This window comes from Epinephelus moara, chromosome 9 (genome assembly GCF_006386435.1).
Source record: "Epinephelus moara isolate mb chromosome 9, YSFRI_EMoa_1.0, whole genome shotgun sequence".
Classification (NCBI taxonomy): Eukaryota; Metazoa; Chordata; class Actinopteri; order Perciformes; family Serranidae; genus Epinephelus; species Epinephelus moara.
This window is the reverse complement of record NC_065514.1, coordinates 12,724,130-12,787,022: the sequence shown is the minus strand read 5'-3', so window position 1 is coordinate 12,787,022 and position 62,893 is coordinate 12,724,130. Positions and strand designations below refer to the sequence as shown.

The 62,893-nt window shown below is 41.8% G+C and overlaps 2 protein-coding genes across 6 annotated transcripts; both read right to left on the bottom strand.

The window, feature by feature from the left end:
- Window positions 1-8,598: 8,598 nt before the first annotated feature.
- sh3bp2 (SH3-domain binding protein 2) lies at window positions 8,599-41,084 on the bottom strand. Of its 5 annotated transcripts, none has more exons than XM_050052290.1 (13): window positions 40,939-41,084; window positions 16,622-16,761; window positions 16,379-16,481; window positions 15,796-15,913; window positions 15,606-15,673; window positions 13,923-14,008; window positions 13,756-13,833; window positions 12,348-13,098; window positions 11,661-11,784; window positions 11,102-11,157; window positions 10,764-10,839; window positions 10,587-10,646; window positions 8,599-10,441 (listed from the first exon to the last, which is right to left on the bottom strand). In XM_050052290.1, exons 2-13 carry the CDS (start codon window positions 16,755-16,757, stop codon window positions 10,304-10,306), a joined length of 1,794 nt encoding a protein of 597 aa, XP_049908247.1. In that variant the 5' UTR covers window positions 16,758-16,761; window positions 40,939-41,084; the 3' UTR covers window positions 8,599-10,303. The 5 variants fall into 5 exon arrangements, with proteins under 5 accessions (XP_049908247.1, XP_049908245.1, XP_049908246.1 ...); XM_050052288.1 differs by lacking the exon at window positions 40,939-41,084 and adding an exon at window positions 31,780-32,210; XM_050052289.1 differs by lacking the exon at window positions 40,939-41,084 and adding an exon at window positions 26,787-27,055.
- A 10,890-nt stretch (window positions 41,085-51,974) lies between these two features.
- Window positions 51,975-54,020, bottom strand: LOC126395121 (uncharacterized). The gene is made up of 3 exons (XM_050052316.1): window positions 53,636-54,020; window positions 53,177-53,459; window positions 51,975-53,027 (listed from the first exon to the last, which is right to left on the bottom strand). Exons 1-3 carry the CDS (start codon window positions 53,719-53,721, stop codon window positions 52,368-52,370), a joined length of 1,029 nt encoding a protein of 342 aa, XP_049908273.1. The 5' UTR covers window positions 53,722-54,020; the 3' UTR covers window positions 51,975-52,367.
- Between the last annotated feature and the right edge of the window lie 8,873 nt (window positions 54,021-62,893).

Below are 62,893 nucleotides of genomic sequence, written 5' to 3'. Positions count from 1 at the left end.
ACACAGCTGGTTCAATATCAGCAAAGTTTCCCTTTATATTCATTGTCTTGTGTGGCGATCAGCAGTGATGTGGTGGTTCACTTTTACACTGTGATCTGTAGCCTATAGTTCGGCTTTAGCTTCTAACTATCTTTGTCTTTTTAACCTGTTGTTGCTGCTGAGTCAGTTTGACATCCTGGATATATCCTTCAAACACAGACTGTAGAACTCTCTGTCTGCTTCTCTCTGGAATCACTGTTTCATTTTTCCAACAATATGATAATATTTCATCAGGGAGTGCAGTTAGTTACAGTGTGGGCTCCATACTTACTTGTCGGACCATCACAAAGGGACGGGGCTTAGATTGTGAAGCCGAGCAAGAGCAGTGTGCGGGGCAGGATTTTCTGTTCAAAGACTCAAGTGGTATTTTCCAATGCAAATGCATCTGAGACAGTTGGATGTGCTAATGTCTTTTGACGTAATTCTCAACATGTCAACTTGATTCTCACTTCATTCCCAAAATTTCAACTTTATTTTCATAATGAATAAAAATCTTTTCTCCTTTTTTGCCTTATGCCTGGCCCAAATATTCTTTCCTAGATTTCACAGTTCTCCACCCTCAGCTACAAAGGAAAGTTAATCAGTGCAATCACTTGATTTGTGGTGACTCAGCTTATATAAAAATTGGTAAACTTTTGCCAAACACAATATACTGTTCTGTAATTACACACTAAAGCACCATCAGGACTGGAGTTGTTTTATGTTACCATCTGCTGTATCTTTTGATGACTTAAGTTTATTTCTCAACTGAAACATCCACTATTCAAGACTGAACACTTCAAAGTGAGCCTCTGCCTCTTCCTAACAATGGCTTCTGTGCACAGAAATGTTAATTACAGGACAATGTCACATGAAATTTACATATATTTCCTAAGATTCTCAGACTTTCCTGTCGAACAGGGTTTGCAGGTGCGTACTCAGTGACCTTCACACTTGGCATACTTTGTGTGACGAGGCTCAGTTTGTCTGGCAGAAAAGCTGAGGACCTTGGAGACGCTTCATTTTCATAATAAGCACGCATGAGAACTAGCATTGGCTGTCACAAACACAGTGTACCAGTCCCTTATGGTGTGATTTCTACAATGTTTAGGTAGGTAAAGGCTTGTCTTACACCAGATTTGTGTTGTTGAAATAAATATTTATTCATTATTCAAAGTGAAGCTTGGACAGAGGGACATGTTTTTCTTTTAACCAATTAGATAAAAATCACAATTACCTGAAGCACATCATTCATTATGTCAAAATTACAGATCATCAAGTGTGTTATCATTTTGGCAATTCAGGACTTGAAGTACCTGCCAGTTGAAAAGCACCATATGTTTAGTTTTGGTTTTATTGCTGATCATTTTGTAAAAGCAGATGTCTCGTATTTCAAAGAGTGAATACCAAATCGTGGAACCAAACTCCACTCTTACATTTCCTCCCTCTGTCTGTCTGATGCTATTTCTCCCCATTTTGATCACCGGGCCTTTGGATTTTCCAGAGGGCTGCGTGCTGCCAGGTTTCATAGGCTCTCATCAGTTCTTATCAGAGGATTGAACCTCATCTTCAGTGATGGCTGATGGCTGCTGATACACCCCAAGGCTCATTCTGTCCCAGATTTTTACATTTCCTAAAAAAAAAAAAAACCCACACACATGCAAACCACTGTACAATTCTGTATGAGGAAGTGTCTCCATCTCTCTTTAAATGTCAGTATCTCTTTCTTGCAGTCACCTCCAAACACTCACTAACACACAAATACACACATCGATTGCAGATCTAAAGGTTGGAAATTCAGTCTCTTACAGAATACAACTGTGGAGAATTCATTATTTGCAGGCTCACCAGTGGGGGCCTGAACAGTGAAGATGACTCAAAAAAACCTTAAAAAACTGCTGGATGGGAGCTTTGAAGAAACAAATAGAGTTTAGTTTTCCCATGGCAGAAAATTGTCACATTATATTTGCAGGGGCGATGTGGTTGTTGATCAGTAAGACACAGTAAAACAAATCTTTTTTCCTTGATTGGGTGTTAAAACAAAAACAGCACTGTGTGGCTGTGGGCATGTGCTGGAAGAGGTAAAAAGGAGACAATGCAGCCCAGAAAGCCAAGTTTCAGTGATAGATCCTTTAGTTTCAAGCCCCATCAGACACCAGGACACTGCAAAATAGTTTATAATGCTATCAGCAACAATCATTTGATCCTAATTTGTGGTGATTGGCAGGTAAACATTTTAAAGTTACCTTTGCAAAATAACCTACCAGGACTGTGTTTGCACTAGGGCTGCCATTTCCGCGTTAATTTCAATTAATTTATCACAAAAAAAAAACAAAACAATACTGTGTGAAAAAAATTAACGCTAATTAACTGTGTTCAGTGGTGCCCTTTGACCTAATGCGTCATTTAAGGCCACAATGGCTTAGTCACATATGATGGAGGCAGAGGAGACGACGCTTTAAGTACCATCGGAGTACTTAAAGCCTGAAATCTCACCTCAACACAAAGCATTTAGCAGCGAACCCAAAGGTCAGAGCTAGCATAGCCTCTGATGCTAACGCTAGCAGCCAGCCTTGTCAAGCCACACTCAACCAGGTATTCAGACGCAGAGTGAGTAAGAGCCGTTTCATAGTCGACGCACGCAACGCGAGCAAGCGACGCGTGCAACACACTTCCTTTCATGGTCATCTCATTGAACGTAAGCGACGCCGGCGACACTTGAAATGCAATACATCACTCGTGCAATAGGGGGTAGCAGAGTCACTGTTACGTTCTGTCTAGCCAGTACTGCTGTAGCTAGCTAGCGCTGCTATTCTATTAGAGTGCAGGACACTAGCACTGTCATTTAAATGGGGGTGTGCCCGTACGAATTCGCAAAGTTTTTCCTCCTCGCCCGCCATATTTCATACCTGCTTCTTCTGTGAATAACAAAAAGTGGTTAATTTCAAGTACGTCGCTTGCATTATCACCCCTGCTGGCAACGCACGGTATTACAAGCGTCACTGCATCGTGAATCAAAAAAATGGACAACACATTTTGAGACGCAAGCACACATCATGGCGGTCAGTGCGTCTCAATGTAAATCTAATTAATGAAGTCAGACCCATTTCAGAAACGTGGTCTGAAGGCTCCCATCATCCTGGTGTGTAATCAAAGTCATGGTTGTTTACTCAGCAAATAAAGGAAAAATAAACACTTTGATCTTTAATTTTTGTGTCTATAGGGGCAATATACGGACTAAAGTGATTGACTAAAACGAATGTCTTCAGTTTATTTAACTTTATTTAACAGGCTGTGCACTTGATCATGATGCTATCAGCCCATTAAGTTGCTGTTATCTGTGGTTATGTGCCTCATAGCTAAGGGTAAGTACGAGCCTGCTGTACCTACTGGTAGGTTCAGAAGGTCGTTATCAGCATATTAAATGGTGGTTATTTGGTAGGTTTTTGGCTTTGCCTCTCCATTGTGTTTCCTGTTTCCCCTCCTTAGTGTCTCATGTTTGTTTTCAGTCTGTCTCTGTGTGTTTGCAGGTCATGGCCTCCTTGACCCCTCCTCCTACCAAATCTGCCAACAGCTGCACACCTGAACCACATCTATAATCAAGCCACTGCAGTATGAGACCCCCACTCAGACATCCAGACTCTGCCAGATCATTCAGTCTGTCTCAGGCCAAGTTTTTTGACACTTTGTCTTTTTGTACTTTTTGGACCTCTATTCACATTCTGTTCTTAGTCTCAGATTCACCACACAAGCCTCAACTGTAACCAGCCATGTCCAGCCTCCTTCTTGTCTTCTGCCTCTGGATTTGGACGACTCTGTCTTCAGCGCCTCTGCCTGCTCTGCTTCGCCATTTCCTGCCCACCTCAGCCGTCATGTCGCTCAAACCTTAAGCTTACAATCTTCAGTCTACAATAAACTGCCTTTAACCATTCCCAGTTTCCTGGTTGTGTTTGCATACCCTGCAACCCTAACCCTAAGTTCAGCTGGCACAACATTATTGTTAGTTTTCACTTTCATGTTCCTCAGGTTTACCTGCCACAATGGTTAGGTTTAGAAAGAGATCATCCACCTTTTCCTACATCTGGACTTTCTCACATGTGAAAGCCCTTTCTGCATAGTTGTGTACATTGTGAGTGGCCTTTTAACCAGCATCTTGATATGTCACACCTGTCAGGTGAATGGATTATTGATTATGTAGGCAAAATGCTCACTAGCATGGATTTAAACCAATTTGTGACCAAAATTTGAGAGAGAAAGCCTTAGATCTTTTTTTTCAAATGCGTTGCGTAGTGACCAAGTTGAATTCTGTTTTTGCAAAGGACCACTGCATCTATTAAGAGTTAAGGTTTTACAGGTAATTACGTTGTCACATATTGTTTTGTAATGCTTGTCCAAGCGAAGTGCCTCACAGCAGGACACCAGCGAGAAATGTTAAGAAGTGCAACCCAGCAGGGCAATGAAACAGCAGCTTTATAGCTGGTTATATAAAAACAAGCTAAAAGGGAGATTCATCTAGAACCAAAGGGAGGAAAAAAAGTGAAGGAACTCAGCTACAGATGGTTTATAAAACCTGGCCCCGGCAGGGCTTTCGTTTTTCATTTTCATCTCATCATGGAAAAAAATTGTCTCTGTGTGTAAAAATCCAGCGAAGGGGCGACATTTATAAGGCAGAGAATTGCACACAGCCTACAGATATCAACACTTCCTCAGACCAAACAGCTTTATCCTCGTCTCACCAGGAAGCCACTGGCTGAAAGCAGATATTTAATCACGCCCAGATCTGGGCCAGGTTTCTGAAGATGTTTGTAGCCAAAGGGGGAGCTTCTTTATCTCTCTGAAGAGGAGCTGGTAGTCCACTCTCTTCAGGATTTTTTATTTTCTCTGCTTAGCCCTCAGAGAAGATGGCAGAGAAGAGAGAGGAGGTTCTGCCATGATTTAACTACAGCAGAATGATTCATCTGGTCCAAAATGAGCTATAAACTTGTGAAAATGATTACAGTGCATGGAGCCACAACACTGAAATATATAAAAGACATATATTTCGCTTGAAAAATAATAAGACTGAATAAAAGTCAGTAATAAAAAGCTCAGCGACAGCGGGTCACAAGTGTTGTTCAGCACCACAGACAGCGACACTCAGAGCTGGTTTTCTGGAAATCTTGCGACTTCTCAGGTTGTTGTTGACACACATGCAGCATTTACTCTCATCCATTATTTACTGGGATATCCTACTTCTCAAAGTAAGAAGCAAGGAGCTGAAGCTGTTTAGATGACAGTAGGAAGATGATTACATGTGACGATGTTCACATGGCACCACTGAGCAATCAGCTGGCACACCTGGTACCTATTAGCTGCTGTTTCCTGACACCTCCACCTACTGCAGGGATGCACCTTTTCCTCCCCACATTCCGACTCAGATACCTCAACTCAGGGCTGATTATCAAATCATTTCCTGGGAATCTTCCTGACATTGTTTTTGGTGCGACATCCTGGCACTCAAACACCCATGTCCCTAGGTCATTATTGCTCAAAGTGTAGCCAATGGGAGCCCTCAGAGACATTTCATGCTGCCCCTGAACATGACATGAAACATATGCATTATATTTTAATCATTTTCAGTCAGTTTCCATAGTTTCACTTTCAGTACCTTACATTTAATTAACCCAGTCCCATTCTGAAGTTGTCAAAAAGAAAGTGGCTCCTGGCATCAGATACAGACAAAAAGCCGCCCTTTCATGTCGGCATGATACATGGCCGGTCGCTGTAATGGTTTAACAGTGTCCGGCGGCATCAGGGGGAATTGCGGTGGGACAACAATGAAAGTTAAGGGAGCACAAGTCCAAATACGATGAGTTGGAGGGGTGGTCGAAGGGTTTAACAACCATCAGCTTTCACTGGGGAGGCCAGTGTTCCCTACACATAACATTATAAAGCCTAAACCCTGTTCTTTTTTCCTAAATCCAACCACATGCTTTTGTTGCCTAAACTCAACCACATGCGTGTGTTGGCAAAATGAAACCATGTGTGTTTGTTGTTGAAGGAAAAAAATGTTCATTCGCAGTGTTGTACTGACGTAGTGCGTTTATTTTGAAAGAGACTGCATGTAAACTGTAAATTTCCTGTGAAAACAGAAGTGTATTTTGAAAGAAGACAATGCATGTGACAGGCAGAACTGGACAGTGTCCCAGAACATCAACAACCAACGCACCCAGGATACCTTTCACTACATATTTCGACATGGAAAGTCCGTGACCAAGCGTCGATATGTGATGAGGTCGGAGTGAGAATGTGTTGATGACAACTTGTAAAAAAGCTACTGGTTGCATCGCAACTAGTGGCATGAGTGTTGTTGGGTTTATGGTCTGTCATCAGTGCTAGCGCTGTTAGCTAAAGTTAGCAATTTAGGTGGACAACCCACAACTACACTTTTCTTGTGTGGCCCTCTATCATTTGCTGGCTCCACAGACTGTAAAAATTTTTTAGAAGTAGCTACTGTGATGTCACCCATTGGTTTTTGAATCCTCGAGTTTGGCATTTCGGCTGTGGAGGAGCAAGGGGTGGATCTGACTGAGAAGCTGAGGACACTCAGAGCAGCCCGCCCTTAAATATGTGTAACTTTAAGCCTTCATAAACTGTCAATAGGTGAGTTATAGAAAAATGTATCCTCCTTACAGTTGTCACAAAGGGGGCAATTAGCTACAGAGACCAAAACAAGTTTTTGTACCAGGCTGTAAACATGTTTTTTTCTGCTATAAAGTCAGGCATACTGGAGGGTCCAACCCCCAGATCTATGATCATTTACCAAACCCGCCAGTTAGTCCTCATCCTTTAAGCCTTTTCTATTTTGAAAACACTTCTGATAAAGCATAAATGTCATGTTTGTGTGGCTGCCCCTTGAGGCAGGTTTAGAAAAAATCACTCACAACAAGTGGTTCTCATAGATACATCTATACTGTATACACATATACTGTAGATTTGTGTTTGGTTGTCATCGACAGCAGATGCATACATTGATTGTCATCTGCTTTCTGGCCACAGGGGACAGTAAAGAGCCCAATATGACTTGGCTCACCACAAAGAGGGAAAGAAGAATCCACAAGAGAAAGTTGTGTGGTTTGTTTGCTTCCAGTGGGTCTCCACCCTGTAATGTCAGTGTTGGGTCATGGATAGTTTCTGTGTCCTGAGTTTATTCTGCAGTATGTACTACTCATGTACAGTATGAAGAGGAAACCAGGGCGCAACTGTAACATTTTTTACATTTTCACAGACAACTTGAAATCCACTAGTTATTTTTTTAATATTAGAAACATACATATGTGCAGTAATAAGTAATATAATCTATATTTTTTTTCACTAATAAGCACAAGTCTACTGTATTACATGTAATGCAAGACATCAAAGTATTACAATTGCCCTCTTGGTGGAGGCAATAAATGTATTTTTTAAATTTGAATTAAGTAAAATATGTTATTTTTCAAATATGAAAGTGTAAAAATCTCGTGTGCCAGTGAAAAACACCTATATTAGCATGGGTTAGTCATGCTAATTTCTAACCAATAACCCGAAGATAACATTGATGTGAGCTTTAATTTGCAGACTCTATGACTTAAGACAACTTTCATACCTCATAATCATTTTTTTTTCTTCCAAAAAATGTCTGCCAAGGTGAAAATATCCTTCTTCTTTTCCACAGGAAGAGACAGAATCCTACTGAGCATGTGCAGAGTAATGGTCATCATCACTCTAGCTTGTTTCTGTTTGGGGGAACTGAGTAAGCTGCAATGCCCCATGTTACTACTGGCCCCAGTCTCCCCCACTATCAACCATTATAGTAGCTATACTGGAGTCTTTCAATAATAAAACGTTATGTGCTCACCTTCACACAGGTAAAACATGGTCTGTCCTGTCTAAGGTAAGTTTCCACTTAACAGTATTAGAGCCCATCACAGGTAAGTGTCCATTCATCAGTTTTAGTTTCCACGCTACAAACTGCATGCTGCCACATTTCATGGTCAAAAAACTGTTGGCTCACCCCATCACACACCTGCTGCTCATCATCTGCACCTTACCTGTAGTACCTGCGTTTCCCTGCTCTAGTGCGCCACCCCGTGTACAAACAACTAAACTGCATCTATTTTACATGAAGTCAAACATGAATCAAAACAAACACAAAGAATATTATTGTGGCTCCAACACTGGTTTTGCAGGTAATACATAAAGAATTTAACATACTTTACTGTTTTGTACTGACTGGAATTGATGCAGTATTGAAGTCAAGCAAATTACTGATTAATTGATTGGTTGATCAATAGGAAATTAGTTGCTTAAGTCATTTACCAAGCAAATAAGATGGCTCCAGCTTTGTAAATGTGAAGACTGTAAATTTGAAACTCATATTATGGGGCGTTGTGCTGTTTTTGAGTGAACCTTCTGAAAGAGAACCTTGGGTGAGTTAGTAGTGGTGTCTTACTCAAGATCAGACTGCTGCCAATGGGTGTTATGATGCTCAAACTCGACACTCTAGAAGCTGCAACCTCAAAGTTTAGATACAGGAATGAAAAAAAAAGACAAAACAGGAGCCTCTGGTTAATCCTTTATACATTCTCAACATATACTTCTGTAGAAAACAATGTATTTACATATTTACAGGCATGTTTTTTTTTACAGTACATACAGCATTTACATATAAATATAGAGTGATTTTCAGCATTAAAGTCAGTGCTGTACAAACTGTATTTGCAGAACGACAACATTGTCGCAGCTGAGCACAAATAAAATTCAGGTAACATTTCATCATGTTCAGTCTGACATTTCTTGTTAATAAGTGAGATGTTTTCTACCCCCCAAAGACATGCAAGAAAAAGTACATTTCCAAGTGTTACAAGTAGCTGGGAGGCATAAAATCAAAATAACACTTTTTGGACAGAAGACAGACGTGCGTGTGTCCTGCACACTAAATGAGTGAGATGTTGACTGTCAAAAGACTGAAGACATTGCTGCTCTTTCATTCATGACTTTAACACTTGAGGTTCAGTGTAACGGCGTCTGTTTTGGGGTGACAGTGATTTTGTCCTTATCTGGTCAGGTTCGAATCGTATTGGGGCACATGATGGAAGAAAAGGGACAATGGGTCTCTCCCAATACCCACACTGTATCACTGAAGAAAGCTGTCAGCTCACCAAGCACCACTGTGCTAGCTAACATTACAGCTATTGCAATTATTGCGCCTTTCGTCCATGTGTGGTGATACGGTGCTCACAACAAGGTGTGTGGATTATCTTGAATAACCAGGTCATGATTTCTTGACAGAGACATTGCTGTTGAGTTTTGCAAAATGTATCTTTTTGGCACTTTGAGCACAACAAGCCGAGTGCCATCTAGCTCCACTATATTCCAGAGAAGGCAGACATCTCTACAGCTTATATCTCGAACATTCGGCAACTCACACCAAAACAATCTTGACTGATAAATAGCACTACAGGTAACAGGCAAAATATGTATTTTTCATTTTGGGGTGAACTGTCCCTTTAAGTCCCTCCTTTTGGCAGTTGAAAATATATCACACAAGCCGGGCATTGGGACAGACCCAAAGAAAACGCAGGTGACAGAGACAGATTCCCAGGATCCCCACATGACGCTGGATTGAATATTTCTCATTTGGTGTAACAGCGCCCCTCTGTGGACAAAATATGCCACACTGACCCTTGGATTGTGCTTCACAGTGAATCTCTATAGTTTGCATAAAGCAGCAGGAATGTTTCAAAAACAGAGCAGGCATCCAATAAATCCAGATTTCTGTTCGATTAGAGAGTTTGCTGTGTTTTTAAAATGAGTTTATCTGTGTCATAACTAAAATATTCCCTTAATAACTAAGGTGTATTTACAGTGACCTATGCTTTCTGTGCACAGAAGAGGATAGGCATGGCTTGCTTTGTTAAGATAAGAGTCTAGTTTGTCTTAAAATAAGTTAAATAATGTTCCATTAACTGGTGATTGCTGATATTTTTTCTCCTCATAATACCTGGTGTCCTCACAGTCAGAGTTACTGTCCTTATTGTCTCACATGAAGCCTTATGGGGCATTTTGCTGCAACACTGGTTGAATAACGATCTGTCTTCCACTGAACAATGAGAGGTACGATCTCTTCTTATATCGTAACAGTTTTTCAATCCATCTGAGTGAGTTTATCTCCACATGCGTCGACGGGGATGGATTTCACCTGCAGAGACGCCCTGACTCTCCACTCTTCTTGAGTTTCAGTTGTATTCTGTGAGTTGCCCGTTTGTCAGATGCTCACTGTCTTTGTGTAGGGCTTCTGCAGGCAGAGCGAGCCGTGGTGAGGAAGAGGATGGCTGTAGTAGTGTTCAATCACAGCTGACAGAGACGGGAAGGTGATTTCATTGTCCAGGAACACGGTGTCGTTCTGCCAAAACAGACATAGCGAACAGGAGACTGTAAATTTTACATTGTCATTAAACCTAATCTCTACACATAAACATGTACAAGTATATGTGTATATATATATATATATATAGTCAAAATACGACAGAGAGACACAAGACTCTTACCTCTTGAAATAGTCTGTAGTTTCTGGCTTTGCCGATACTGACATCCCACACCACCAGCACCTGGGCAACACCAAAATAATTTCATTTTTATTTCATTTTATTTCCTTTTTGAGTCGTAAATACATAGAGACACTAGTTTCTGTGGTGGAGGACACCAGAGCAGCTTTTGTGTTTTACCTTCGATGTCTTGGTTCCTGAGTTTCTGATGCCGTACAGTCCGTCCTGAGGAGGGCTGGCGCTCTCTTTGAACAGTCTGCAAGTACAAACAACACAGGTTACGCTTTATCAACAGGTAAGCTTAACATTGTGTCTCTTATTTCACTGTTTTTATTGGTATGCAAAAAATAAAAAAGATTAAACAAGAATACATGTATGACTACGAAAAAAATCATTTCATAAAAGACAATGCAAACAAAATAATTGCCTGAAAGAACCACTAGAGGGCAGACATGCTCTGTAAAGCAGCACAGCTGTGGCCTGAAGAAAATATATTTAAGTTTACAGCTCTGTCTTACTTTTCTACGAAGCTGGTTTCAGTTGTATCAATGAACACTGAGTCTGGCAGCTGCACCTGCAGATAGAAACACCTGGTTAGACACAATCTGTTTATGAGAGCAGGGATTTACAAACTTTTCCATGACAAAGTCCCCTCAATAGCAATAGCAGTGTCATGCAAGCATAGAGTGTTAAATACATAAAGCATTCCTGGAATTTAAGCCCATGTTGCGTGGATAGATGTTTTAGCGTACTGATTACTTAAAATTGTCATCTTAAGTTTTGAAATCAAGCCATGCTTTGGACTGTTTCTTTCTCTCCACCATGACTCCTTCTTGTTGCAACTTTACAGCAACAAGCGTGGATGCAGGAGTTTGATGTCATTGTTTGGCATTGTGCAACTTTCAGAAAAACATGCGCGCATTGATAAAAAGACTTGACAGGCTCAGGCGTATGATTCTCCTGGATCAGAAAATTTGGGGCCAGTTCTCGACTGGAAGCAGATCTAGATTCTCAGTGTTTCAGCGGCCTACAGTAAAGGTCAATTTCAGTTGTCACGTCACTGTCGGTCTCTCTTACGTTCTCATAGTCGTCATCGGACTCGTCTCCTCCGCTGTGTTTGGCCGGGTCTCGTTTCCTCCTGAAGTCTGCCGGCGTCTCTTCTCCCAGTGAACGGAAGCTCTGGCCGTCTGGAGATGCTCTTCTGGGGGGAAAGCCATGTTAGTGAGGTAGCTTCAACCAGATACATTTGTTAGAGCCAGTTCTAGCAAGTCCTAGTTTCCTATTATTTTTTGAGTCACCTTCATGCGCCACCTGACGTGGTAGCTTGGGAACCTTTAATTAAAGGCAGGTGTGCTGAAGCGAGTGTGGAACGTGGAAGACGCCACAGGGTTACAGTGTTTGGCCGTCCTTTTTTTGGTTAATCTAATTGTTTGATGAAGTCATTTAATACCCCATTGATTTGAACTTTGTTTTTGTGAAGGCCTATTTTTTTGAGGAATGTTTGTTTGGGGAGTTTTTTTGAACGCGATAGTCAAACAATCAGTTCATAGCATCATCTTGTAACTCTCCACACATCCTGCAAATCACTCAACTCTAAAACCAACCGAAGCACCCTGGATCATCGAACAGTGAGTGAAGCTAAACCAAAGACAGTGTGTTCATCATATCTCCCGTTATGGCGCCTGTGGGCGGCTATTTTTGAAAAATTTTTTTTGTGTTATTTCAGAAGACAGTTTAATGGATGTTTTGTGTGTTTGAACTTACTGAAGTGGGGTTCCTGGCTGCTTGGACTTGGCTGTAAGCAGCGGGGGTTTGACTGTTGGTGGAGGAGGTTTGGGTATCGCTGGCTTATTGTGTAGTCCAGCTTTAAGTACAGGAGAGAGCGAAGCGTGGCCAGGCAGCGGTGAGTGACTGGAGGACTTCTGGTTGGGGGACAGGGAGTCTGATGTCATAGGTCTGAGGTTGGACCCTCCAGTAATGGAATGGGGAGGTAGGCTCGGCTTGCTGCGATTGTTACTCATCACCACCTGGTGGTTGTTGCCCAACGATTTGCTCACTCCAACATTAAGGGCAGAGTGGGAGGGACCATTTAGGACCATCCTGGTCTCTAATTGGTCGCAGATAGGCAGAGTGGCGGGGGATTGGACAGACATGGCCGGCAGAGGCCTCCAGTCTCTCTTGTCGTTCCCAGGCCCCCCCATGGACGCCACCCTGCTCTGAAGAGTTCTTTTTGCGTTGGGGGGAGGAGGAGGTGGAGGACTGGGAGACACAGACATGGACTTGGGCAGGTGGGGGGCAAAGGGGAGAGGAGGAGGCGGGCCTTTGTGGGAGTCCTTCAGTATGGAGGGAGGAGGCACAGAGGGTGGGGGTTTTTTGGGGAGCGGGCTGGTTTGGATTCTGTGTAGCGGTGGGACGGGAGGAGGCGGGCCTTTGTGGAAACCCGGTGCGGAGTCTTGACGGAGCTGGAACGGCACTGGGGGAGGAGGGTAGGAGGGGGGCGGCCCGGTGGGTCGACCTGAAGAGGTAAAAACAGAGGAAGACATCAGACTGGTGTCTTGTTTGGTTAAAGCTTCTTTGTTAATGTTATTTCCCTACTTGTGACTTGCTCTATTATTTTCTGTCACATTGACGCTGAAACACATTTTGAGTTTTATACACTACACTAACGATATCAGTGTTGTTTTAGTACTCCAAATATTAACCAATATATGTTGCTTTACATAATGATTGCCACCAAGTCATGATTTTGAGCCTTGGCCTTTAAAGGTTGCAGTACAATAGCCACAAAGAAAATTAAATTTGATTTTAATTTTATTGCTTTTTTATAAGATAAATTCCCAAAATTCCTGGGGGTGTTTAAAAAACAGAAACTGAAAATTACAAGCTCCGCTATATCATCCAAAACATCTAGTGTGAGTGCCCTTAGAGTTGCAGTTCCCCTAATTGTCTCCTGCTTCCTTTAACCAAATTATTCTCCTTTATCTGCTGCTTTCACATCAGTGTCTGTTTCACTTCCAGGAACTCAGTTTATATAAGAAGTTTAGGACAAAGACAAAGCAGGGTCTCTGGATTTGACCTTTGATCTAATTACTATCGGTTCTGATTCCAGTGATGTGACAGTTGAAGTCAGATGGTGTGTGTGTGTGTGTATGTGTGTCGCAGGTGGCGTCACCTGTAGATGTCGGTGAACAATCACCGTCTGGCTTCAGGTAGTCTTCCTCATCGTCATCATCATCATCTTCTACATAATCTACACACAGAAAGAAGAGACACCACAGTTTAATAACACACAGGTATAATGTGTAAGTTACATGTATGCGTTCGTCATGCCGGTCTTACCATCATCTGCGTTATCAACAGGGTGTTTAATTTCCATGGGCCTCTCAATGGTGCCGTAGAAACTGTCTGCATCTGAATCCGAGTCACTATGGCAACAAGGAAAATGTTACAGTGAATACATAATATTGAGAAAAAGACTGGAACATCAATTCAACATTATGATTGCTGCCACCATGAATCTATTTACAAAATATGACACACAGTTTTACAGCTAGCCAACAGCGATCATGTCATTTAAAAGCTTTTGGGCTCCTCTGGTTTTATATTTGACCCATCTGATGAGACTCTCGCAGCCATTAGTGCTTGTTAGGCAATAAGTAAATGGAAAATGTCAGCATCATATACTAGCACTACAAAAAAGTTTAAGTTACACCACTTTTGTCATGTCACAAAAAACTTTGTACAAAGTTATTTTAGATAAGCCTCGGGAAGGAAACCAGACTTTGTGTTCATGGGTAAACTAATTTCCTGTGTGGCACAGATACTCTCTATAATGGAGAGCTATTAAAAAAGCTGCTAATGTCCCAGGTTCCAATAACAGTATGTGTTTTGAGGTAAAAAAAACCCCCTCCAGGCTGGAAGCTTAGTAATCCAAACAAGAGGCCATTTTAATTGCCAGCTTAAATTACAAATTAGCCTGCAGACTTCATTTGAAGTGCCATTAGTCAGCTTGGAAAAAGTTGCACTGGGCCCACAATGATTAGTTTGCAAGGTTCTCACTCAAACATTTAAGGTGACTGAGGTCACACTGATAACGGCGGTGAAGCCTTTAACACAGCCTTTAACAACATTTTTTTTTTCTCAGTTAATTCGTGCTTAATTTTGTGCTGCATATCAGCCTATTTTCATTTCCGGGAATCAAATAATGCTGCTTGTCATGTCCTATGGAAGTGGTTCCCAACTGGTCCAGCCATGAGGTCCAGACTGCGTCTTAGTCATTAGTTCAAGGTCCACACAATTTCTTACACTCAGTGTCATACTTGCGTTTGCTGTCTCTGTCAAGTAGCTGTCTATTAGTTGTTCACTCTACAACAGGAAATGGCACTTTAAAATAAAAGCCCTGTGCCAAAAATTGACTACACTTAAAAATAAGGTGTGTTTTTTACAAACTTGACACATCCATTCAGAAAGGACCCACGACCCACTTTTGGAACATGACCCACCAGTTGGGAACCACAGCCCTATGGCATGTGATATCGAACCATCCTTTCACCTCTTTATGAGATGCACCAGGTTTTAAACTAACTCCAAAATCTGCAGCGATACCTGACGCTGAGAACAAAACTGGACTTTCATTCAGGAGATCGCAGTTTGTGTCCCGTGTGAAACCACAAAGGTCATCATGGTTCTAACATAAGGTTACACAATTTTTTAACCCAGATCATTTTATTCTTCTCAACCTAACAATGTAGTTTTGTTACCTAAACCTAACCACAACCGTTTCACAACATTAACCACGTGTTAAGACATGCTTTAGCTGTGTGTCCCATCACACTAAAGGGTGCCCTGTGTGTTGCTATAAGACACAAAGGGACGTGACAAAATATCATCTGGGAATGAAAACAGGTTGCATATATACACAACTGTAATTTGTAATATATATATATATATATATAATATAGTCTGTATCAGATCATGTATCTACATTGTGTTGTGAAATATGATGTGATCTGGTGAAGTTACCTTGGAATGTGGGAGTCTTTTCTGTCGTTATAGTGATCAATCTCTCTCCGCAGGTATCGCATCCATTTCTGTACAGTAACAAAAAAGAAAACAATGTATTTTATAAAAAATTATGGCAGATGAGAGGACAATGTGTAACTTTTGCCACTGTACACTCTGTGAGCTACTAATTAGGTGTGGTTGTTCTCACCCTCCTCTCGTCCTCGCTGGCTGCCGAGAAAAACCACGTCCTGTGTTTCTTACTGAAGTGGACGATCTTGAAAGGAAACACGTTACTAGACGTTGTCTCCTCTGCTGCTCTCATCACTCTGTGGAAGAGGAAATGTGTTACAGTGAGAAATATAAAAGGGAATATACACACTTAAACTCTATTTATGGGCCTGTTTATGAGAGTAAGACCACAATTTCAAACTACAAACTACCTGTACTAGAGGCCTTCTATCCCATAGAGCTACTGTGACCAGTTACTGACATGATTACAACCATAGTCTGGTGATACACAAGTCAAAAATCTCATCACATGACCAAGTCATTGTTGAGTCATTAGTTCTTATCAATACACTCATGATATGTTAGTCATTTTGTGCTATTACAGGATACACTTTACGTATTATTTCCCTCTTTAACATCTGTTCAGGCACAGACTTAAAAATTGTAGACGCAACAAGATGCCATTCATTGTGCTGTGGCCCACCAAAACTCAAAGACATGGTTAGCAAACTGAGAGTCTGCAACCGTGCTAGAAAACAACATTAATGCTAAAGGACACTGACCTGTTGTAGCCATTAAGAGAGAATGCCCCCTGTGGTGCAGGAGAGGTACTGCTCTTAAAGTAGTACACACAGCCCTTGTGGATGATGATGTACCTCAGCGGCCCTGTAAGACAGACAACAGATATATTCCATCTATCCACCGGGGTAATGAAACTTGACAGATAACTGGAGCTCACAATATATTCTTGGACGTTCCTTTTTATTTTGTCCACCCACACTTAAATTTTTTGATCATGAGCTCACATTTCATGAGGCTGAACTGGCTGCCTCCCTTCTTGTGGAGGTATCCTGACGTGGAAACTCCTCCTGGCATGGTGAGGAGGTTCTGAGCCCCGATGGCTCGCATCGGCACCGGCCAGCACATCTCCGGAGACGACATCGTTCTATAAGAGAGGCAAAAGAGAGGAGTGGATGTTATCAGTGAAGACAGTCACCTCAGGAGTCGCACAAGATCATGGAAATGTCAGATCGAATCCCAAACGAAAACCTGTTCTTGTTCAGAAATTTGTTTTGCTGTACCTCAAAGATATCAGGAGACAAGTGACATATTTAAAGATCCAGAACAGATCAAAACCCACAACCTCTCTGTTAACAAATGGCTTTCCGAGCTGCTTTAGCTCTTATACAGAGGACTACAAAGCTCTCAGAGAGCCTGGTGCCTTCACACACCTTCGTAGCTCTCTAAATTAGTAAACACACAATGATGGACAACAGTGGGATATATATTATTCAAATAAACACTCATGATAAAGAAGTAAAAACCTTAAAATATGCCCTTCCAGCGCACCTGGGGCCAGACCAGCAGTAACAATCACCTTGTTCCTTTGGTCTACCATAAACATTTAATTAGAAAAAATGAAAGAAAAGGACACTATGTTCCAAAATGCCACCTCTGCCCACAAAGTCATTTTGATCACTGATATGAGGTGTGGTGCCTTAGTAAGTCAGACATCTAAAAATCAAAGAACTGTGTCAAAGGTTAACTGGGATCAATACACCTGTTATGTGACTGTGCTGTAACAAGGTGCAGACATGCTGTACACCTCCTTACAGGCCCCTGTGCAGCTGCATATTGTGTAATTCTGGGCTGCCCCATGAGAAAGTTAAAGGAATCCTCGCCCTGAGATCAAACTGAGAGACACATCCACAGACAGCCAACACAGACACAACCTGCTCCAGTATTTAGGGCCAAATTCTCACAATGTGACTGCTGCTACGAGCCACAGCTGCTGTGACCATGCCTGCATAATCCCCCCACTCTCTCAGGAAACAAAAGCTCATCGGCCAAAAATGGATGCCAAAAATCCAGCATGCACGACACACTCATCAGGTGTTTGCTACTGGTGTATTCACTCTATGGTTATCATGAACACTAAGTTTCGTCTGTCCGTCCTGGAAGAGGGATCCCTCCTCAGTTGCTCTTCCTGAGGTTTCTACCATTTTTCCCCTGTTAAAGGGGCTTTTCTGGGGAGTTTTTCTTTATCTGCTGGGAGGGTCCAGGGAAGGAGGGCTGTTGTATGCTGTGAAGCCCTCTGAGGCACATTGTGATTTGTGATTTTGGGATTTATAAATAAAATTGAATTGAGTGGAATTGAGTAATGTAGGAGCTTTTCTGTAAGTCAGTAAAACAGTTGTCATTATTGTTGTTAATGGAGAAAGTTAAAGGAACAATTCACTCCCTAAATGACCATTTGAATATCAGTCATTCACCACATGTTATGTTGAACTTGTGAAGAAAACTTTTTTTTTGTTGCATGCCTCCAAGATGAACGAAGAATCCAAAAACGGCGAAAGCTCTTGATAAATTTAATTCCTAGCAGACCATGTTTGACAACAGCAAAACAATATGCAAACATCCGTTTACAAACTCTCACACAACTCGTTCAGTATAATCCAAGTCCCATTTATCCAGTCGTATTCTCAATATTACCCAAACAGACAGCCCTTTTCGACGGGGATCTGAACAGGAAGTGAAACATGCTCAATGCTCTCTTCAAACCCAGACTCCATTGACAAAAACAATAATTTTACCTCGCTGAACACAGGAGCTGCTAGTGTAGTTTTGCTGTTGTTAAACACGGACCCCTATGACTTCAATTCATTCAGAACTGTCTTAGTTTTTGGATTCTTCATTCACCATGGAGGCGTGCGAGAAAAACAAAGTTTTCTTTACAAATTCAGCGTAATAGGGGTGAGTACTTCATACACAGATGATCATTTGGGGGGTAAGGTATTGCTGTAATGGAGCTAATGGCTAAGGTCTTATCTACGCAGGGAAAAAACATAATCCTGACTTTATTAAATCCTCTTAAAAGTGGTATAATCTTCATTTTTCTCACAATCTCAGAAATCCTTTTCTTCAGAGAGTCATCCTCTTACATCGTGTGACCTGCTCAGGTCTTGCCTACCTCCTGCTGAGCCTCCTGTTGATGCTCTGAACAGCAGCGCTCTCCCTCAGCAGGCTGACTGCGGAGGTTAACGTTGTGGATGCTAACGCCGGCAGCAGGTCCATGACAGAGACGTCCAACAGACAGCCGACTGGCCTCAAATTCCTTTTCTGTCTATCCTCAGTGGCTTCACTGTCTCGTCTCATCAGATCCAAACTGAGAGGGATTTGTCTGTCCGCTCCTCTGCCTCCTCTGATCACACTCTCATTTCATTTCACTCTCTGATGCTTTCCCAGTCTCTGCCGATCTCTCCCTCTCTCCCCCTTCTCTTTGGCTGTCTTTGTTGATTTCTATCACTCTCGCCCTCCCTTGCACGTAAACAGACTCAGGCTAAGATAGTGTACTTCACACAGATTTCCACATAAGCACACACACATTCAGTTCAGACAGGAAACACATCATGTCCTGAGTACTTGTTGCCTGTGTGTGTGTGTGTGTGTGTGTGTGTGTGTGTGTGTGTGTGTGTGAGACAGATCGGGAGTCAAAATAAACATCCCAAGTGAAGCTCTTCATCCTCTAATGTGTTTATGTGCAACTTCCAGTCTATCAACGGCATCTAGTGTCCTCATAAAGGGAGCGAAAGGGAGGGTGTGTGTGTGTGTGTGTGTGTGTTTGTTTGTGTGGGTGGGTGGGTGAAGCCCAGGAATGAAGAACTCCATATCGCCAAAAATCCTCTCCCTTTCACTGAGATAAAAACCTGCAGGAATGTGTCTAAATAGTTTACTGAAACAGATCCACCATCTCCACATCTGTTTTATGTGTCAAGTGATGCTGACGTGCAGTGACTAGCAGGCTGACAACTGATATGACTGTCATCGGGCCCCAGCATGTTACTCAACAGATTCTGCCTTTGGCTGGTCCCCTATTGGATGATATCAGACCTGTTGGAAGTCTACTTTGAGTTTTGCAGTTGGGGTGATATATGATAAATATTAAACATAGGGATAGCAACCTTTTCGCACTCGCAGTGGTGGAAGTAGTTGTGTAAAGGATTAAAAGAGAAAGCCTGAGTCGTTCAGATGGTCACTTTTAAAAGTTAAACATTGTCAGACACAGTCCCAGATTCCTCTGCTGGACCGATGGGTTTCAGATGCTGTTTGAAGATCTGACAAGCACTTTGTTTGAACTGCACTGAGGCGTACTACTCAGCCTGTGTGTGTCTCTGAAGGAGCTTTGTCACGTCTAAGAAAATAACCAGAGTGAGACTGAGTCATCTCAGTCTGGGCTTGGAGAAGGCCAATATTACAAATTAGAGGGGTGGCGTTTTAAGGAAGAAAAGACAGCCAGAGGGGGCGGCACAATGTGGCACCAAAGACAGATAGTTACAGGATAATCGCTACAACCATGATGCACCACTCACCCAATCTCAAGGTTGCCACACCGAACTGCCACTATGCACCAATTCACTACAAACCCTGGTGTTACACCACATGCAACCGTCCCTGGTGCACCCACTGGCTGCCACCAGGAAACCTCACAGACAGACAGGAGGACCAGTTAATTTTCTTAAATCAATGGATAATAATCGGCGCTTGACAGAAGTTCACACAACCCAGGCAGCCATAGGTGTGTGTGTCCTCCTTGCCAGCCACAAAAGTACTTTGAATTACCACAGCTGTGTATTTGAATGGGAAGGGCTGTGTTATATCAGCTTTCCCTGGATCTCAGTGTGTGTCTCAGACAAGAGGTGAAAGTCAAAGAAGCCTACACACTTTTCTAACCTAAGCTCCTCCCACTGACACATCCTACTTCCTCATGCTAATGTTTTTGTTCCACACTTTCATACAAGGACCTGTTCACGTCAGCATTTCAAACCGCAACACTTAAAAGCAAAAGCACTTCTTTTGCATGCTTGTGGTGGTCAGTACAGATCTTTGCAAGTTCACTTTGGCGGCACTTTAACTTTGGTCAACAGTTTTGGTGGTAGTGAGTTTTAAATGGAGGAAATGGAGAGTCACAGGTCCAAAGCAGAGCATGCTATCATAGCTTATTAGCTATGTTGCACCATGCACTCATGTGTAAACCTTTGTCAGCTTATTAACTGCTCCACAAAGGAGGTTTGCAAACAGTTAAGGGACCTAAGTTGACAGTACAAATACATCTACTGAATGAACTGTTAAGATTTATACTTGTGCCTACGTGAGCATTTACATGTGTGGTGGTGTGTCTGTGCCACTCTAGAGTTACTCCTTGAAACCACTAGTCAGCGTTGAGGTTTCTGTGAAGTGCTGTTAAGTTTAGTTGACGAAACACACTTTAAACATGGCTTGATAGCGACAATGTCAAACACAAGCACATAAATCGGCTTCACTATGACATGCTAATGTTTTTAGCACAAGTCTATGGCATTTTGCATTGTATAAATTAGCCTAGCGGCTAGCAGACTTTTCCTCTACTCATATGACGGCAGGGACAACAGCAACATTTGACAAAGGTAATATTCCAAAATTTGGCTCCATTACAACACACAAGGTTCACCGACAAAACAACTGTCTTATACTAAACACGTTTCCCAAACAATATAACATGCTAACGTTATTAGCACAAGCCTATGGCATTTTACATTGTATAAATTAGCCTAACAACTAGTAGAGATTTCCTCTACTCATATGAAGCCAGGATATATCACACACATATTTAAAATGCTATTTTTATGGAGGCTTTGATGTCTTCATAATTTTTTGTTTCGATCTGTAAAATCAAAGTAAAAAAGTAAAGCTAAAAGTAAAGTAAAGCTTCGTTTCCACTGAGGGAAATGTTTTCAGCTTGCAGAAATAGACAGGAGGTCTGCGTCGCCATGACGTGTAGTTACATCTCTGGGTAGATGCATGGCAGGCTACGTTGTACAGTACAGCGTAGTCTCTATGTTGACTCAGAAGTGTAAATTTTGCAAGGATGCATGGGTGAACTTTACAGGGCTGGTCTGGTGTGACTGGGCTTAATACTAAATCACTGTGGCACTTTAATTTAAATGCAGCTGAATTTACATTAAATATTATATCAGTCTGTTCATTAGCTTTTCATATTTCCAGTGTACAAGATCACGGGAATCCACACATCATTAGGAATCATCCTCTGGAGATATTCACAACAGATTTCATGTAAAGCAGGCTGGTAACCAAGTGACGTCACCGTTCTTTCACCCTGCTCACTAAACTTTAACAGAAAATGCAATGTTGTATCAAGCACCAGGAATTTTAAAAAGAATTAAAAGAGAAATTGGAAGCATGGGAGTGTGGACAGAAGGAGGGGGTGAGAGCGGAAAGCTGATAAAAAGTGGAGGCGAATAACCTGTGCGAGACCCAATAAATCACCAGGGTGGAGCTGCGGCTTGTTTCTGACCCCTGAGTGCCCTGCTGCTAATGTGTGTGAGGACTTCAAGAGGACCCACAGAGCCTATCATGTGGTTTGTTTTTCTGATTGTCCAAAGTCATGTTTACTGATAACCAGCAAACACACACACACGCACACACACACACACACACAGATAAGCAGCGTACATTCTGCAGTTAAGCAAACCTCATCTCAGTCTGAGTGAGGTTAAAGTTCGCCAGCTGCTTATCTTCGCTACAAGGATTTCCTGAAGTCAACAGACACACAGCCGGCGGACAAAACTGAAGCAACATGATGGAGCTCTGATTGTGCACTTTCATGTTTTCTATGGGAAACGGCCTGAAAGTCTGTTTCAGCATTACTCCATCTGCCACCAACAAAGGGGGAACCATCTGCTCAAGATACTGGACACACTGAATGAACATCAGTCACATCAGCATCACATCAGCTGCTGTCACTGCTTACATATCAACTGACAATTCAACTAAAGTGCAAACACTTCAGCTTCCACTGTTTCGCTCATCGTTTTCAGTACAACTGCTTTTATCTTATATTCTTTAGATGACACTTTATCTGCTTTTACAATTCAAATTCAAAATGCTTTTTCCACAGTTGCACTGATTTCAACTGATTTCGGCTTTTCTACATCTTTAAACTTCAACTGACTTTGCAAGTGCTTCAACAAAAACTGCACCTCCCATTTGCTGCATCTCACAAGTTTGTTTCACATGATGTTTTTATGGTCCATGAACGGAAGAGGGTTAGGGCCACGTGTAAAAAACTAATTTGAGTTCTGAGTTTAAAGTCAGGGTCCTGAAAATAAACTCAGAACTCTGAGGTTGAGGGTGTTTTAATATTAGGTATGATTGATTTGTACGGTGCCTGAGTACAGTTGTCCCCCCCCCCCACTCCTCCGCCACTCAGCTTTCACATTATTAAGTTGCTCTGTGCCTGGGTCCACTTTCGTCACCATCTTTGTGACATTTTTGTTGTAGGAGGAGGAGGAGCAAAGCCGGATCTGGGTGTGTCTGCGTTAGGCTGCACTGCTGTCTCATATAGAGACATCAGTTAAAAACTTGAAGTCGCCTTAAATAGCAGTGCACTTCTATGTTTTGGTACAGTTGGTATGATGCGTACTGTACTGAAGTGCACCTGAACTGTATTCAAGACGGATCTGCTTACCGTGCCCAGGTACGGTACAGAATTCAAAACTCAGAACTAAAATTAATTTTTCACGTGACCTTAATCCTCTAATATAATGTTTGAAACATAAAAAATTCTGAAATTTTAAAGAGAAATATAATATTTTGAGAAGAAACTAGTAAAATTATAAGAATCAAGTTCTAACTGAGAAAAATTACAAGCGTTATTTTACAAGAATATTGTTGAAAGGTCACAATATTTTGTGTTTTTTCTATGTAATAGTTTAAAACTATGACTCTGTTCTCAAAACAATTAAAAACTTGATCACAAAATCTTTATTTTTTCCAGACAGAGGCCCAAATTGTTATAATATTATAAAAGAAAATGGTAATTATTTTACAAAAATGCATTTATTAAAGAAAAATGTTGGATAGTTGAAATTTTGTTCCCTAATATTATGACTTTTGTTCTTTAAAACTTGAAATAGTGGCTCCATTCTCTGGCATAGTTGTTCAAGTTTGCAATAAAATAAATATTTTATGAATCAAATTTTGCAGAAACATCTGCACAAAGCTTTCCCCCCCAGAAAAATATCCAAACATAATAAATACATTGACAGGGATCCAGTAGATTCACTCTGTTTACCCAAATAAGCCCATCTGTCAGTTGAGGTCACTTCCTCCGCTCAGAGGAAATGATGAATGAAACAGTGAAGTACTTTCTCTCTCAGTAGAGGTTTAGGATTTCTGGGTATTGAAGCTTCACCCAAACAATTTCCTCTCATTGCATAAGTCAAACTTATACTTTCCATGGGACACATTTACTTCTCCTGACATCATTATTGTCATGACAAGAATGCTGCGAGAAACTCCATGCAGGAAACACCAATCATCCAGAAATGACTCATTAAACTTTGATGCGTTTACTTGTATAGACGCTGCTCCTAAATACAGCCTGGTTTGTTGATGTTTCACCGAGTGTGTTGAGGCTTTGAACCCTCTCACCCCATTAGTTTTTCTAAGATCTCCACCCTGAGCTCTGCTGACGTTTATGAGCAAGAGATGGTAATCAGAGAGCAGCTGTTTGTCAGGAAGGGAAGCACAGGAGCTGCTCGCATACCAGACTCATTCAAACCTATTTCCTCCCTGGGCACACACACAAACACACACACAGTAAAACAATGTCTGGGTTCAACAGTGATTTAAAGTGGCGTTCATTTTTTAGAGCAGACCAAGTGACGACTGACAGGTTTTGGGGTGTGAATATAACCAGCATGACTTATTAAATGATAGAACAAGCTGTGATCATCTGAACCAAAGAACCCTTTAAGAACCTGAGGGGCTATGAAGCCTGCAAGATTCTACTCAGGGCATAAAAACAGTGGCTTTACAACCCAAGGTAATGTATTATTTTGGTGACTGTGACTATTAACCACTTGCCTGTTACAAAGAAGAAGGAAGGCCGAATTCACGCGAACAAACCGACGACTGACCGGATTTTAACTAGTTCAGCCGTGAGACAGAAAACCCCTGATGAATCACACCGCAGGACATTATTCCTGTTGAATTTCCTCATGACAGTGGCAGACACCAAGATATATTTAGACCTGCAATATTTCTTTGAAAGATACAAAAACAGTGCAGTGTATGGATAGCAGGATGTGTGTGTTGCACTGCAGGATATTGAATTTAAGGTGAAACACTCATGATGAAGTTAAAACTCTAATTTAAAGCTTAAATTTAAGGGGTTTTGCATCCATGACACAGGGTGGACGCAGTTTAATATTTGGTGCAGGATCCTTTGCAGTGAGGCTGTGACCTACAGCAATCATGCTGGACTGTAGCATGCTGTACTTATTGCTGTTTTTGGGAGGTGTTGTGCCTTTAGTCTGCTTTGCCATAATATTGAGAATGCAAAATAAGAAATTAAACAACCCACAAAATATGAGTCTGCAGACAGTCCCTTACAAGCTTCACCAGTCGAAGGGCGGCCTGTTTGATCACTGTAAATCTTGTGCTTCCACCAACAGAGCCTTTGCATGCTTAAGAGTTGAGAAGATACCTGGCGTATTCAACCAATATGGACAAAACCCTCAAACTAGCCATTTGCTAGTCAAGTTTTTGTAATAACTGGGCTAAATTTAGTTGAAATGTAATTTTTTTCTCCATTTATAATTCCAATAAATACTGTTATGTAGCTGTAGTTGGATGTACTGAAAATGTAGCATTTGCATTTTTTTTATATGGGTGTAACAGTACACAACATTCACAAGTACTGGTATGTACTTCGATTTTGGGGTCACAGTTTGGTACATTTTTGGTACAGCACAGAGTCTTATTGGCTAGAATTCTTAATGTAAGAGTTAAAGCACTCAAATACTGGCATAATATTTGCATAATATCTTCCCTGTGTCATTGTGGATTTTCTCTGGGTACTCCAGCTTCCTCCCACAGTCCAAAGACATGCAGGTTAATTGGTGACTCTAAATTGTCCGTAGGTGTGAATGTGAGTGTGAATGGTTGTCTGTCTCTATGTGTCAGCCCTGTGATAGTCTGGTCACCTGTCCAGGGTGTTCCCCGCCTCTCGCCCAATGTCAGCTGGGATAGGCTCCAGCCCCCCTGTGACCCTCAAGAGTTTATGGTCGCATAAACAGGTCAATAAACACACCATAGCGTTAGTAGTAGGTAGTTTGTTTGTGTTATTGTGCGACCTGTCTGTTTGGGAAGTACTGAGTGCATGACTGGATGAAAGAGATTTGAATTATTCTGCACGAGTTGTGTGAGAGTTTATAAACAAATGTGTCAGTATAGTTTTGCCATTGTTAAACACAGATCCCTATAATTTTAATCTATCAAGAATTTTCTCTGTTTTTGGATTCTTCGTTCACCAGATTCACGCAAGAATAACATTTTCTTGACAAATTCAGCGTAGCATGGGATGAGTAATTGATATACAAGTAATAATTTGGGGGGGTTAAGTAATCTTTTAACATTGCCACCAATCAGGGGCTTAGGCTCAGCCTGTGTGTGCCTGCAAGGCAAAACCCAGGGTTAAAAGTTCACTAAGCAACAAGTCTGACACGTCATGTGGTTACAATGTGGCATACAGTGGACAGACCGTCTTCTCAGGAACCATGAGGTAATGGATTTGATTCTTGAATTAGCCTGTGATCATTATCAGAATCACCAATCAGCACCATCACCATGACAACGGAACAGTCTTCACCCACTGATGCAGACTTTGTGATATGTTTCAGGGTATTTCACACTCTTGTTGTATTGTGTTCTACTGTACTTTTTATAGACCTGCCTAATTTCCTGATTAATTATCTAAGGGCCAAAACAAATTTAAATCTTCATCCGTACATGCTACCTCAGCATCTGTCATGGTCTGAGCCATGGTATGATTTCAGCAGCTATCAGGTGCATGTGGCTAACCAATACCCTGTCTGTGCAGTGAGCAGAGTACGTGTTTTAGGCTCTCACCTACTCATCAAGCACTTCAAGACGCACACACGCAAACACAGAACGCCGCGCAGATGTAAAGGTCGTAGGGAAACCGCTGTCCGAGCTGCAGCATACGCAGAAAAACTCCTGTCCTGCCCAGGAAACAGAAACTGTCATACAGAGATGCATTTTCTTCCTGTTCCCCTCGACGACCGACCGCAATGGTTCCTCCACTGGTTCAGCTTCACATTTTCACTGCCACTTTTTATACGCAGCTGTGAACACATGAATAGAAACCGAGGGGTTGTTGTGTGTAGGGAGGTTTATCTGAGCTTCTGAGCGTTTGCTCTCACACTTTGGTTTGTTTGTCCAGGTGAATGATTAACAAGGCTGTGACTGAATGTCTGCACACTGAGGGTGAAGAAAAACCATCACATAATCAAAACCATGAGGTTTAATGGTATTTAAAAAAAAACAGTAGTGATTCTCGCTGTTACAGGTGATCTCAGCCTGGGTTGATGAGTCAGATAACTCATACAACAAGATATGGAGTGTGTAGGCTGAGAAACAGTCTCGTAACATCATCAAATATAGATGTCAGCAGCAAAAGTTTTTCTCTGTCACCCAAAATTGCATCTCTGGTGTGCAAAAAGTAATATGTCACATGTTAATTTGAACTGGTGCTGCACCCTTCCCTTATCAACAAGGGGTGGAACACAGTCTGTAAATAGTTGGCTATTTTACCATAACTAATGGGCTATCTGAACATTTATTTTAAACTTTGAACAGCATACAATAAGGTGCCTGTCAAAAAGTGTATAAAAGAAATGTTTAAACGGTGCAAATCTAATTAATTCCTCAGATCTTGGGGTAAGCTAAAATAGCGGAGAGATTTGCGGTAGCGGTAGCGGGAGCAAATCAATAGCACAGATGAGCTAAAAAAGACTGGAAAATTGCTTGGACAGTTGTTTTGGAGCTGCTTTGGGGATCTCCACTGCAGGGGCATGGAGATAATGATGCAGCTTATGCTGGTCCAAACAGGCAAGTGGATGTCTGACACCATTCAAAAGGGAATATTAGAAAATTTGGCACATGCAGTACAGAGAGAAATTGTGTCTTAGGCGATGGAGAGCCTAATTTTTAGACCAATGGAACCACCGACTTAGGTACGTGTGAGCAGTTTTCCTGTAGCCCTGTAACCTCATTGCAAGAATAAAGATTTGAATTGTGTGCCTCTGCAAACCACAGATATGTAACATTTGTTGGTTATTTTTTGGTGGATATGTCGAAACTTTTCTTTTGTTTCAACAATGCTGTGGTTAGGTTATGGTTACACTATGTTTAGGCGGTTGGTTGTGGTTAAGAAAAGATCACGTAATGGCTTAAACTGCATGGTCTGGAGGGAATTCTGGCAGAAAAGGCAGCAGTGTCTTGCTGACAAACACTAATAAAGTCTTCACAAGTGACCAACAGTGACCGTGCATGTGTAGGATTCTTCAGTTCCCTCTCAAACAACCAAAACAGAACAGAAACAGTAAGCTAACTTTTAATTTACACACACACACACCTGCAACAGTGGGCTTACTGGAAGCTGAAATAGTAAAACCAAGTCCTCTTTCTCTACCTGTGGTTTCACCTATGCATCATCACTTCCTGTGTCCAAATATGGTAATTCCACACAGGAACCGTCACACATCCATAACAGCTACAGGAAGGATAACTCAAAGACTAACACATACTCCCACAGTGCAAAGATTAAAAATGATACTGTAGCTGTGTTTCCTGTCTGAAGTAAAGTAAACGATAACAAAAATACACAGTTAGTGGATTACAGAGAGAGAATTAGAGGCAGGAAGAGAAAGCGTTGAGATTTCGCCTTGACTACGAGCCCACCCTCCTTGCCCTCGCTGCGGGGTCGAGAACGAGAACACATTTCCTGTAAACGCTCCTGTTTCTCAGCACTGTCTCTGACACGAGCCTTGATGAGGCATCACTGTGGCAATAACTAACAGCTGACGTGACTGGGGCACCCCTGGGAAGTGTAATTTCCACTGGAAAATAAAATGTTAGTTTATATTCCGAGAAAAAACACCAGACAGACATGATTTATGTCTGATGCCTGAGTGTTGGCAAATAATTTAAAAAAAGAAACTGCAAATGGAAGTGTCACTGGACTATTTGCTGTACATGTAAACCAAACCCCAGTTGTTGTACTGGCACTTTGTACTTTGCGCAGCGATTTGGTCACACAGCCTTCTTTACTCAAATCTTAGAAAACATATATTGCTCACGCTCATGTTCCTTATTGTTATCTTATGTGCAAAAAGTACAGAGAAGCAGTCTAAGTCCTCAGGCTCCAACAATGGTCATTATCTATGAAATAAAATCAAGCAAATAACAAACAACTGAATATAAGACATAAAATAATGCCAATTAAAATGTAGGGCTGAAATATAAACATAAATGAAATACAAGTAATGTAAATTTTTGTACAGGGTGTCTACAGGTATCAGTCACTGACATTAAATGCTTTAAAAGACCTTTTGAAGACTTTTTTTTTGGACAAATCATCTTTTTCTTACTCAAGCATTGCAGGTAAGTACAATGGTAAGTAGTAGACTACTGTATATATGTGGTCCTACACAGAGGTAGGTTTTTACATAGGAATATGGTTATTAAAATGATTAAGGTCTACTCTTTGCCAACAGGTAAGTGCAGATGTAAAGTAAAAAGAGTATTTGGTTCAGCCCTACTCATTTTGACAAAAAAATTAAAAAGGAAGGTAAATGAAATACTACAAAATGCACTATTTATAACACTGAATTAAAGACATTTTACAACATTTAAAGGACCTGCAGACACCCTGCTGTAAATCATATTGCAAATGCCTAAACTGAATGTAGGAATAAAGTGAATGTATTTGCAGATGAGACTTATAAATATATGTACAAGAAGGTGTGAACAGTTTGTAAAACAGTAAGTAAGTATATAATGGTAAAAAGTGACGGTATAAGGGTAAAGTGACAGTGTAAAGGTAAGGTCACAATATAAAGGTAAACTGAATATATACAGTAAAGGTAAAGTTACAATGTGAAGGTAAAGTGACAGTGAAAAGGTAAGGTAACAATATGAAGGTGAAGTGACAGTGAAAATGACAGTGAAAAGGTAAGGTAACAATATGAAGGTGAAGTGACAGTGAAAAGGTAAGGTAACAATATAAAAATGACAGTGTAAAGGTAAGACGACAATATAAAGATGAAGTTACAGTATAAAGGTAAAGTGACAGTAAAAAGGTAAGGTAACAATATAAAGGTAAAATGACAGTGTAAAGGTAAAGTGACAGTAAAAAGATAAGGTGACAATATAAAGATAAAGTAGCAGTGTAAAGGTAAAGTGACAGTATAAAGGTAAGGTGACAAAAAATGGTAAGATGACAATATAAAGGTTAAGTTACAGTATAAAGGTAAAGTGACAGTATAAAGGTAAGGTCACAATATAAAGGTAAAATCACAGTAAAAATATAAAGTGAGGATATAAAGATAAAGTGACAGTGTAAAGGTAAATTGACAGTATGAAGGTAAGGTCACAATATAAAGGTAAAGTGACAGTAAAAAGGTAAGGTGATAGTTTAAAGGTAAAGTGATGGAGTATTAGTAGTATATTATTATATGATAGTAAGGTGAGAGTATAAATGTGAAATTACAGTAAACAGGTAAAATGAGAATATAAAGACAAAGTGACAGTATAATGGTGTATCTGCATAATTATGGTAACACAGATGTCACCTGCTCATCCAAAATTACAAAATATGTGCCACTCTTGTGGTAAACAAACCTGTTAACTACCCACAGTGTGATTTCCTTCTATAGCAGAAAGAGTATTTTCTCTAAATTACACAGCTGCTTACTGTACATCTCAGACATGTTTTCTCATCTTTAGGAGCTTAAGATAACAAATCCCTTTGGATAAAACAACAACTGGGCAAGAAAAGGCAAAAATCAAAACTGAACCCAAAAATATGCTCACTGGCATTAGACACATGCAAATATAGGACGTGACCTACTGCACAGCCTACTTGTGTGTACAGTAATAATGTACTTGGTGATGTAGTTGTACCATATTTGGCCTCATTCACAATATCGAGTTCACAGTACACAGGTTTTTGCCCTCTTACTGTACCTTCCCCTTTTTGTGTTGCCTTTCCACTTTGCTGCAGTATTTATATAACAGCAATACCATCTATACCACCAAACTGTTTCTTCCATGCCATTCTAGCAATAAGGAGTTTTTTTGGAACAAAGGTCATATCAGCTGTAGACTGTAGAATGTACAGTATATGGCAGTGTAGCTATTGCTCATCAGCCTGCTTGACATGGACACTAATCATCTCTATATCAAGTTTCACGTCCGGTAGAAGGTGTAAAATGCAACAAGTTCAGATGTCTTGTGAGAAAATGCGTACTTGTTTACCTCTGATCTCTCGACTTGCACACAGGATAAACAAGTTCTCAATACTGTAGACCGAAAGGTGCTATGCCGGAAGCACCAGCCAACAAATGAGCAATTTTGGGTCAACAGCATCAGCAAAAAATTCACACGTGTATAAAAAAATATTTCAAAAATTGATTTCCCAACTAAAATTCACAGGTTTCAAACTCCAATCAACAGGCAAAGGCGGGACATCCCTTTGTTGCATCATTGAGTTCTTATAATGGGGAAGAAGCTAACAAATCAAACAATGACCAGTACCTGTAGCTGAATTGTTTTGCAAAGCACACTTGATACCCAAGTTGATAAGTAGTATCACTTAAATCCAGATATCCAAAAAGGTATCCAAAACAAAGACAAAATACAACTTACGAGACATCCCTTCACTCCCTCAGACAGGTCAAGAACGGATCACCAAACCAAGGCAGGTAAGGACAACCTTCAGTCAACTTGTCTGGGAGTACATCCATACAGTACGTAACCAGAGTGGATATCGGAGACGAGCTGAGCAGCAGAAGATGAAGAAGATAGAGTCTCAACTTACATGATATCCCTCTGTTCCCGAATACACATCCTGACGCTTGGTTTGGAGCTCCGTGCAAACGACTTCTTCTTCCTTATGGATGGAGCGGACATGTCGGCGGACATGACGGGGGCAGCACAGCGCAATATACCACCATACTTTTCAACCGCGTGGAGCGACGGAGGACAGATACACGGTTAGATAGAAGTCGAAATGGATAGAGACACTGATTCAAGATTTAAGGATTGTTGGATCAACCGAGCAAGAATACAGATGGATGAAAAATAAGATGGATGAAAAGATGAATAGAGCCACTAAAAAATAAGAAATTAAAGAAATGGACCGACGGGAAGATAGAACAATCAGTCTTGTTGGTTAGGAAGTCTGTTGGAGGTCTGAACCCCTGATACTCTGCCAGTGGTTTCCTGAAGGGGCCTCCTCCTCCAGCCCCGGCTTCTCATTGGTCGACTGGCTGCAACATGTTCCTTCCTGCTTCCTCAGAGCTAGTATGCGATTGGCTGCCGGATGCAACCCACACCACTGCACACACATGCCCCGCACACTTGGACACACAGGACCTGAGAAAGAGGCTGGGGGAATTTCCATCCCCTAACACTGGAACAATACACAGGTCAAGCACACACACACACATAAACACACACATATATATTTACACAGCCACAAATACAACATGAGATGTAACTGTTCCTGTGTGAGGTTGCAGGAGAATTTTCTAGTTTGTAAAATCTGAAGTGTGAAACTACAAAAAGGCCTAGACTGTCGGCAACCACTTCCCTGCGTCCTTGTATGTCTTTGTACGCACTCTATATTTGATGTGTACCATATGAATAGATCTTGCATCCATCCTGTAGACCAATCACACATCTTCCTATTCAGCTTAAACACATTTTTAGAGTTGCTACGTGGGAGAAACAGTGGAAATTGGAGGTATTTTTCCTCACTGCAAATTCCTGTTTGAAAGATTAGCTTGAATCTTCTCCTTAAAGGAATACTTTACTCCTCACATGATGATGTGAGTATCAATTAATCACCAGAATCCAAAAACTGAGAATGAATTTGAGTCACATAAGCTGCTTGTCTGACGCTGACTTGCTCACCAGGCCGCCAGAGGGTCTCATCCAGCCCTTCAGATGACTTGTATGAAAGACATGATTTGACCTACAATGACCTGCAAATTGGCACTAGACAGGCATGATAAGGAATGGTCTCACTCCAAAGTTGTCGAAATCTGGCCTTTGGGCAGTGACTTGCTGTGTCAGAAATCAACCAAAAAAGCTACCCTTTAACGTCGGCCGGTTGCCATTATAGTTTAACGGTGCCCAGCGGCATTGGGGGGAAACAGATGGGACAAGGATGAAAGTTAAGACTGCGAAAGTCTGAGTGGGGCGGGCAGGAGGGGTGGTGGATGGATCCAACAAACCCAGACTTTCAACCGACAGAGCGGTGTTTGCATCCCGTGAGATTCTAAAGCCAAACCCTGTCTTTTTTCCTAAACCTAACCACTTCCTTTTGTTGCCTAAACACAACCACATGTTTTTGTTGTTGAAAAAAAAACCCTTCAATTTGCGGTGTTGTACCGATGTAGTGCGTTTACTTTGAAAGAGACTGTATGTAAAAGTTTAATTTCCTGTGAAAACAGAAGTGTATCTTGAAAGAAGAGAACTTGACATGGTGTCCCAGAACGTCAACAACCAACGCACCCAGGGTACCTTGCTAGTCGTGTCTTGACGTGGAAAGTTCATGACCAAAACTTCAATATGTGACCAGGTCGGAGTGAGAATGTGTTGAAAACAAGGGTGGTCCCATCGTTACTACACTCTTACCGCCAGGAGGTGCGCATCATAGCTAAGACAGTGGAGCACAGTCATGCAGTGTGCTCACAATTATAGATGCAAACAATGAAATACATTGCTGGAAAGTTAATTAACAATGATTCCCTTTCATTAAAAGTCTAATATAATTTTGCTGCTGTCAGCTGTCTTGTCACTCAAGCTTATCATATCTATTTGCAGTGTTAGTGAGGTGGCTACCCAGCTACAGCTCGTCGATACAGTTATTGATGTAGCAGAATGAACAGCAGTCACTCAAATCTCCATGGTCACATCAGCTAACGCTACAACTGTAGTGCATCCATACACTGACATTTGTGTAACTGTGATGTTCTAAATGGTTAGTTTGGATTCACCCGTTTTTAAACTGATGTTTTGATATAGTTTTGTTGTTGTTCAATGTGGACCCCCATGACTTCAATTCATTAAGGATTCACCACACTGCCAGGGTGAAGAATCTCAGATCCAACAGCAAGTCTGTGTTTACTTGTAAGAAGTTGGAATGTAACCTGCGGCCGCTGCGGCGAGGACAAGGCCATTGTACATGGTGCATCCGCTCTACTAGGTGAGCTAGTGGGCGTTTGGTTTGTGTTTTAATGTCTTAATTTGATATGTTGCTTACTATGTGTGTGTGTGTGTGTGTGTGTGTGTGTGTGTGTGTGTCGTGGCGTTTGCAATGGTTGTTCTCTTTAAACCATAATAGCAACTCTTTTTTTGTTGCTTTGTACAGAGTAAGCTGACCTCTGTTGTGAACTGTAATGAACACGGAAGCACAAAGACTTCCTTTAACCATTGCCCCAGCTAAAATTTGAGGTGTCACACCAAAGTTAGAACTCGAAACCAACTAAAGAGCAGGTTCTCTCACTGCTGCGGCTCAGCCGTGTCGCCAGTTTTAAGATTAAAAGTCAACAGAGACTATATCAGATCGTATACAGTCCAGCACGTAAAGAAGTATTTAACTGCTGGAAAGACAGTCTTTTCATTAAACTTGACCATCTATGCAGTAGGAAGACAAAAATACTTATCAAACTGGTGCTACATGACCAGAGAGAACAGATCAAAAGTGCTGTGGCATTTGCTTTGTTCAAGAGGTAGAGGACCTACAACTATGAGAATGCCTTGTGCCAATAAATGCTCCTGCTGGTGGGTGATGCAATGCAAGCTTTAAGACATTAAAGCAAGACATTAAAGATATATTCTCCATACCATCATGGATTTCCAATCTTGTATGTCTAATTTTCCCCAAATAAAACCAGCCCACACTTTGTTATTAGTCATCATTAGTTCAGCAAGGACCCAAATGCAGAGCGTCAGGCAGCTTGAAGTTTTAGCAAAAAGTGAGCTTTAATAAGGCGGATGAAAAACATCCAGGAGAAGCAGGTAACTAAAAGTCCAAATGAAAGAACCACCAAAACTAAACTGAAAACCAACCAGGAAAGCACAATGAACACAGGGATGAACATGGGGAAGAAATCGAAAATGGAATACAAGAGACCAGAAGGAAATAACACCATGAAGACTGGGATGACCACAACAATAAATGCAAGACAAACTAAGAAGGAACAAAGGACTAACGAGACAGGTGTGACAGAAACCAGGTGGGAAAACACACAATACCAGGAAGTAAAACCAGACATGAGACATGAAGAGAGAATCTACAAAATAAAACAGAAAGCAGATTAAACATGAATGAATAACCTGTGACAAGGAACACAAACAGAAAACTCCAAAACAAAGCCCATAGGATAACAGAATATAAACAAAAACCCAGGATCATGACATTATTCAGTCCAACTTCTCATTTTCATTAAACCTGCATTCTAACAAAGGTGTACGCAGATTATCATATTAACAAACACCCAGCATGGACTTAGACGGTCATGGAGCTTGATAAAGCAGAGACAAGACTGGTGGCGCTTGCACTGCTGCGTTCTGCGTACAGTTGAAATAAGTGTGTTTTTAGAGAGTCCCACCAAATATGGTTTAAATCTGATTTGCACACTTCTACTGTGGCAGCACAGACAATCATAGATGTCTGGAAGCTGAAGTTAAACACAAGTCAGAGCATAATATTGCTGAACTCTGTGATTCCAGTTCAAGATACAGAACTTGAGGTATAGACTTTACAGATAAGCATTACATAACAGCATAACTGTAGCTCCTTTCACAACAACACAGACACAGGTCGGTTCTCTCAAACAGGCGTTCGAGCATTTCTGTCACTCTGAATCATCCCCTTGTTGTCACGCTGAAAAACGTTTCCCAAAGCTCTTAAAGTCCTTCGAATGTCTCTCTGACTGTCTTTCCGACCATCCACTTTGGCCTCAGGCATTAACAAAACAAAAAGTCGAGCTGAGCCTTTCTCAACAGTGCACGATACATGGTCCCAGAACAAATTCTGCCATATTGGCACACCTGACAATGACCAATAGTTCCGCCACGGAAAATACAGGTAAGTAAACAACAAACTTATGCCTTAGTAGTGCCACAAACAGCACTCACAATGGCAAATATTCTCTCTTTTCCACCTCTTTTTAAATGAGAGATGAGTGTGGATCAGGTGGGTATTGCAGAATACGTATGTCTCGGATCTTTTACAGCAAAAGAAAGTTTATGTTACGTCAGTCCTGGTGTATCATTTTTATCAAGGAGCACACATTCTCATACAGTGATACTGTGGCCAACAAAATGAAGAATGATTACATTGTGCATCCAGAACAGTGGTTCTCAACTGGTGGGTCGCAGTCCAAAAGCGGGTCATGGGTCCTTTCTGAATGGACCACAAGTGACTCATAAACATGTCAAGTTTGCAAAAAACACACTTTATTCTTAAGTGCAGTGAAATTCCGGCACAGAGCTTTTATTTTGAAGTGTGTTTCCTGCTGCAGAGTGAGTCAGTAATGGAGAACTACTTGACAGAGACAGCAAGCTGGCTCAACGGCATGGCCACGCAAGTATGACACTAAATGCATGAAGTTGTGTGGACCTTGAAGGCAAGATCTGGACCCTGTGGCTGGACCAGTTGGGAACCACTGATCTAGATGATGTATTCATCTATAGTGACACCTGGGTCGATCATCTTGAGTGACCACTTAGACAGTTTCACACTTTGTTTTGCACATGGCTGACAATCAGCTTGGTTAACTGCAAGTTTGCCAAAGCCACCGTGAAGTATTTGTGTAGTGGTTGACCGAGAGGAAGTTTGATCAGTAAAAGCTAAAGGGGAGGCTGTTGCCCAGCTCCTGTCGTAATCGTCCTGCTCATCTCCAGTTAGATTTCATTAAGATTGGTTCTGGAGCTGGAGGAGGGGTGATGTGTCAGTCGGGTAATTTTCCAAGATCAATTAAATGATTCCACAGTTGAAAAAGAAGTGCTGGCCTACGGCTGTTTTATGTATGTCAAGTTTGGAGTGATGATCATTCAGATCAAAACAGCCCCATTCAGCAGGAACACTGGTGTAAAATACCAGGAAATACAATGCATGGAAGACAAAAATGTTTTTGCAGGTCCGTCAACTGGAAAATCTTAGTAGAGAATATTTTCGCGGATATCAATGACGCAAAAGTGCCTCAGGCTTTATTTGTTTCAGATGAATGTGTCACTGCAATAACTGGCAAGCACGCTGGTTAACCACAGGAAATGCTATGGCAGCTACACATTGCCTCTGATCAAACTAATTAAGATATCCAATGAAGATTTAGCTCAGATTACAGACTCTGCGTACAGTAGATCTGCATGGCTGTCCCAGTACTGAAACACACAGCCGAGGCACAGTAAAGAGTGTGGTGGGATATGATATTCATGTTAGTAGGGGCTACTGGTTCCTGTTACAGTGAGTCATCTGCCCAGTCTGAAACCAGAAGGCTTTTGTTTATCAGCAAGCAACAGCACCAGTCTGAGTCACAACAAAACCAAGCTGGTTTAAAACATTCTCCAAACATTAGGTTACTACCCACACTGAATATACTCAAGTCCGTGACTAATATTATCTATTATCAAGTGTAACACATATAAATCAGTGTACGCTGGCAGTGCAGTCAGTGGTGATGCAGACGCTGATGTCGACCACCAGTAACAGTCCACTAATAGCCGTTAGCCTTAGTTAGCCAGTTAGCATTTGTGACCCTTTGTCAAATCAGATTTTAGCATTTTGCCTTACAATAAAAATAGGAAAATACAGCAGGTAAGTGTCACCAAATAAACCTCAGAGTGACCACAGACAGTAGAAGGTGACAGAAAGCGAGCCCTGCTGGCTGATCTGGACTCAGTTTCTTTTTGTCTTTGCCTCTGTTGTTTTTCTTTTTGTCACTGAAAGGAGTTACAGGTGCAGAGGACCTTGTTTTTCAAGTACAATCAACAAATATTTACCGATGACATCAGCACCTGCCCACCCACCAAATGCACATCACTCATCATCACTCCTGCTGCCACTTTGGCATGTGGCAGAGCGGCACATAAATGCACACAATCGCATGAAGATACACATAATGCAGACCCAAATTTCACACGTGAATGTTCCACCCATGAACTTTCTAGTCTTTGCTGTCAGCAACTAGTGTTGAGGTTAGCACAACGAGTAGCGGATTGGTGTGTGAGTCAGTCACACTATCACTTGCACGAATGAAATAGCGGAGCTGGAAAACCCACCTGTGGGTCTCGGTCAGCTGCAAAAGACACTGAAGAGAGAGTTGTGTATCAGACAAGGATGATGTGTCGGCGTTGTTCCATCACTGTAGCGTATGTGATTGAAACACATCCGACATGGTAACACATATTCGACAGCATCACCCAGATGTGCTGATCACTGGGTTAACCATGCAAACATTGTTTTATGAATGAAAATGAAAGTATAACATCCAAGGGGGGAACAGGCTGGAGCACACTGTACGACTGACAGCCCCTTATTTTGGAAACAGACTAACAGAGACATGGGTTATGATCCCCACTAGCTGTTCCACACTTTGGCAAACCAGCTCCATCTACTAAATGAATAGGGTGGGCATGACTAAAAGATCAGAAAGCTAGCAAGTAGACATATTTTGTTACACACACTGTTTCCATAGGCCAAGAATCAATTTACATGCTCAAAACTCTTTTGAAATGCACCAAGAACAGCAGCCTACTGCAGTTTATAACTTCATCAACTCCTTTTTATTAGTACAGCAGAGTTTAATGAGTTAAATCCACTTAACCTTCACATGTACATAAAAGGCCAACATGCCACAAAACATTTGATATCTATCTGTAAAGGAGACAACGACAAACTCATCCCCACTACAACACACGTCACTGTGCTCTAACTGGCTCTACGTGGCTCCATATAAACCAGAAGTCGTGTGAAGTCCCGTAAAAACAGAGTAAACAAAGTTTATGACCTTCTCCCCACTAACTGCTCAATAAAAAAAAGCCATGAAAGAGTGAAAAACAGATAACACACAACTGTGTCTCCGATGCTGCAGCAGCATAGCTTAGCATGGCAAAACAAGCTGTTTGGAGTGGCTCGTCAGGAGAGTTGGGCAAAATCTTAGTCAAAATTATTAATGAGGATATTCTGTGACATCAGTATCACAAAATGGCAAATGTGTGCAAAAATATAAAATAATCAATGGTTCAATGCTAAACCCCTTCACTATCAAGTCATGTCTTAGCAACCATAACGAGGCACGGAAGACCTGTCAGCTTTGGATTTCCTAACCCTTTTCCTAGCCCCCATGCAGCAGGGGGCTGTGGGTTGGAGTCGAGCCCACAGCCACTGCAGCAAGGACAAAGCTCTTTGTACATGGGGTGCAGGCTCTACCAGATGAGCTAGTGAGCCCCCTGATAATGAAGGGAATTGATTAAATCAGTGAGGTAACAGAACAGGAAGATATTTTTTTGGGGCATTTTTTGCCTTTAATGGACAGGACAGTTAAGTGTGAAAGGGGGAGAGAGAGAGGGGATGACATGCAGCAAAGGGCCACAGGCTGGACTCGAACCCGGGCCGCTGCGGCAACAGCCTTGTACATGGGGCGCCTGCTCTACCACTAAGCCGCTGACGCCCCAAACAGGAAGATATTTAAAATTTACTGCTATGAGTAGACAACTGGAGTTCAAAAAGAGGAGGGGGTCAGTGCATCCACCGAACCAAACGAGGGAGCTACAGGGTCAACATATGATGCAATGTAACTACCCAATCACACTGTGGAAGGCTGTGACAGTTGCGTGTCTCTGGGTAATCAGTAAAGACGTGGGTAAGAGTAAGAGTTTGGCTAAGTGTGGTGATATTTGTTGGTTGTGTTTAATCTTTTCTTTATGTTGGGTGTCCCGGCTACAGGTGATCCGGTTCCCTTTTGGAGCTCATTTTTTGTTGATGGTCCTTTTTCCCATTTTCATTTTGAAAAAACTTGTACAATTAACACCCTTTTGGAAGGTTAATATTTATTCATATATTTCATATGAGTTGACAAAATTATAAAAAATTACATTCAAAGCCTCCAACCAACTCACAGAGCTAATATAAATTAGCTAGTTAGCTGCACACCACACAGCTTTAGACCATTTCAGTGGTATTGTATTGCTTGGCAGCAGGTTGGGTTCATGTTTACTTCCTGTCCGCTGATGTCATTCACATACATATTCCTACAGAAAATTCAAATGGACCCATTTTGAAAGTTAATGTTGTCAAGTTTGAAACAGCAGAAATCTGCCAGTGATAGTTATTGTTCCAGTCAGCACAATTTATGATCATGGCTAAAATTAGAAAGACTGCTTTTGTCTACTTGTGTCTGAAATCAAAGACTCACTATTTCAGAAATGTACAATGACTTCCGAGTGATGTATCTGCCACTGTTATCGATGTATCAACAGAGAGCTTGACTGGTATAGCAACTAGGCAGACAGGGCTAAGCCCTTGGCTAAAATTGTGTCCCCCTGTTGTGCATTAGCTGAGATGAAACTTCCTATCTTTCATACAAAAGTTATCAGTATCGCTCAGCTTTTGATCACAGCTTGATAATAATGACTGTTTTAAATGACAGCGGTTTGTAAAGCGATTTGAAAGTCAAACGATAGACCGGCTGAGTTGGTGATATTGCATAGGAGCTTTATTAATTGTGCAACATTCTGTCTGGATCCATGAATTGGTCCATTAAAACCAAGAAAACAGAGTATAAACTACAACAGTATAAACCAGAAAAGGTTATCTGAATGACGTGCATATCTGTAGAGAGTGTGCTACACATAGGAAGTGCTTAAAGAAACACACAGCACCAGCAATGCAGCAATCCTTTCAAACAGAAAATAAAGCACACATTTTGGATAAGGTCTTGTTAAAAGTTTTAATTAAACTTACCCATGGAGCGCTGTGTCAGCTGTGTAGCTCCTCTGTCTGTGTCATCAGTGGTTTGAGCCCAGCAGAACTCGGCTTCAGCTCAGTTCACTTCCTGGCGTGGCGCTTGAGAGCTACTGTATGAAGTGTCATGACACCCTCCCTTCAACCACAAGAGAAACTGGCTGTAGCGCTCATACAGACACAGACAGGCAGACATACAAACCAGTGAGCTAACATAAAAACAAGAAGAACTCTGTAGCTGCATTAACTGTTTTATGGTTTTACACTGACCCTACTTTGCAGGATTTTGGTTGTTAGGTTGCCTGATTTTATTTTTTTTTTTTACCAGGAATTACAAAGTGGTGACAACATTATGTATCTGCATGTATCATATTTCACTGGCTGTATGACTGCAGCAAGAACTCATAACTGACTTCCCCTTTACAGTGTAAACTGACCACTCCTTCTGACATCTAGTCAGCAACTATGTAATAAACACACACCCACACAATAGTTAACATGAAGCCTATAGAAGCAAACATGTGGTGACTAAAAAAACATCAATGAGAAAGACATTTAACAGCCAGCAGGTAGTTTTTATTACATCAAAGTGTTGAGAATGAGGATGTCGTTGTAGCTGTGTTGCTATTCTTACATCCTTAGTAGCTGGGTTAAAAATGTAAGGTTTGACGTGAGGGTGGCATTGCAGGAGAGGTCATGAGGTCATCAAAATAATCTGGGTTTATCTCCTGGGGAGCATGAATGTGAACCAGTCCTCTAATGTCCAGCTGGATTTAAATAGACTTTTTTGGGGTCTGCCACAGCATAATCTGCTCCATAACTCATGTTTCATGTTCTTTATGGACAAACAATATCTGACATCGTTTAGAAATTTTAGGTGCCCTGTAAAGTTTGATGTTACCAAACAAAAGTTATGTTTGCATTTAGCAAAATGCATTGAATGTAGATTAAGCACCAATGTCAAAAACATAGATTTGAATAAAAGTAAAGGTACTTGTCTAAAAATGTACTCTCATAAAGCTAAAAAATAGGTCCATTAAAATGTTCTCTGAGTAAACTCCACAGTGGCTGCAGCCCATAAACACATAGTAAAGCAAAGGAGAGATACTGCCATTTTAAACACTGCTCATACACATACAACTCTACGTTTCTAGGCAATGGAGTAGTCGCTAATGTCTTTGTCTGTCTTTTTCCTTCTTCTTGTCAGTGTTTACTAGTTTTCTTCTTTGCTGGTGCACTGCAGCATATCTTGGTGTGTAAAGCCTTGTTAATACCCACGTCAGACACGGTGGCGTGGGCCTCAAAAGATGGCATGTGTATTATGAGCAAGCACAAAGGTGTTTATGCTCAATTTGTTACAGTATACTCCAATACGCTGGGGGCGTACAAACAAAATATTCCATGAAGAAGCAAGAAAGTCAACAAGTGTTGCATGAGGAGCACCATAGACCAAACTTACAACTCAGTGCTGAGAAGGAATTGCAACTAACTGTAAACTCATACCTCATATCAAATATTCATGGACATACTTTATCACCTTGATACAATCCCTGTAAAGAAAGGAGTCAAATATTTGGAGTAATGAATGTATTATGATAAAAGGAAGGTTGAAAGCATGAATATCCTGTCAACAACTTGATTTATGTTGTTCTCTTTAAGGCTACAGATTACTGGCGTTGCCAGACCCAATTCGCAAAATGGGTCTGGACACAGAGTGTACATTTCCTCTATTCCCGACGGTGTCAACGGCTGTCACTCAAAGTGCCCCTTCACGCAATTGGAAAGATGGAAAACCAATCAGAGTAAACGAAACGTGTGACATAGGCTAGCACAACGCCACTGTAAACAGACCAGCAAGCTGCAGCGGAGATGAGCTGTGAGGATGTCTGGCAAAGAGTCTTGCCGGAGTTGCATGGCTGTGATTCCCAGCTTGTTCGCTTCCCTGACCTGCTCCTCCATGAGAGCAACTTGCGGAGAATCAACAATAGCCACTGGGTTTTCACTGAGTCCCATCTTTTTCCCGATCAGTGGAGCCAGTTGTTAAATTAAACTTTTACCAAACCCCGTAGGAAGGACGGCAAACACATCCTTTTTTTCAGTAAAAGCTTTCAGTGCAGCCGTTTGTTCTGCTTTTAAAGAAAATGTACATTCCAGTTCGTTCAACATTTACCATAGCAGTTTCAAAATCAGTAGCCATGTTGGTTGTTTACGAAATGCATTCACTCCGCTCCTTGTCCCTCCTATTCTGATGACGTGCCCGCCCCAAAGTAATAAACGGTTGTGATTGGCCCAGTAAGCTTTAACCGATGCCAGAATGCACCTTTATGATTGCATGGCCAGACTAATCTGCTAACAGATTACTAGTTACCCTGTTTATAATGTAATAAGTCATGAAATATTTTAGTTACTTAAAGTAATGTAATTTAATAAATCTGATTGCTTTTTGGACAAATGTTTTGAACTGGGCAATAAAGCTGAAAAATGTCCAGAAATAGGACAGATAGGATAGTCAACCCTAACCCTAACGGATTGTTATACAGGACAGGGACAACTACATTTTAGAAGCACACAGACAGTTAAATAACAGCACATATTATAAACCATTACAATCCTCATTACAGCCAGAAACACAGACACTAGTTAGGGAAATTACTGACACATTATACAGACAAAAATTCATCAACTTCAAACAAAAACAATACCTTTTCCATAGATATAGACTCCCTTTACACTAACACTGAAATATTTTCAATCAATATCCTGACCCATCCAGACCCGACAGCCAAATCTTACAGTTACTCGAAATCACACTTACCAGAAACGATTTTATGTTCAATAACAACCACTATCTCCAGCTGTGCGGCTGTGCTATGGGCCAGAAATACGCTGACATCTATCTGGCCCACTGGGAGAAAACAGCCTTCAATAAACTCTCCACAAAACCACTCCTATATTTCTGGTACCTGGACGACATCTTCGGCCTCTGGGACAACACATGGGGCGAATTTCTCACTTTCATCAACACCCTCAATTCGCACCATCCCAAAATCAAATTAAAGCACAAACAACTAACACTTACAGTCGAGTTCCTTGATACCCAGGTATTCTTCCGTGCGTCTGGCAACCAGAACAAGACACTGATCGCCACGCCCTACTTCACAAGCCCAGTTACCACCCCAGGCATACGTACAGATGTCTGATAAAATCCCAGCTGATACGCTTCCACAGAATCTGCACCTTCCCAGAACATGTGGACGAGGCTACAAACACCCTCTTTAGTGCGCTGAGGCTGAGGGGTTACTCAAAGCGCTTCCTCAGGAGTGTCAAGGCAGAGGTCAGCCGTACTTTTAAGGATAAATACAATCACATGACCCCCCAGCCGGCCAACCCCACTCTTGTGTATTTGACTCCTTTGTTCATGCCAGCCTCTCCTTTTTAGTTCATTCCTTGCACTTATAATAAGTTCCTATTTTTTAAATTTAATTCATTTTATACATACCGTAATAGCCTCCAGACGACACTGAAGAGACCCTTTAAAGCTGGAGGATTCCCATTGCTCCCATTGTTCCCATTGCTTTATCTGTCCAGTGACCCAATTTATCTTGCCTTTTATACATATTTTAACATTGACCCTTATGAACCTTATTGGTCTTATAGAAGGAGCTCTTTTCAGTATTTAATACTCACAGCCCCTGAGAGCCTGAGCCCTTCAGAGTATTCTCTTTAGAGTACTGCGTTTTGATCCTAACCTACCCCGTCAAAATCCATGACCCAGCCCCTAAACCCTGACCCTTCAACAACTTACAAAATTCAATGATTTTTTGTCACATTCAGCAAATTCCCTTCAAAACACCAAAGTCACACAATAACACAAACTAACTGACTGAGGTAGTGGTAGACCAGCAGCTCCTGTGTTCAGTGAGGTAAAAGTGCGGACCAGATCAAATGCCTTGCACAAGAAAGCTGCTCTTGATTGGTCAGAATTTCCATGCGTGGTAAATCCAGGAAGTAAACCAAACGTTGAAGAAGAGTACACTTGCAAGATAAATGTGACACTTTCTAATGTCACAATGGAGGGACAACTACGCAGGTTGATTTTAGCGCTGCTCATCATGGACTATATTGCTGTCATTGTTCATTTTAGTCAAACCATACAGTTTGAAAATGAGGCGCGGCTCCAACTAGAAAACAATGTTTTGATGCATTGGATGTGCTGAATGTGCATATTAAGGCAGTACAGGAGGAGGCGCACATTAATAATCCTCCAGGACTGTAACATGCTCATGTTTAACCCAAACAATGTGTCATGTGACTGCAGTTGGTTCGGATCGAGGTCGGAACATGTTCTCACCACAAACAAACCGCACCAGAGTTCATTTGTAACCAGACTGAGATCACCTCTTCAAGAAGGTCGTGGTCCGGTTATTTTGGTGTGCACCCAATATGATTGCTGTGTTCATACCTGCCCAAAGGGACCGCACTTTGGTGGCGAACGAACTTGAGTTCGATTGGGCCGAACCAAACAGGGCAGGTGTGAAAGCACCCTTGGAGATAACTGGAGGTAACTGGTCAGTTCCGATACTGAGCTTTGCAGGTGCGCGACAGGAAATGTGCAGGACAGTGGACAGAAGATGAGTCTTCTCATTTTGCAAATTTGTTAAACTGTGTTTTCTTTCATATATTTACTAGGCTCATAGTGTTGTGGTAGTGCTATTAACGCGAGAAATCTGACTCCAAACAGTAAATGAAAATGAAAGGACTCTTTATAACTGGCTGTTTTGACAATAAGCCTCATGTCTCCTATTTCATCTCATGTATTTAAACTCACATTCCTATTGTAACAGTTTGGTTTGTGTAAAAGGCAGGCTGCTCATCCTCCTGTCGCATATATGTATCATTTTTGTCACTGTAGAATTTAAACATCAGTCATTTTACAGGAAGAGTATATTTACTGGTGCTCCTCTTTGTCAGTGCGCAGGGTGTAATCACACTGTCTCTGCGACTGTATGGGAGCTGCAGTGAATGAAACTGAGCTTGCCTTCACCGCAGCTCATCTGCCTGCAGCGTCTGTGTAGTCTGGCCTTTGTGCTGGTTTGGAGGACGTGCAACACTTTGCCACGAGATAAACAATCCATCTTCTAAACCAAAAGTAGAGCTAGTGTAGTATGTACTTAAACTCATATGTAACAGCAGTGAGTTTCTTAGCCCGAACACACACACATACACACACAAACCTAACTGCTATGAAGCTAAAATAAGAGATTTAAATACCTTTGCCTGGGTGAGCAAACGTGGTGATACAGGCTTGCTGGGTTTTTAAACTCTTGCCTTCTGTAGCTGCATGGTTCAACAGAAAACCAGAGACTTTTAGAGAAAACCATAGACACGCCCACACAGCGTGGTGACCACAGCTGGTTCAGAAATGTTGGAGCAATAAAAGGAGGACAAACATGGCAAAAGCAAGAGCAAAGCACACCTCAAAATCTTTTTCATAATATCACCTCCCACCTGTCACAGATGTGTCCAGGTTTGTCTTATCTTGTTATGTTTGTGGGAGAGTATCAACCATGAAGCACTTCTGACGGTGTTTGTAAAATGATGTGGTTTTAGGCCGGTTTAATTTTTGTTCCTCCATTTCAAAAATAGCATCCCAGGCAGCTCAACAACAGAACCAGCCTGACCAACCAGAGTAGACGCAGCACATGGAAGTACAACCAGTCATTATGTATTCTTCAGCTCTGCAGTAATATCTGCCAGTCTGCTGCACCGTATGAACCTGACTGCCTCAGAATTAAAGTGGTAACCCACAGGCCTCTCAGTTTTATTTAGTTTCCCTGTCTCTGGTGCAAAGCTCTTGCTGCTGTGGCAATGAGCCTTGATGGGAAAGAGTGCACACTTGAGCCTACTTTCGTCCTCTCTCAGGGAAATTCCAAATATGCAGACCATACGCATGTGAGTCCTATGTCTTTACCGCAAATGTAGCAAAACCGAGTTGCTTATCTAGTTGTTGATGTTAATATAATACATGAGCACATATTACATTTTGTATCTGTGTTAATAGACTCCTTCTGTCACTAAGGTCAATTTAAAAAAGAATAATCCAGGTACAATGCACAGCAGAGAGTACAATATTTCCATATGTGGTGTCAACATACTTCCTTACATGACCTTTTCAGATGGTTTGGCGTCATGTACAGTCATTCAATATCGCTTTCTTTGTCTTCCTTTTTGAGTCAACAATGACAGCAACAATAGTCCCTTTTAACAGGAGACTTCGACATGTCAAAGTAGGAAGCAGCAGTGCTTGCAGGGCTCAGGGTCCTTCTATTGTACCTGCTGGCTCACCATCACACTGTCATTATTGGGACACCTGAATAGAGCAAAGCTATTGTCATTGTAAACAGTAATACCTGTGCTTTTTCCTACTGTGACAAGTCAACATGTCTGCTGTGAGAGAGACTAACTGCATTTTACACAGCTTAGCTGGCAGAAGAAAATGTTGGTGCTGTACGTTTATGCAAATACAGATTTGTTACATAATAGTGTTTCTAAAGTGACATAGTTTTGATTGCTTGTATGTGAGCTGGCTTGTGTGCGACCACAGCAAAGTACTGCTCAAGACCATTAAACAATAAAACTGGTTGTTCATTATCCAGATGTCGAGGCATTTCCAATGACATTTTGTGCCACTTAACCTTAGCAGATTTTGGCGCCGTTGCCATTCGTGCAACCAAACCTGGATGTTTTTTAGAGAAACACTGTCATTTCCAGTGACATTTGTGCAATCAAACGTGGGTCATTTTTGGTGACACATGAGACGTTTGTGCTACCAAACCTGGGCATTATTGGCAACACATCAAGACATTTACAGTGGCGTTTGTGCAACCGAACCTGGACGTTTTCAAGTGAAACAGTGTCATATCCAATGGCGTTTGTGCAATCAAACGCGGATTGTATTTCGTGACACAGTGAGGCATTTGTGCCACCAAACCTGGGCATTATTGGTATCACATCAACACATTTACACAGTGATGTTTGTGCCACCAAACCTGGGCATTATTGGCAACACATCAAGACATTTACAGTGGCGTTTGTGCCACCAAACCTGGACGTTTTTTAGTGAAACACTGTGCCATTTCCAGTGGTATTTGTGCAATCAAATGTGGATCATATTTGATGACATACTAAGACATTTGTGCCACCGAACCTGTTTATTATTGGCAACACATCAAAACATTTACAATGGCGTTTGTGCAACTGAACCTGAATGTTTTCAAGTGAAACACTGTCATTTACAATGGCATTTGTGCCACCAAACCTGGGCAGTATTGGAATCACATCAACACATTTACAGTGATGTTTGTGCCACCAAACCTGGGCATTATTGGCAACACATCAAGACATTTACAGTGGCGTTTGTGCCACCAAAGCTGGACGTTTTTTAGTGAAACACTGTGCCATTTCCAGTGGCATTTGTGCAGTCAAATGTGGATCATATTTGATGACGTATTGAGACATTTGTGCCACCGAACCGGTTTATTATTGGCAACACATCAAGACATTTACAGTGGCGTTTATGCAACCAGGCCTGGACGTTTTCAAGTGAAACACTGTTTGATTTCCAATGCCGTTTGTGCAATCAAACGCGGATTGTATTTGGTGACACATTGAGGCATTTGTGCCACTGAACCTGTTTATTATTGGCAACACATCAAGACATTTACAGTGGCGTTTGTGCCACCAATCTTGGATGTTTTTTTAGCAAAACACTGTCATTTCTAGTTACATTTGTGCAATCAAATGTCGACTGATTTGGTGACACAAGGCATTTTTGCCTTTAATTGATAGGAAAGCTCAGAGTGAAGGGGGGAGAGAGAGAGAGAGAGGGGATGACGTGCAGCAAAGGGCCACAGGTTGGAATTGAACCTGGCAACCTTAACAACATTTCTCAGCATTTCCAGTGGTGATTGTGTGGGTATTTTAAGCCAAAACATGATCTTTTCTTAAGAATAACAAAGTGGTTTTTGTGCCTAAAACTAACCACACGTTAACCACAGTGTCTTTGAAATGTAAAGTTTCAACATATTTACTACATAAAAATGAGCAGAGTGCAGAAATAATAATAATAATAATAATAATGCATTTTATTTAAAAAGCGCTTTTCAAAGTTCTCAAAGTCACTTTACAGAGACAGTTCAAACACATCAAATAAAACAACAATTATCAGCAAAGACATCGAAGACAAAGAGGAATAGTAATGGGAGTGAAAAAACAAGGAAATAAGTAAATGAATAAAAGTAGCTAAACATTAAAAGCAGAACGGAACAGGTGAGTTTTGAGTAGTGATTTGAATGATGGGAGGTCAGTGCAGTCACGGATGAGTTTTGGGAGGGAGTTCCAGAGGGTGGGGGCAGCAACAGAGAAGGCTCTGTCCCCCCAGGTTCTGTGCTTGGTCTTGGGGACGGTGAGAAGGTTGGCATTGGAAGAGCGGAGGCTGCAGGAAGGGGTGTAAGGGTGGAGCAGGTCTGTGAGGTAAGAGGGGGCCTGGTTGTGGAGAGCTTTATGGGTGAGTAGGAGGAGTTTGAAGTGGATGCGTTGTGGAACAGGGAGCCAGTGGAGGTTCTGAAGGACAGGGGTGATGTGGTCGCGGGAGCGGGTGTGAGTGAGGAGGCGGGCGGCAGAGTTTTGGATATATTGGAGTTTATTGAGGAGTTTGGAGGTTGTGCCATAAAGGATGCTATTGCAGTAGTCAAGGCGGGATGTAATGAAGGCGTGGATCAGGGCTTCGGCAGCATTGCGAGAGAGTGAGGGGCGGAGGCGAGAAATGTGTTTAAGGTGAAAGAAGGCTGTTTTAGTGACTTGTTTGATGTGTTGGTCGAAGGAGAGGTTGCTGTACAATGTACAATGCCAACATTTATTCTGGCCTTTAGGTTTAGTTTACAAATGCCCCTAATGTGAATTTTGAGACAGGACAGATCATTACTGATACAGCATTATATTTTTTCCATACCTGAGCAGCTGTTTAGGTTTGGAATAAAGTGACAGCTAGTCTGTACACACCCAGTCTTTATTATGTTTTGAGGTTTATTGTAGAGTATCACAGAGTCCATCATAATAACACGGCATAGTCTACCAACCACGTGGAAATTTGGCACAAGACACTGAATCTGTCACCTCAGTAATTGTAGGTCTTCTTTGAACTGTCAGACCTATAAAAAGCCCCCAAAATCATTGTTATAGTTTTCCACCCTGAGTGTTCGGATTGACTCTCATGGTAATAAGGTCAGTGTCTATCACCACTAAACTTTAACTTCCTGTGAATAAGGTTTCTTAGCTCTGACAAAACAAAATGCAAATCTATTGTTGCTTGAAAAGTTTTCCCTTTTTTAAAAAAAAAACATTTCTGTGTGGGAGTTACCAAGCAAAAGCTGATTTGCATGTTGCAGTTTTCGTCTGAAGAAGGGACTCTGGGAGACAGATATAGGGAAGGTGTAGGTGTATGTGCAAATATGTGGTGAGTATGTGGGGAGGTGGGTGTTACATAGAGGTACTGTAGGTAGGGGAACAGACGGGTATAGAAACTGCTCAGGTTTATCACAGTTCAGCAAATGATGGTATGGAACTGACATTTGACGGATTGCATGTTTACGTTCAGGACTGTTTTTGTACAGTATGATTTATACTCATTTTTTTTTTTTTATCGAAAGTACAATTTACAGATACTTGTTCAGTCATGCTGTAAAGGTTATCATCATGTGCTCACCCCACATTGTCTGTGCTGCAGGAGGATGCAGGATGGATTTCCTTTAATTCACTTTGACTGAAAACATCTACAGTCCTCCTGTCTGCAGGTTTCATAATGCAGATAGTGTATTCAGTACTGAAATAGAGCTAAATTGTTAGCTGAGATGTGTGACTTTTTTCACATTATTTCAATGTTATTTTTATCCCTAAAATGTTATGATAAGCATTATGAAGTAAGCATATGTTGAATACTGCTAAACTAATATTTTAGGTGTACTAAGATAGCATAAGGTAAGGTAAGGTAAAGTAAGGTAAGGTAAGACAAGATGAGGCAAGGCGAGGCGAGGCGAGGCGAGACAATATAAGATGAGATGAGATGAGATGAGATGAGATGAGATGAGATAAGATAAAGTACGTTAAAGCAACACAAGACAAAGTAAGACAAGACAAGACAAACTATTGATCCCCAGTGAAGAAATTCAGTTGTTGCAGCAGCACACAGCAACACAGACAAAAAAAAGTAAAATAATGAGATAATACAAAAGAATAAAATACAAAATACAACTTCACCAGAGCATTTGGACACAATTACAAGGTAGTGGCACAAGACTAGACTGACCAGTAAACCAAGAGTACTGTTAAATAAGAGGGAATGTGCCTCCTTCAGCTCTGTATGATTGAAGTGTCAACATCAGTTTGAACACCTGTCACACAATGCAACGTTGCACATCAACCTTCTGTACACATACTGGACAAATCAGAACAAAGCCTTTTAATAAACCAACTGTGAATCCTCAACTGGACTTAAAAATGCTAAATTAACACTTTTTAAAAAAAACAAACAAACAAAAAAACTAAAGCACAACATTTTGTATATAATAATACTGTGCATTCTAGTTCTCCGGAGTTCCACATGGATCTATACTGGGGCCACTTTTGTTCTGTGTGTGCATGCTGGCTCTTGGTCACATCTTGAAGAAGCATTACATTTATTATAATTAATTATTGCTGATGACACCCAAATCTGTCTTCCTGTAATTGCAATGACTCCTCACAGCTTTTGAGAAAGGAGAACAGCAGAACATTCTTACAGTTTTTCACGATTGTCAACACACGTTTCTCAATACAATAACGGCTTTCTCAATACTGCACACACAAAACTGAAAACTGCACACACAAAATGCTAAACCTGACACTCCCTTTGCAAGAAGACTCTTGCCATCAAATCTCTACATTGTGTTCACAAAATGGAACTCATGTTTTCATTTGCTACACACAGTCNAAACTGAAAACTGCACACACAAAATGCTAAACCTGACACTCCCTTTGCAAGAAGACTCTTGCCATCAAATCTCTACATTGTGTTCACAAAATGGAACTCATGTTTTCATTTGCTACACACAGTCGTATTTTCCAATGACACATACCATTCATTGAGCACACACAACTAAGCTTTTGCTGCACACTACCAAGCATTTACAGCACATTGTAGTGCAAAATTGAAAACACTATTGTAAAATGGAACACACCATATGAATGACAATGACTCTGGAAAATAAGATATTTCTCCTTTTGTAAAAATGACTCAGTGTAGCCTACTTTTTTCATAAAACAAACTTAAAACAGCACACAAATATGCAGCCAAAAATGTCTTTTTATTGTACATGATTGAGGAATCATCATGATCAAGCATCATCATGCCTTCGGTTTCTGTCAGGCCAGAGGGCCTCGTCCACATCACAGGCGATGTTCTCCCTATCTAGACATCTCTGGAAGAACCGCCTTGAGTGGCGCATGAATCCCTGAATGGACTCGAGGCTGACGTCACCACAGGCTTCTTCCATGGCCTGGACGAGTGGGACCTGGGTCTGGGGGTTTCGCTCATACACCTTCCACCTCCAAGCAGAGAAGAACTCCTCTATGGGGTTGAGGAATGGAGAGTACGGCGGGAGGAATAACACCGTAAAATGTGGGTGGGCCTGGAACCACTGACGTACAAGCAGAGCCCGGTGGAAACTCACATTGTCCCAGATGACAACATAATTAATTCTTTGTGGATCATCAGTGTGATCTGGTGGAACAAGTTGTTCGTGGAGGTCATCAAGGAAGGCCAGCAGCATGTCTGTGTTATAGGCACCAAGATGTACATGGCGGTGCAGGACACCATGGTGATTTATTGCTGCACACATGGTTATGTTCCCACCACGCTGGCCGGGGACCCCAACAATGGCCCGCTGGCCTATGATATTTCTTCCCCTGCGCCTTCTCTTGGCCAGATTAAACCCAGCCTCATCTATGAAAATATATTCATATAGTTCATTCGCCGTATCAAGCTCCTGGATTCGCTGAAACAAAAACAGAGAGAATGCAAGTTACTGTATGGACAGAGAGGTCAAAAGACACTGTAGAAAAGGAAAAAAAAATATATTGCTGTACATCACAGGTAGGCTACATTACCTGTATGTCAGTGCTTACTGTAATGTATGGGACTTACAAGCACAAAGTCGCGCCGTAGCTCCTTCACATGGTCTGTGTTTCTTTCGAACGGGACCCTGTAGACCTGTTTCATAGCTAATGAATTCCTCTTGAGGACACGGTCCAGTGTAGACAGGCTGACATTCTGGATCGTATTAAAAGCTGCATTATCTGCTAGGATCTTCTGTTTAATTTGTCTTAGGGTAATTGCATTGTTTTCACGAACCATGTTCACAATTAGGGTCTCCTGCTCTGGTGTGAAAACACGTCTTTTTCCCCCACTGTGAGGTTGTCTTTCGGTCCTGCAAAATATAACTACTGTGAGCACACTGTATTATATTGAAATGCAGTATTGTATTACAGTACACAGTATATACAGTACACAATGTATACAGTACACAAATACATAGTACACAAATGCTGTATTGTTTTACAGTACACAAGACAAATAGATTTATAGTAAAGTATAAACTAGTACCTGTTCTCCATCCTGAATGTTCTTATGATGGCACCAACTGTGAATCGGCTGAGATTGGGCTGGACCCTCAAGCCAGCCTCCCTCATGCTCAAACCATGGTTCAGCACATGGTCTATCACAGTGGCCCGAATCTCATTAGATATAATGGTTCTCCTTCTTCTTACTCCTCCTCCTCCTCTCTGTCCTCCTCCTCCTGCTCCTCTCTGTCCTCCTCCTCCTCCTCCTCCTCTCTGTCCTCCTGCTCCTCCTGCTCCTCTCTGTCCTCCTGCTCCTCCTGCTCCGATCTGTCCTCCTCCTCCTCCTCCTGCTCCGATCTGTCCTCCTCCTCCTGCACCTCTCTGTCTTCCTGCTCCTCTCTGTCCTCCTCCTGCTCCTCTCTGTCCTCCTCCTGCTCCTCTCTGTCCTCCTCCTGCTCCTCTCTGTCCTCCTCCTGCTCCTCTCTGTCCTCCTCCTGCTCCTCTCTGTCCTCCTCCTGCTCCTCTCTGTCCTCCTCCTGCTCCTCTCTGTCCTCCTCCTGCTCCTCTCTGTCCTCCTCCTGCTCCTCTCTGTCCTCCTCCTGCTCCTCTCTGTCCTCCTCCTGCTCCTCTCTGTCCTCCTCCTGCTCCTCTCTGTCCTCCTCCTGCTCCTCTCTGTCCTCCTCCTGCTCCTCTCTGTCCTCCTCCTGCTCCTCTCTGTCCTCCTCCTGCTCCTCTCTGTCCTCCTCCTGCTCCTCTCTGTCCTCCTCCTGCTCCTCTCTGTCCTCCTCCTGCTCCTCTCTGTCCTCCTCCTGCTCCTCTCTGTCCTCCTCCTGCTCCTCTCTGTCCTCCTCCTGCTCCTCTCTGTCCTCCTCCTGCTCCTCTCTGTCCTCCTCCTGCTCCTCTCTGTCCTCCTCCTGCTCCTCTCTGTCCTCCTCCTGCTCCTCTCTGTCCTCCTCCTGCTCCTCTCTGTCCTCCTCCTGCTCCTCTCTGTTCTCCTGCTCCTTCTGCTCCTCTCTGTCTTCCTCCTCCTCTTCTCTGTCCTCCTCCATGTCCTCCTTCTCTCTCTCCTCCTCCATGCCCTCCTTCTCCTCTCTCCTCCCCTCCTTGTCCTCTTTCTCCTTCTCCTTGTTCTCCTCCTTGTTCTCCTCCTCCTCCTCTCACTCTTAGACTTCTCCTTCTCTGGTTGCTCTCTTCAAGGTTCTCCATTGTTCACCAAACACAGAGGAGGAGGCTCAAGGCACTTATATGCTGCAGTCCTGATTGCTAATTGCTCACCAGACCTGAATTTGTTGAGTTTTGAACACTTGTGTGTTGTAGGTTGATACCACTGAGTTGTCACATGAGAAGTGTGTGTAACAACAGAACATTGTGTGTAGTGTTTTGACAACAAGTTAATGTGCAATTGACTGCAGAGTGTATTGTAGGTTGAAGCTTTGAGCTTTTACATGAGAGGTGTGTGCAACAACTGCACATTGTGTGTAGTGTTTAGACAACAAGGTGATGTGCAATTGGCGTCAGAGTGTAAAGAAGGAAAGTCAGAGTCTAGGGGAGTCATAAGGGAGTGTGAAGTAGTGACAATTCGGGTCGAGCGAATGGTACATGAAGTTAAGGTTGTGCAAATTGTGCCAAGGTTTAGATTTTTGTGTGTTAACAATCGTGAAAAACTGTATTATATTATTAACTTCCTGTATTTGAATGCTTAGAAGATTAACATTTTTCTTATTTGTCTGGCCAAACATAACATGTTTTATAGATGTTTCCACTGATGTCTATGGCTTGACAATTTCTCAGAGCTACACAGTCAGGACAGTTTTTGATAACTCTTGAAACAACATTTAACTGTTAGCTGCACTCTTCATTCTGCACCTGCATATGGTTGGCTGGTGTAGCTTGGTAGAAAGAAAATAGTTGCTACATAAAACTGTAAAATCAACAGCATGTTTTAAAAATCACCTTCAGTTTTATAACATTTTCTCACGACTGTTGTGAAGTGATGACGTCTGAATCAGTTTCAGAAGTGGGTTTCAAATTTTAATAGCAAATTTAGTGCTGACATAGTTGTCTGAAGGTCATTTCAGTGGGTGGGGAGAGAAAGGCTGATATATATACGTGTGTGGTTATGCACGTCTGTTTCCATGTACACAAGAATACACACAGCACCAAAATAACCACTGAACTGTTGACTTCCTGTGCTTGAAGAGCTCTTGCAAAGATGTCAGCTGTGTCACATTCTGACCACTGACGTCTTTATCGATCCGTCCATCTGTCCGTTGCTTCATAGAAGAGTATGTGACTTCATGCATGCATTTGAAAATATGTGATAACCATTTACAAATTTGCATAATGATACTGTACTTTCAAAGAAAGATAAAATATGTAGAGGTGAGTGCAGCTGTTTTTTTTTCTCCCCTAACCAATCAGTAAGAAGTGACATGCACCCCGCCAGCGTTGTTTCAGTCATATCAGAAGCTGCAGTGGCAGATGTTCGAATCAGTTCATCAACATTTTTCAGTAATATGTTGATTTAAGTTGACGTACATCCACAGTTTTGTCCTTGCTTGTCACTAGCTACCTCACCACCTCATCCCATCCACTTATCTCTGATTGGTTGATTGTCTCTCGAACGAGGGAAAACATCAGTGAGCACCACACCTACAGAGAGCTGAAGTAAACCTAACATCTGGGATCTGTTCCAAAACACTGAAACCACACTGACATTTGTAATAATGTAAATAACTATGAATCCAGCCTTGCGCAGTACTACGTCATGTGGTTCACAGCGTTGGGAAGGTTACTCTTGAAATATAGGTTACTGTTGTGTAGAATAGTGAGAACTGGACCCAAAAGTTTGACTCAGACAGCTGTTCACTTTAAAGTGGATGTATTTGCATTCACCTGGAGGTCTTCTGTTGCCTGTGACCAGTATTTACCCAAGGACCTGTCTGACATACTGAGAGTCAATGGTGGAGACGAGCAACATGTCATCCACCACATATCCAGCCACAAGCTTTATTAGTTCTTTGTCACTTGTAGCCTGCAGTTGTCCAAGATTAAAAACTAGCTTTAGTTGTTTAGCCAGTGTAGGGCTATAGCCATCCTCCGTGGCTGAGAACGGCAAACCTTTGGTGGGGTGTATTTCCTGGAGCTTCACAATGTTGTGCTGTCGAAGTGTTTCAGACTGGAGGTTTGAGGACATGTTTTTCTCAGTGGAAAGAGTTTTAGTTCTACTACCTGCAACAACAGTGTTCTGGTCACCTTTCCTCCAGACATAATCAGTGTAATGGGAATATTTCCAACTGCTAACCTTTATCATTTCCATCTTACAAACTAGCGTGCTGCCTTGTGATTACGAAAATGAATCCATTGATGTGATTGTTGTATTTCAAGTCAGTAGTGGGATGATAATGAAAGTAATGTAACGAGTTATTGAGATATGTTGAGTTACACTATTTGTTACTGGAAAAGTAATATTATTACCGCAACACTGATAATAACCTACAAACATATCAATGGTTTGCAGAAACATACAGGGCCAACAATTTTTCCGTTGGTTATCTAGTTTGCTCAGAGTTTGATTGACGGCTTTAATGCCTAAAGAAATAAATTAATTAAGTGTATTTGATTTTTTTGGGGGGCGTGGCACGGTGGTGTGGTGGTTAGCACTGTCGCCTCACAGCAAGAGGGTTCCTGGTTCGATCCCAGATTGGGAAGCCCTTCTGTGCGAAGTTTGCATGTTCTCCTCGTGTCAGCGTGGGTTTTTTCCAGGTACTCCGGCTTCCTCCCACAGTCCAAAGACATGCAGGTTAATTGGTGACTCTAAATTGTCCGTAGATTGTGAATGTGAGTGTGAATGGTTGTCTGTCTCTACATGTCAGCCCTGTGATAGTCTGGCGACCTGTCCAGGGTGTACTCTGCCTCTCGCCCAATGTCAGCTGGGATAGGCTCCAGCCCCCCTTCCGCGACCCTCAAGAAGATAAGTGGTTAGAAAATGGATGGATGATTAATTTTTGTGCTCTAAAACAACTTAGTGTTAGTTGACCGAATAAAACTTGTAAGCATAAGCATCACCAATATTATTCATCACCAGTGTTCACCCCCCCCATGTTTTGTTTGTTGTCTCTTTAGTCTTGTCTTTTTAGTTTCTCTTGAGACTCTTATGTCTTGTGGTACAACCGTAAGCTTCGACGTGTGACTTGCTATCCAGCAAACATGTTACAAGTGTAACCATCAACGGCCTCTTCAGCCAATGAATGCAAAGCTCCTCTGCTTTCACGGTGACCACAGATGGTCTACGTGGTGGCCTTTAACACAGAGGCGCCTAAATATAAGCTTGTTCTAAACCCACAACACATTTACAGTTCTCATGTGACTGTGAACTATATACAACATTTAACAACTACTTTATATTCATTTTATTCTGCCAATATTGTGTACCTGTCCTTAAATTGACCTGCATATTTGGAAAAAAACAGCACTGGGATTCCAAAGAAGCTGCTTAAAAATAAATGTGTCCATTTGCATGTCAGAGCACAGAGCCAGTGCGTCTGTGTGTTATGTTTGTGTGTGTGTTAAAGGGGATGTTGCTGTTTCCCCTGTAGTGACAGTAACAAGCGGCCGTCCCACGTGTCACATCGCCGCTCCTCCTCCCACGCTTCTCACAGAGAGGAACACAAAACGCTATTATTATCACTGACAGGAAACATGTTGAACCACACCAGCGATCTGAGCCGACTCTCACTCAGTGTCTTTGTCTTTCAGTCTCTGACTCATGTCTTCCTCTCTGTTGTTTGGCTGATGCTCCGCTCTTCCAGCCTTCTTTCTCACTGTCTCTTTGCCCCAGTAACTTTCTGTTTTCTTAAAGTTTTTTTTCCCCCTTCGTCTTGGTATCTCTCTCAATGCATCCTGTCCGTTGGTCTTTTTTTGTCTTGCAGCTTTTACTGTACATGACAGTAGAGGATCATTCCCCCAAAATGCCCCTGGTTTTCTCACTTACTGCACTTCCAGCGTCATCTAACCATGCAGACAGTTTTGGTTTTTGTTTGTTGAGGGTTACAGATAAACGCCTCTGCTGACTCCTGAACACAATGCAGGGAAATTGATTCTAATTTTGTTGCTTTAAAGCATTACTCTCTTAAAATCTCTGATTGGGGGATATTTTCTATCAAAATTAATAATTAGTTTGAAACTTTTTTCTCTCATTTACAACTCATTTGCATCAACAAACACATTTTATAGGAAAAATAGAGATTTTTTTTTTAACAACGAAAATGATCAATACACAAAATTTGAAAAAAAAAATACAGCTCTGGGGCATATAAGTTACCGAAACACTTGTCTAAACAGGTGTCTTTAACTGGCTTTCATAAGAAACTGCAGAGTCAGCAGATTGTAAGAGATTGTAAGGCAAATTTAGGTGCTACGGCCGCAAAAGCTCGATCACCAAATGTCTTAAGGCAAGTGTGAGGGACAAACAACAAATGTAGCGTGCTTGATCCAAGGAAGCAAGCTGAAGAATACAGGTGAAGTAGTTCAGTTACATAAGAGGGAGCCTGACCATGATGCTCTGTAAGTAAGAATGAAAACTTTGAACTGAATCCTATACTCAACACGGAGCCAATGAAGGGACCGTCTGATGAAGGCCTCCCCCCACTCACCTGCTCCTGGATAAAGGACCTTCGTGGAGGGTATACTCAGGCATACGGGGTATACCCACTTCTTTTTCTATCCAGTTACAGTATACCCACCTATCAGCTAAAAAGCCATTGTAATATATAGGAGAGTATGCCCACTTCCTCATCAGTAACCTACCTATCTACCTAGTAGTACACCCACCTCATCAACTACCACTGCACCACTGCTTCTCACCAGCTGCCCTCAGACTGTGAAACTTGGCCCCCACTTCTCCTTCTACACCTATGAGTGCAGTCCAGCCCACCCCATTCACACCATCATCCTGTGGTGCCACATTCCGACATCACCCTCCACAGACACCACTGAGGCTGTGTGGGACCTCAATTCACTGTCCCTAAATCTCCAAAATATTGCCTAGCAAGCCAAACACAAAACAATCAAAGCAAAGCAATGAGGCCAAATTCTACTGTGCTTTTATTTTGAATGATTAACCCAACTCTCTGAGCCTTTTTTTAAGTAGTTTTGTAGGTTTGTCTGATGCATATATGGAGTTTGGGTCGTGGGTTGGTGATAAGACTGAAAAAGTGCTGGATCAACGATGCTGCTCTGATCAAATATTAATGAATCATAATGGACTGACAATGAGTCACATGACAAAACACGAAATAAATCAGCTGACAATTAATCACGCACTTCCTCTGAGATTAAAAGCAACTAAACTGGTGTCATCATTGCTGATGACACCACTGTAGTGGGACTTATTTCAGGGGTGGACGAGTCGGCCTACAGAGATGAGGTCCAGAAATACAGCGTGGTGTTCAGTTAACAGCTGAACAAAGGAACTCATCTTTGACTTCAGGAAGTACAGTGCACACCTGACTCCCATCTATATCAACAGTGACTGTGTAGAGAGAGTCCACACCTTCAAGATCCTGGGTACACTCATTTCTGCTGACCTCTCCTGACTGCTAACACCACAGTGGTCATCAAGACGGCACAGCGGTGACTACACTTCCTGAGAGTGCTCAGGAAAAACAATCTGCTGCCGGTGACCTTCTACCGCTCCTCTATTGAGTGTGTTCTGATGTACTGTATCACAGTGTGGTGCGCCAGCTGCACTGAGCCAGACAGGAGGGGGCTTCAGAGAATTATCAGCATGGCACAGAGGATCATCAACTGCCCTCTGCCCTCCCAGAGGGACATGTACAACTCCTGCTGCCTCAGGAGAGCAAAAAAATGTTCTCCTCTCATCCTGGATTTCACCTGTGTGACCTGTTGCCCTCTTGGAGATGCGACAGGTGCATCAAATCTAGGATGAACAGATCTGAAGAGTGTTTCTTCCCCAGAGCCATAACACATCCTGTGTATTTGGATTTGTTCAATGTCCTTATTGCTGTGGGTAAAAAGCTGTATTTGAGTCTGTTTGTGTGGGCTCTGAATGATCTGTAGTGCTTTCCAGAGGGCAGCAAATCAAAGAGATGGCATCCTAGGTGAGAACAGTTTTTTGTTGATGGCCAAGGCTCTGCTGAAGTAACCACCACAGGACAGCCGATGATCTTTTTTGTCCCGTGTTTTTGCTTTAGATATCTTAAGACAAAGCAATGTGACTCTTCTTTACAGGATGCATCACTGTGTGTTTTGATCAGTTTAATTGTAGAATTGTTTTCTTTTCTCATGTTATTTGTTTCGGGCCTGATGAGGAAAAACTATGATGTATTTGACAAAAAAGTATTTTTTGGCCACTGGGGGCAGCAGAAATAATCATTAAAAACATCACTGACATATATTCGCTTAGCAAACTTTTAGCAAACAGTTGCCTCCTTGGCATTCATTTTTCATCATGTTTGTGTCCATCTGGTGACCCTACCAACTCCAAAGGGAAATATCTGCCTCTTTAGCAGCTAAATGCTCCACTGTGTTCACCAGCTTGTGTCTCACTGCATCTGCTGTGTGCTGCTGAGCAGGTAATGTACAGCAGGTTTATGAGAGGGTTTCAATGAGAAGAGCATGAGATGGGGGATGTGAACTCCTGAGCTCTATCAGCCTTCTGTGCTGTACACAGTCCAATCATTTGTCAGAGTATAAAAGAGGCCTCAAGTGACCGCTTCTGTGTCGGAGGAAGAGGAAGTCTAAATATTTTCTCACTGTGGCGTTTCTTATTTTACTTAGAGCAGTTTTTGCTAGAGAGGGTAACATCTGTGTATTCTCAGAGCACGAGCAGTGTTGCAGTATTGAATATAACTTGACAGTACAAGCTGGGTTGTGAGTTTATCTCACTAAGAATTTAGTAGATAAAGAAAATACACTGTGTCCTATGATGCAATAATGGCTTCCATGCAATATTTATGAGTGTAGTGTACAGTCTTTATACTGTATGTATAACATTGCAATGTATGTTTGGGACAAAAATTACCCATAAACTTTAAAAAAGGAGAAAAGGAATTCACAGTTTTGTACATTTGAATTGTAAAGTGGCCTCCTGAAGCCAAAATGTAACTGCTATTTTGATGGCCGTGCTTTAAATCTATCACACCAGTGTTTAATTGATGCTACAGTACAGTACTGATACAGTTTTGTGTTTTAAAATATCTGAGCTGTAGTTTCAGAAAACATGTTTAAACGACGGGGAAGATCTGTATCAGAATAAAAACTGAAAAAAATATTGTACAGTGTTTCGTGGTTTGCAGTTTTGTGCGAGAAAACACTGAAACAACAACATCTCACTTTTTGTCACCAATCTGTTGGTAAATCAGCTTTCCCTTTTCCCAGCTGGGATTTGATCCCACATTTCCATGTTCTTATTTAGTGTTCTTTTCATTTTCTTCAGCACATATGATCAGAAACAAGCAGTGAGGGGGGAGGAACTACATCACACTGATGAAAGAAACCTTTGAAAAGAAAAAACTTTCCAATGAGTCCAAAAGTCCCCTGTACGTTATGAACCTCACACTATAGGAGCTGAGTCTGAAGAGGAAGGTGCTGCCCTCTGGTGGCAAAGGGAGTAAAGGCCACAACAATGAGGATTTCCCCATGAGCAGCAAATGAAACTTATATGAAGAACGGAAGAATAGCTTCATCTAGTGGTCACTTGTAGGTACTGCAGACAATCTACAAATCCACAAGTTCAACATGACTTCACACAGACTGCTCAGGAAGGGGATGACAGTATGTTGCCTACTGTGTGATAGATACACTATAAAATAGTAAGTTTAGGGGGACTCGAACTCAAATGCACGACACATAGACAGAGTAGGGTAAAAGTTTGTGTTAGCTTTATTCCCAAAACAGGCATGGGTCAGAATAAAAGGCAAACTTAACCGTGCGGAGGGCAGGCAATCCAGGAAAAGGCAGAAAAATGACAGCTGCAATCTGGTGCAGAGTAAGAAGATGTGGGCCGGTATACATGCTGCTTGATTACCTGGGGAAATAAAGAGGTGGTTTGAAAGTGGGTGGGAAATGGTGGGAAAAAGGTTACTGCATTACAGGAGGGAGTGGTAGGGTTGCCACCTTGGATTTGTGAAAAAAAGGGACACTCGACCAAATGTTTGAGGTGGAGGGCTCGGCCATTATTACCAGTTCAGACTGACCAATGAACATGAAATTCGGACATAGGAGACCAGATTTGCCATCATTCCATGTCCTTCTATGTGCCTGTATTTTATATTAATTT

Excerpts from the sequence above, each read along its gene's own strand:
- sh3bp2 (XM_050052286.1), bottom strand. The coding sequence starts at position 18,971 with ATGAGACGAGACAGTGAAGCCACTGAGGATAGACAGAAAAGGAATTTG. Across the intron at positions 16,482-16,621 it reads CCAGTTCAGCCTCATGAAAT|GGCCGCTGAGGTACATCATC; the intron begins GTGAGCTCATGA and ends TCTGTCTTACAG. Across the intron at positions 15,674-15,795 it reads CCAGCGAGGACGAGAGGAGG|AAATGGATGCGATACCTGCG; the intron begins GTGAGAACAACC and ends GTTACTGTACAG.
- LOC126395121 (XM_050052316.1), bottom strand. The coding sequence starts at position 53,721 with ATGAGGGAGGCTGGCTTGAGGGTCCAGCCCAATCTCAGCCGATTCACA. Across the intron at positions 53,460-53,635 it reads ACATTCAGGATGGAGAACAG|GACCGAAAGACAACCTCACA; the intron begins GTACTAGTTTAT and ends TATATTTTGCAG. Across the intron at positions 53,028-53,176 it reads TACGGCGCGACTTTGTGCTT|CGAATCCAGGAGCTTGATAC; the intron begins GTAAGTCCCATA and ends TTTTTGTTTCAG.